The sequence below is a fragment of the Oreochromis niloticus genome, linkage group LG19 (assembly GCF_001858045.2).
Source record: "Oreochromis niloticus isolate F11D_XX linkage group LG19, O_niloticus_UMD_NMBU, whole genome shotgun sequence".
Lineage (NCBI taxonomy): Eukaryota > Metazoa > Chordata > Actinopteri > Cichliformes > Cichlidae > Oreochromis > Oreochromis niloticus.
In genome coordinates this window covers 17,852,929-17,924,038 of record NC_031983.2, presented here as the reverse complement: position 1 = coordinate 17,924,038, position 71,110 = coordinate 17,852,929, and the positions used below count along the sequence as shown (strand labels likewise).

The following is a 71,110-nucleotide window of genomic DNA, read 5'->3' as shown; positions in this document are numbered from 1 at the left end:
AAAAGGTTTATAAAAGTATTATTTCATTCATTTTTTGTTTTATTTTAAAAGTTACAGTGCTGTGAAAAAATATTCCCACCTTTTCTGACTTCTTAGTTTTAAAAAGCTTTCCAAACCTACTTGGGCCTACGTAAAAAAAAAAAAAGAAACCCCCAACAAACCTCTCATGAATTAACTTTGATTAGAAAGCTGAATTCCACTAGCCTCACCCAGGCCTGATTACTGCCAGGCCTCTTAAATCAAGAAATCACTTAATTAGAAGACACTAAATTAGACTAAAAGATCTCAAAAAGCAACACATCATGCCACGATCTAAAGAAACAGCTGAGAAGCAAAGTCATTTACATCTACCTGTCTGAAAATGGATTAAAAGCCATTTCTAAGGCCTTGGTACTCCAGTTAACCATGATGAGAGCTGTTATCCTCAAATTGGGACAGTGGTAAATCTTCCCAGGAGTGGCCAGCCTACCAAAGTAACCCCAAGAACGCATCAGTGACTCATCCAGGAGGTCACAAAAGAACCCAGGACAACATCTAAAGGACGGCAGGCCTCACTTGCTTCAGTTAAAGTCAGAGTTCATGACATAATAATAAGGAGACTGGGAGGAACATGACATGTATGGTAGAGTTTCAAGGTAAAACGCACTGCTGACCAAAAGACATTTACACATTTACAACACAACCTATCTTGGTGATCCTCAATACTTTTGGAAAATTATTCTGTGGACTGATGAGATCAAAGTTGAACTTTGTGGAAGGTTTAAGTCCCGTTACATCTGGTGAAAAATAGGACAGGATTTAATTTAAAACAAAAAACATCACACCAACAGTAAGACATGGTACTGGTAGTGTGATGGCCTGAGGTCTGCTTTGCTAAAGCTGCAGTTACTTATTATTTTGTAGATTCAATGGATTATTATAAATCAGCTATGAGCAATATCTAAGTAACACCTGTCATTGATTCAATTATTATGGTCCAACAACACAGTGTGTATGATTCTGTCAGTCATTCTACATAATGAGTACATTCACTTGTTTATTTACGCTTGTGCACTACAGTGGTTTTACAACTTTAATTTAAGCAAATAGTTTGGGTGCCTTTTTCCACTTTGAAAGCAACATTTACCAAATCAAATTGTGTTTAAATTCTTGGGAAGCACCACACCACCACAGCTGAATGTCTGTCTCCATCTCACCATCTCCCTAGGATCCTTTCTCTCATACCAACACTTTGCCTTCACTATGAAATTTTGTTATGGTCCTCCTCTTTACCTGCTCCATGGCAGCTCCATATTCAACACCTATTCTACAATATATCCACTGCCCCCTCCTCTGCACATGTCCAAAACCATCTCAGCCTTACCTCTCTGACTTGGCCTCAGAGCAGCCTTACCTCTCTGACTTGGCCTCAGAGGCTCAACCTCAGCTGTTTCATTTCTTACCCTGTCCAACCTGCTCACAGTGCATCTGCATTGCATTGTAAACATTAGTCAAAATGAAATTAAGCCCAACAAGGAACTGAAGGACACAGTGGAGCTGAGCTGAGCTGTGATGCTGCCATACTGCTGTCTCAGTCCTCAGAAGTCTGGACTCCCCTGAGAACTTACTGAGTCCGAAGGAGAGAAACGCCCGTGTGATATTTTTATCATGAGAAGACAAGACTTCCGCAAAGTAACTCAAAACTCTACTACGTGTACAATGTAACTATTTAAATGACGTCAGAGTCGCTTAATTTATCTGCTCTTTGATTGGACGGTGTGTGTTTACGTAGCAACGGTCCGGAAGATGTCGCTGGGGCCAGTCCTAAAAAACTTCCGCCTTAAGTTGTAGAGAAAACACAGCAGCTAAAAAGGCTATCGACGGCGTAACCATCCCATTTACGAAGTCAGACAAAAGGTAGATACCTGCTCACATTTTTGACACATACTGTAATGACACATTTGTCCTAAACCAGCCGGTTGGCGTGTTTTAGGATCTCAAAAAATATAAATCCAGAAATTACCAGAGCTAGCACGGAAGCTCGGCTCTTCACTGCTAGCAGTTCGCTACCATCGATATGGTCGGCCATAGGCCTCAGGTTGATATTTTTACGGGTAGATCGCGATAAATATAATACTATACCTACCCATTTGTTCTGACTCTTGATTTTAACAGTCTTAAGAAAAATAGCCAGCACAATGTAACGTCTACTTTATATCTACTGGGTTAGCTACGTCCAGTTAGCCGAGTCTCAAATACCTGGGCTTGTATACATCCAGTAAGCTGCTTAAGTGGTTGGGTTAGCCAGCTACCATCGCGTTTGGTTGAAAAATAGTAATGTTAGTCTAGTTTATGTCTGAGAAAAAAATCTAAACATTTGTTTAATGTAAACTTAATGACATCGAGAAGTATTTGGCTAGCCTAGCTGAATACCCCAAATGGTATTTAGGAGGCTAATGTCTGATCTACATCGCCAAACTTTTTTTTGTTGTTAATGTAATTCCTGTCATTCCTTTTGGACTTTTACATATTTTGATATGAATCAATGCAATTATGAAACGGGTTGGTGTCTTGCTTGTAATAAGCTCTTCTATTCCGTCAACTGTCATATTTTCACATTGATGTTTGGTCATTGAAGGTTTGCTGTCATCAGCCAGGTAACTGTGCCACTCCCCTTCTCCAGACTCACAAAAGAGCAGTGTTTGAATGGCAATGGCAGCTTTATTTATATAACACATTTCCTCTTGCGTAAACGTGATTAACACAAATGATGGAAACATTAAAAACCTGTGTAGGTTTGACAGTCTCTTAAGGCAGTCAAAACGGCAAAATAAAACTTTTTGGGAAAACCTAAGGTTTTGAGTCAGCGAGCAGCTTGTTCCAAAGAACAGGAGCACAGTAGCAGAAAGACCACTCGGCAAACTTGGATCTGATTTGAGAAATATTTAAAAGATCTGCACCTGATGACCTGAGAGGTTTGATTGGGTTAACAGTGAGTCAGAGATAGGGAGGGGGGCAAGCCATTGAGAGCTTTATGAACTAATAGGAAGCTTTTGAAATGACTTCAATACTGGTCAATAGTATTAACTACTAATAATATGGTCAGTGTGGTTTTCCTTTTGTCTGAACATTATAGAAAATGCTAGTTAAACAGTATTGAGTCGGCATTGCAGAATAAATATCTGACATTAATGAATTAGACATTACAGTGCATAAATACCAAGTACAAATAGAGGTTATAAGGAATGTGTCATAGTGATTTTATAAGTTATATTTATTATTTCGTATGTTTGTTAGGGTGTTGAGAAGTTTTAGTTGTGGATCTATTTTTATAAATCCAGTCTCTTCATTTACACTGTTTTACTGTCTCACATTTTTCTTCTTCAGGCTACTATACTCTGGAGTTTGGGTGGTTTTGAGCGTGTGTGTGTGAGTGTGACTGGTTGAGTGCATGTGTGAGTGTATGTGAGCTGCAGATTCTTCCTCACTGTTACAACCAGAGCTGCTCCTCCCTGGAGGATGACAATGGAGGAGATGAAGAATGAAGCGGAGACAAACTCCATGGTATCCATGACGCTGTACGCCGTGATGTATCCAGTTTTCAATGAGGTAAAATCTCCAAAAGTTGAATCTGTTCATCTGGACGTAGCGTTTTGTGGGAGAAACGTTTCGTCACTCATCCAAGTGACTTCTTCAGTCTCAGCTGACTGCAGGTTTCCCCAAACCTTATAAACAGTACATTTGCATAATGACTGAAACCAGCCCACTGAAGGAACAATGGGCTGTGAGGTCAGTTCCTTAATCATAATTATGCAAATTCCCATGAGGTAAAATATCACATGCTGGGGACAAAGGTGCTGATAGTTTGCCTGGACATCCCCTCATCAGGAGATGTCCAGGGAAGCTATTAGCATCAGCATGCCTGTATGAGAAACCAGAGACCCAGTAACGCATTTGAAAATTTATAATAATGAATCTGCATAGCAGAAACAAAGATGCATATACAGTGCTGTGAACAAGTATTTGCCCACTTCCTGTTTTTTTGTTTTGTTTTGTTTTTGCATATTACATACAGTTACATGTTTCACATCAACAAACAAATGTAGATATTAGAAAAAGATAACCAAAGTAAATACAAAATGCAGTTTTTAAATGATGATTTCATTTATTAAGGGAGAGACTCAACTTTGATTAACCACATTTTTTGGAAAGCTGAGTAGAACGTCAATAGCCACACCCAGACCTGATTACTTGGTGAATCAAGAATGACAAAGCGAGGTAGGTAGGCTAAAAGATCTCGTAAAAAACGTGTCATACCATGATCTTAAGAAAGTCAAGAGATAAAAATGTCAGTCTGGAAAGGATTATAAAGCAATTTCTGAGGCTTTAGGACTCCAGTAAATCAAAGTGAGAACCCTTATCCGCAAATGGAGAAAACATGGAGCAGTGGTGAACCTTCCCAGGAGTGGGCACCCTACCAAAAATACCCCAAAAGCACATCAACAATGTATCCAGGAGGTCAAATGAACCCAGAACAACATGAAAAGGACTGGAGCCCTGATTTGCCTCAGTTAAGGCCTTTTTTCATGATTTAACAATAAGAAAAATGGCATGGTATGGTATGGGAGAATTTCTAGATATAAACCACTGTTGGCCAAAAGAACACAAAGGTTTGTCTCATGTCTACCAGAGTTTTGGAAGGTTTGAGTCCTGTTGCATCAGCATTTCATAAAAGAAAATCATACCAACAGTCAAACATGTCTGAGCTGCTTCAGGACCTGAATAATTTTCCATAATTGAGGGAACCACAAGTTCTGCTCCCTACCAGAAAATCTTGAAGGAGAATGTTTAGCCATCAATTCGTGCCCTGAAGCGCAAGCTCATAAAAACCAAACAAAAAATAAAATAAAGGTTTTGGGGTGGAATTGTCTAGACTTGAATCCTACTGAGATGCTTTGGCATGACCTTAGACAGGCTGTTCATGCTTGAAAATGGCTTACTTAAAAGAAGAAAAAGGAAAAAAAAAAAGTAGTATTGGCCAAACCTATTAGGTCTAGGGAGCAATTACTTTTTTACATAGGACCAGATGGATTTGGATAGTCTAATAAATTGAATCTCGGGTTATCTTCGTCTAATATAAAGAGTTGTTTGATGGTTTGAAACATGAAAACATGACAAATATGCAAAAAATTTACAACTCAGGAAGGGAGAAGTACTTCTTCATAGCGTTGACGCATCGTTTGAAGCTTTGTAAGATCCCGAAAGACGCAGGAATAAGTAGTAGGATTTAAGAGTGTAATAACAGACTGAAACAGAAGATGGCAGCAATGCATCTAAAAGGATGCCAGCTGCCGTTAAATGCCAAAGAAGAAGAAGAAGCAGTCCCCGGTATCGTAGCTGTGTCCAAATTCAGCGGCCCCATCCTTTGGAAGATGCATTTGTAGGCTGTCCAAATTCGAAGACTCCTCCAAATGCGGCCTCCAAATGCGTCCTCCTTTTGCCCAGATTTGAAGGATGGGTCGGGTGTATCTTTTGCGGCCTAACCTATCCCAGAATTCATAGCGCAGCCCAGCCAATTCCAGTTTCCAACAATGGCGGCAGCTACTTAGTTTTAATATTACTCTTTCTGGTTCACAAAATAAACTTTTAAGATATTTTCAGGCGAGAATGTAGCTGTGTAAACTTCAAATATCTGGTCGATTTATCAAGACATCACATATTTGCAAAAGTGCTCCGACGTTTTCAGAGACAAGCTGACCGGCAGGTCAAGGGTCACTAGAGCCGGCGAGAACAGCGAACTCCTGGAACAATGTTTTCAGAACGCCCATGGTCTTTCCCTACTCGGGTTAAACATGATATATAAGTCACTTAGATAACTTAAAAATTTTGTTGTTTGGCTTTTTTCAGTGTTTTATTTGTTCCTGAGTAAATCAGTTTGGCTGAGATTAAAGTTATAGTTTTCACACAGATGTCAAACAGAAAACTGATTAAACAGAAGTGTGAGATGGTAGAGAATTTACTCCAATGTCCTGTTATATTTTAGGGATCAAAGAGCAGATGTTAAAAGTTTAATAAACTATTATCTTGTCTTTATTTTTAGTTGGCACATACCTTAAACACTTCGAGCTGTAAGCTAATGATAGTTTTATAAGAGCAGATGCATGTTGGTGCAATAAGCTGTACGTTTTACGTCCAGTGGTTGCATGGTCTGATTAGTCGACTAATTGCAAAAATAATCGTTTGTGGCAGCCCCAATTGTCAAACACTTTAATGTTCGTAAGCACAATAGAAAATGTTGGATTTAAGCGGCAGATTAAAGTCACTGACTCCTGTTACTAGGTTCCAGGACGTAAAAAATTTCTCTCAGATGGCAATTTCTCATCTACACACAGTGTCCACAGAAACGGCTAAACAGCTCTTATACTTCATTAACACAGAGGTTTTATGGTTAGGTCATACATGTACATGAGCCTAACTGCCCACTTAAAACAGACATTTCTGCACTTCTTGTACCTTCTTTTGTTTCTTCCTTTGTATTTATTTATTTTTTTGTTGCGTCAGAGCAAAAGCAAAGCGTAATTGAGTGAATATGACACTTTTAGTTTGTACTCCTTTGTTTACATTTGAAGGTTTCTTAAATTTTCCAGGAAGAGTGTTCTTAATTTTTAATTTATTTACTTGTGGGATTGTTTCCCAACAATGTAAAACAGTTTGAATCTATACAAAATATGATATAGTACTTTTAAAAAAAAGATTTTTATTTTGTTGATACTTAGTTTATTTATTTGGAATTTAGTTTTTCTCCACTTTGTTTGCGTTCTTTAACTTCTTTGACTTGAAGCCTTTGCCTGGTTAGAATTGACTTTATTATATATACCTGTGTCGTGTATTTAAATACAGTTGTGTAAAGTTTTACAGTATATCATGTGTAACTTCAGACAGAAAATAAATAATATTTAAAGCAAAATAAACTCTTTATCTTCATACATCAGGAGTAAAAAGGAACCTTAAAGCTAGAACGAAACGGTTAATTGATACTGATATCGACTGATATGGAAAAAATCAATGTGATCAGATTGTTTTTCATATCATCCAGCCCTACAGAGTGGCTGTGTTTTTACATAGAGCCCAGCATTCTGGTTACACTCAGCTTAAAAGCCCAAACATATTAAATATGGTCCATAAACAGAGGCTCAAAACTTCAGTCCATGTCAAAGGGGCGTATAAGTGTTTTCATAAATGTATCAAAATAAAAATTGTTCTTTGTAAATGATTAAGTGATTATGTGCTCTCCTTTGAAAAAATGAAAAATGTAAGAGCTACTGTTGAACATGATAGATACCCACCTACAAGGAGCTGCTCAAAGACATACCAAAACTAAACTAATTTGATGCTTTTCACACGTAACTACTGTTAAGTTTAACGCAAGACTGTATAAACCTGACCTGACATCTTTAATCAGAATGCTTTAATTTAGGATGAAAAAAATGTGTATACATAACCTGTGATGGGCGCAGCATGTCCAGATTTGGCATTAACATGTTTGCTTTACCCCCTTTTTAGCTGGAGAGGATCAACCTATCAGCAGCTCAGACTCTCAGAGCAGCCTTTATAAAGGTAAGACTGTGTATCAGGCAGAAAGCCTGAGACATGAAGAGACACCTTCAAATTTTGCATCTTCTTTGGTTGTTATACCTAGGCTGCATTCCAGCTTTCGTGACACATTGCATCTGCTTTTTGTCTGATGCCCTCACCAATTATGAGTTTGTTGCTTTGGCAGAATAACAAGAGGCATGTATTCTCCTTGACTATCATGATAACAGGGTCATTGCAAAATGTGTGTCTGATGCAAACATACAAAGATAGAAGCTGCGTAAGAGTTGGATGTAGCTTCTGTTTGACTTCTGAAGTATATTCAACCTGCATTCTTTTTAATGACCACCAGGGGGCAATCCATGTGGTTGCAAAAGGATCCACACCTGTAGAAGTCTGTGGTAAAATGGTCTTGAGATTTTATTTTTCTGATGAGTGTGTGGGTTAAGTCACTCACTTTGGGTAATACTGAATAAAAAGTTAAGTCAGTTTTGTAAAATTTCATTCTAATTGTTAGATATGTGTATTATCCAGTAGAGCAGGGCGATATGACCAAAAATATATATCACAATATATATTTGAATTTCTGCGAGACAAAATACAACTCCACAACTTTACTAGCGCAAAAAAACCCCAGCCATTTATTTTCACTTAAACAAGCAGCTGTTTTTTATGTGCATTAAAGCTATATAAAAATTTAACAGTGCAAATGCAAATTCCTTGCTGAAAGTTTAACCAAAAGGCATTTCCAGTAGAAATGGGCTGACTTATCCTGAGCATAACTATGTATAATATCCACTGAAGTTAAAAAGCGGTGCTTTGCAACATTAATAATAATAATGGATTGGATTTATATAGCGCTTTTCAAGGCACCCAAAACGCTTTACAATGCCATTATTCATTCACGCACACATTCATACACTGGTGGAGGCAAGCTACGGTTGTAGCCACAGCTGCCCTGGGGCAGACTGACAGAGGCGAGGCTGCCATATCGCGCCATCGGCCCCTCTGGCCAACACCAGTAGGCGGTAGGGTAAAGTGTCTTGCCCAAGGACACAACGACCAGGACAGAAAGGCACATTAAGGAACATTAAACTGCAGTGTGCCAAATAAAAAAGTCAAATACGTATTTTTCGGACCATAAGGTGCACAGGATTATAAGGCACATTAAGCGGAACAAAGCAGTCAGATAAATCAAACTTTATTCAACTCCTTCTTCTTGCTTCCTCCACTTCTGTACCATTGATTCATTAATGCTGTATTCTATCACAGCTGCTCTATTCCCATGTTGTTGCAATATATTAATGACTAACCTCGTATTGTCGATGGATTATCTCAGTTGTTCTCCTGACTGAAGTTTGGTCCGTTTACAGCATCCTGCCATGCGATTGCATTTGTCTCCAACCATCGGGAACCCTCACGTTAACTTTTATCGAGTGGAAAAGTGTTAGTGTTCATCCTGCAGCTTCACTGTTTATGTTATGCTAACACAGCTGTGTTGCTAGCGATCACGTAGCACATCATTATATACCAGCTAGCCCAGAGGTTCCCAAAGTGTGGGGCCCGCCCCCTAGGGGGGGGCGCAGAGCCATTGCAGGGGGGGCGCGGTATGAAAAAAAAGAGCGCTTGGACACTGTGGACAAGTTTTTGACGGGGCTCCCACATAAACGCAAAGCAGGAGATGAAGCATTGCCAAATATGTTTCCAAACCAACTTCCTTCCAAGTCAAAGACAGGAAAATATGGTGAAGCATATCTTCCCTTTGGCTTCACCTGCACAAGTGCCAAGGTAGGTCTCCCCTGCAAAATTAGTTTCCCTGCGTCGGGAGCAGCGCTGGGTTCTCCAAATCATGGACAAACAGGATCCCACATTCTTGATTTTTAGTTCACAAACACTTCTTGTAATAACTGACTACTCCTGACATTTTGGACATGTTAGCTCTTTATGCAGTAAAGTTACAGTGGGATACAAATAATATTAGGCTGATCCTGCCGTAATTTGTTCCCCCTGTTCAAATCACGGACAAACAGTATCCCACAGCTGTTTATGTGTTTAAACCCATTTTGCACAGAGAGACATTTTTTGAAAAATGTATTGACAGCAATGTTGAATACTGTTACACAGGAAAAAAAACAACTACATGTTAAATAATTACACCGTGACGCCTCTGCCTTTCTAAATGGAGAGACAGTAACTGCGTGTGTATATGTAAGCGTGTAAAACCTGAAGATAGTCAGATTAACAGTATTTTGTCTCTATCTGCCATTCTGCAATTCATCTCATGTAAACAATAACGTGGCGCACAGCGTGACGTGAAAAGAGGCACATACCTTTGACGTTGCGTGACGAACTCTGTATTCCTCGTCCACACGTAAACGCAAAAAAGGAGTTTTAAATAATCTCCGTTTTCGGTGAATCGCAACGCCGTTTACGTGTTGACGAAAAGCCCAAACGCATAGAAACAGCTGCATTTTCAAAAATACCTGTGTAGTTGTGGACATACTGTAAAAGAGTTAGTAGTATATTTTATTACTACCTGTAATTTATTGCCGTTTACTTGTATTTGCTTAATTGTTTACTAAATGTTTGAGGTGTGAAATAAACCGCAATGGAGTTTGTAAACAAAATATGGTTGTGTGTGTTTGGAGGATGTGTTTGTGCGGGGGGGGCGCGAACATTTTTCTTATTACATTTAACGGAGTTAAATGTAATAAATTCTGTTTTCATGGATGCCTGGATGTTAGACTTCAGCATTGCTGCTTTACCAGGTGTAACTATGATCGTTTTATTAAAGATGAAAGAATTTAGACAGTTTTTAACTCTCAGTGATGCTGGATGTTCGTTTGACTTTGGGACCTGAAGACGACGGAGTTTAGGACCCAGATTACTCCCTGATTTATGAGCACCTTAGTCCAACAAATAGGCAATAACGACGGCCGCTTGCATGTTCTACAAAAAAAATGTGCTTTGTTGTGTATCTGACGGACAAACACCAAACCAGTTCCACATCACTGAAGTTGCACCATTTTTACAAACCAGTTCTGGTTCATCCTTTTCACTCAACAATTCGCTTTCCCCCTTCTCTTTCTCCGTTGCCGCCGTGCTTTTTCGGCCATGTGCGTATGAAAACAAAGGCACTGCGCATGCGCGTTTTACCCATATTCTATCACGATATTTAATTTTATTATTGTTGCCTAACACTGTACCGGTATTACCGTGAACAGTATAACATGGCCCAGCCCTATTATCCAGGATATGCTCATTGGCTAAGGGCAATTTCTATTGCTTTTAACTCGGAAGTAGTCAAAATCAGCTGTGTGCTTATCTGATTTATTTGTTTATTTTTGGTGAGATACAAAGTCCAGTTTTTTTTTTAACCTTATCTGGCAGGATTAGGCGCAATCTGTTGGATCTGTTAGATTTTATTCCTACTACCTTTTAATGTCGCAGGATAGGTTCTTTTTCCTTGTTGTAAAATTAATTATGTTACTGCTTTCATTTGTCCATATTTTTCTTTTTATTTGTTAGAAATAGAGCTGGCCAGAGATGTGGGGAAAAAACTCTTAGCACTCTTACCTTTATTATCAGTTATGTTTTTATGTTCTTTAAACTTGAGCACCTCAGTTTTCATACTTGGTGTTTAAATGAATTAACTCAGCAAGTATTAATAGAACATGAGAGGCACTGATATTCACACTCGTGCTGTGATTTTGACACCAGCCTGCAGTGATCAGAAGAGGTTTTTATTAATATCAGTACAACCTTCTGATTGCACTGGGATAATAGAAGCACAGTGGTCAGGCATAGATTGCTTCTATACCACTCCAGATGCCAGTTATGTTAACTGTGTGTGTGTGTGCAAATGAAATATTAATAGAGTTGAAGCTGCTTTATCATTATACGACCAAAGGGAGATTTGATCCCCTTACAGCTGTTTTACTTTGGCATTTGTGGGGCTTTTGTTCACTTGTCTCCTTGATTAGGCTCTCTGCTGCCCTCACTGCTTCCTGCGTTGTTGAATTATTCAGGTGGAGAGCTTTTGTACATTCATCTGAGCACATCACAGGGGACACCTGACTTTCAATACATTTCTGACTCTGTCCTATGCGCCTTCGGCTAAGCCCCCCTGGTGCTTTTATTGGAGAAGACAAACCGAGCGCCTTGTTTGTCTTGCTCACCTCACATGTATGACTCTCCTCTTCTGTCAGGCGGAGAGGGAGAACCCCGGCCTGACTCAGGACATCATAATGAAGATCTTGGAGAAGAAAAACGTCCAAATCAACTTCACTGAATCCCTACTGCGCATGGCAGCTGATGATGTGGAAGGTGAGTAGAGAGACGGCATTTTCACACACGCACTGCAGCTCTGAAATGTTCTTGACTTCACCTTGTAAATGTGTTATATTCTCAAAAAGGCTTTGTGTTGTCACATTATATGGTGACTCACAAAGATACAGTCATATGTCCTCTAATCTTCCCAAAGCAAACTGTATTTGCAGTACTGACAGTGTGTCTAATGATTAAGAGAAACTTGATCGTTTATCGGGATGTTGTGTTTTAAGTGGGAGAGGTTTTGTCACTGATTCAAGTGACTTCAGTCACATATCCTTACCTGGATTATTAAACATGCACCAGGACATGTCTAATATTTGGTTTAACACTGAACACCTGTTCTGATCTTTATTAAAGCAAACATTGTTCCAAGACCATTCCTCCCACGCTTTTGGAAGCTTATGTGTGAAAATGTGTGTACTCTGCAGGACACACCTGAGGGTTGAAACATAGTCAGCTGAGTTTCTAGTTAGAAAGTTAAAACTAGAATTGATACTTCTGTATTTAGGGCAGGTGCGTGCTATTTGTTGTTTACATACAGTCAAATAAAATACACCACCCTGAAACTGGATTCCAGATATTTGATTTGCCGGGGACACAATACTTGGTCAGGATTTGATTTCCTTTTCTTTCTTTCTTTCTTATCCTGTTTTCCATGTCCAATTCTAAAGTGTTTTGGTTTGGCAGCTTATGAAAACATAATTCTACATCCCATTTACACACACAAAACAGCTTTATTTTTGCAGTTGATAATAAGACACCTTTATGTAATTCAAAATCTGTAGAGAGCCATGAATTAGTTTTTCTCTCTGGTGCGCACAGATTTTTATGAGAGGAAAATGTTTCTAAGATGCTGTGCTGCTTAATGGTATTTTCATGCATCAAATTGTGCTAATGTCAGTGCAAGTACAGGCTTGTGTTGTTTTTCGATACAGCCTCACTTTAGATGCTATGTTAAGATGCTGTGTTAGATGCTGTAAATCATCTAGTCTTTCTGAGTGTGCTAAACGCCTTTTTTTTTGTGTGTGTGTGTGTGTGTGTGTGTGTTTTGTTTTGTTTTTTTCACCTCACCCGCAGAGTTCATGATTGACCGACCTGAGCAGGAGTTCCAGGACCTAAATGAGAAGGCCAGAGCTCTTAAACACATCCTCAGCAAAATCCCAGATGAGATCAATGACAGAGTACGCTTCCTACAAACTATCAAGTGAGTGCGAATGCACAGACACGCTCCAGGGTTTCCACCAGCTTTGCAACCCATAGGGTCTATGCAACATAATTTTTTTCCTGTTTGTTTCGCTTTCATACCAAAACACTTTTTATACAATAAAAATATTTGCAAAGGCCAAATTACAAATGAAAGCAGAATTGCACATATGCAATTTTACCATTCTTTCTCTTCACACAAATAGAAATGGGCACCATAGTATTTGCATACTACTATAATGCAGGGGTGTGTGGTTAAAATTTTCACTTCCTCTTCCTTATAAGAGGCGTGACTCTTTATCTATATATTTGTTTTTAACTGCTATCTCTGTTTTATTATTGGAAAGCACTTTGGTCAACTTTGTTGTTTTTAAAGTGCTATATAAATAAAGTTGGATTGGATTGGATATTTAATAACTATTTCAAGAATCATACATTGAAATTTGCTGAGTTGAGATCTATTTTTTTGTTATAACTGTTAATTTATAACAATGCAGTGCTGGATTTTTTTTCTATGCTCTAATAAACGTTATAGGGAGATTGTTCAAAGATGGATAAAAACTGGTAAATATGGTTTTTTATGCTTGCATTCTTCTTAAGACCCATTAGCTGTTTTAAATTTTCCGTCACATCTTCCAAATGGACACCTTACACTTTTCCTGTGGCCCTTTTGTTTGAAATTGTGTAGTAATACACCTGGAAAATGCTGCTAAATTGGATTTTGTTTTGAAAATTCTACAACAGTCATTGAAGACCTTTGGAGAAATATTGAGCAAAATGTTCAAACATTTTTCACAGTGCATGATTCCGGTTTCCTAAAAAAGATTATTGATTTAACACAATTCAGTAGGCTACATCCTGAGTTTGCATAAATTCAGTATTGCTAGTATCTATCTGATACCAATACCTGCGTTGGTATCGATACTGTCGATATTTGGATCCATCCAACAAGCTCTAGCAGACACCTCTAATAGATGTTGGAGATATATCGGGGGAAGGTTGAGGTAGTGCTTGATTCCGATTTTATCCTTTAGCTTCTTGGTTGAATTTGCGTAAAAAAAAATACAGAACTCTCACTAGTGTTTAATTTTACTTCACAGAGACATTGCCAGCGCCATAAAAGAGCTCCTGGACACAGTCAACAATGTCATTAAAAAATATCAGTACCAGAATCGCAGAGTGAGTAATGAAGATGCTACAATTACTACTACTTGAATTATTTCACATTTTTCCCTCATTTCAAATGGATGTTTTTTGCTTTATTTTCTACTTGGCAAGGCCCTGGAACACCAGAAAAAGGAGTTTGTGAAATACTCCAAAAGTTTCAGTGACACCCTCAAAACATACTTCAAAGATGGAAAGTAAGTATGGCACCATGTGTTATGCCTCAGCTAATCAGTACCCTGTTTTTTGAAGACAGATTCTATTGAAGAAAGAGTTTTCAAGTAAACTAGAAAATATGCATGTGCATTAAAACATAAAAAGGGTAGGTAATCTCTGTGTGCCTGTCATGTTATGTGTGTCACTGTTAAACATGTGAAAATTTATTTTCTAAAACTGCCGGCCTGTTGTTGCATATGGTATGCATGTAGATATTTTCACAATAAAAGTTAAGAAACCAGTGGTTTCTAAACACAAACGAAACAGTTCCAGAAAGTGTTGAATATTAAAAGCACAATTTAGTGATTTATCAAGCTATTATACTAAAAAATGGCTAGTTATGCTACATTAACACTGGAAATTAAAACTATGAGCTTGCATTATGGACTTGAGGCACTGGTTTTGAGAATAGGGGTGGAGTAGATTGATGATATAAATGGGGGACTCACCTCATAAAGCCATAAACTGATTTTAGACTGATAACTACACCTCATTGGAAGCCATTGCAGATGCATTTTGGACAGAGGTGGAGGTAAATAATAGATCCTTTTAAACAGACAAGAAAATGGAGCATTACAATAATCTAAGCAGGTGAAGATGAAGGCGTGAACAAGCTTCTCCAGTTCACTTTTGAGACATCAGTTCTGAGTTTAGCAATATTTTTTTAAATGCAAAAAGAAAGAGTGGTTCAAAGTCTTTGAGGGGAAAAAGGCTCCCTGGAGCAATAATTAGAGACTCCGTCTTGTCTGTGTTGAGCTACAAAAAAGAATTTGCTATCCAACCATTTATGGCATTAAAACAGTCGGTTAAAATGGACAGTTGATCCAATTCATAAGGTTTAAAGCAGAGGTGCAGTTGAATGTCATCCGCAAACAGATGTTAGATAGATTTAAAAATACTAATAGTATGGCCGAATGGTAGAATATAAAATGAAATAATAAGAGACTTAAACAAGAGCCCTGTGGAACGCCACATGAATACCCAGCTAAAGGTCCCAGTGAAACAAATGTGTTCTATCAGGACCACTCCAAGATAGCACATGTGGTTTAAATGGTGGATGAAGATTTGATGATCAACTGTATCAGTGGCTGAGCTAAGATCCAGCAAAACAAGACATCAACAGTCACCTGTATCTACAGCTATCAGAATTTGAGACTTTAAGGAGAGCTGTTTCTGTGGAGTGTAACATCCTAAAACCACAGTTATCTGGAATATCGACCTTCTCTAACACCTTGTTTAACTGTCTCAGCAACGTTTTTAAATATTTTAGCAATTAAAGGAAGTTTTGAAATAGGTCTATAACTTGTGTGTAGTGCTGGTTGGATAACCCCCTGTTTAAAGCACTTGGGGGGGACAGTCTTGCATCAAAGAGCAATTTATGAGTGTGACCACAGAAAACCCAACAGAGTCAAAAACTTGGGGTTTCATGGTTGTGGGTAAGATATCAGTTGGGCTAGTTGAGGGTTTTATTTCAGTTAATATTTCAGATATAGCCACCAGAGAAATTGAGTGAAAAGATTCCATATTTTGGCATGTGGGAGACTGTGATTGAAGGGGCAAAATGTTAACGTTACTGCAGTCCTTATTTGGGAAAACTGGTGCATGTGGTTTTGTAGGAGGAACTAGCTCATAGTTCATTATCATCAGATTAATAATAACTAATGCAAAGTGTTGTAAGGTATGACTTTTGTCCGTGTGCAAACAAAGTGTCATCCTGTTTTGTGTCAACCATGGATAAAGTTGTTAGAGAGGGTCACAGGAGCGTCCATGCTTGCAGGACTTCTACTTCTATTGTTTAGATTTGAATATCCTCAGCCGATTAGATGGGGCAAAGCAGCTTTTCCACTCTTGTTCTAAAGTTGTTGTTCACACTGTTGTGCTGTGTATATGATGTTCTCCAGTGAGTTTTCACAAGCTATAATTTTTCTTTGTTCCCAGGGCAATAAATGTCTTCATCAGTGCAAACCGGCTCATCCACCAAACCAACCTCATACTGCAGACCTTCAAAACCGTGGCCTAGCCCCCCACCCCACCCCGACCCCACCCAAGAGACCACAGAGCCCCCCCTTCTCATTGTCCCTTGGGGAACAACTGCTAGAATGGCAGAGGCTTGAAGAGCACCTCACCCATATATGTAAATTAGAGTTGATTTTTAGGGTTGGGGTCGATGTCATTGGAGTCGAGATTCTAGATTCCAGTTCAAGAGACTGAAAAGTGCCATTTGTGTTTTTTTCAATGACGATTTTCCAGTCTTGAAGTGGAACTGAACAGGGGCCCAAAGTCTTGGTTAATTGATTTTATTTGGACAGTTTTAATTTATAACCCAAAACTTGTTTGGGAGGTGGTGAGGCGAGGTGTTCATTAAAGACTAATTGCCATTTTTCTAATATATTCATGTTGATCATTTTACTTTTAGCTTTTCAGTCATGGCTACACATCTGAGAATACATCCAGTAGGGATTGTTCTCAGTCGTCTATACCAGTTTTCTCTTCTCGCCTCCTATTTGTGTCATTTTTGCCATGGGCTGTATGGATTGACAGAAGCACCTGGCTGCAGGTCAAACAGTTGCGAGGAGAGGAAGCAGAGTTGGACATTTGAGAGGCAGATTTCGTTTCTCTTTATTATCAGAAGAAAGAAAGCCAAAAGACTTCCAGCACAGTGTGCGCCTTACCAAGTCCTGTAACATTCCCTCCTCTCAAGAGTGTAATGAAGTGGAGCCAGTCCCTGCTGTTGAGGGATGTAGAGAGAAAAGAGTTCTGTATTTAACTGGTTGCAAATGTTCAATAAATAGTTTCCAAATGATGATGCTTTTTTATCTGTGTCCGTGTCCAGTGTGTGTGGGGTCAACTTTTCTGTGTGAGTGGGAGAGGATTTGCTTTGCAGTGGCATGGCCTGAAAAATAGATGTGTGGTCACATTGTTTTATTCAAAAAAGGATTTTACCATTTCAAATGGTCAGTTTGAAAATGGTTGAGCCGTTGCTGGAAGAAGATACGAGGGATGGGATTTCTATTCATCTCTGTACTTTCTCAAAAACAGTGAACCTATCAGATCAGGGTTGGGGAACTCCAGGCCTCAAGGGCCAGTGTCCTGCAGGTTTTAGATCTCACCCTGGGTCAACACACCTGAATCAAATGATTAGTTCATTACCAGGCCTCTGGAGAACTACAAGACATGTTGAGGAGGTAATTTAGCCATTTGAATCAGCTGTGTTGGATCAAGGACACATCTAAAACCTGCAGGACACCGGCCCTCGAGGCCTGGAGTTCCCCAGTCCTGTATTAGATGAATCAAAGAGAAGCTTATGTGCCATTTTAATCTATATACAGTAATCACTGGATTTAGAGAAAAAAAAAAATTCTATTGATGTCTTACAGCATAACGACCACCTAAAAATGTGATCGTGTTATTTACAATAGTTAAATTCTGAAATATTTCTCGGTATTTTGGCACAAACTGTAATGTAAATTGCAATGAATTTGATCTCTAAACATCCAACAGCCATGACATTTTGATGAGCAGACCCATACTGAGCATCCCAAATGCAAACTAGCCAAACCAGGAAGCAGCTCGCCTGCCAAGATATCATTCAGTTGCCAGAAAATGTTGTAAAAGCAAAACATGGTGAAAGCTGTGTTTGAAAAGGCAGCGCTATGGGAACATGGACAAGGAAAAAAATGTAGTTTTAGTAGAAACTTACCGAATGCTGTATTGTTATTAAAAGACTTGTTTGTTAGCATTTGTCACTTTACAGTTGTCAATGTGGTAACAATACTATATATAGTACATATATAGTGTACTATACTGTCATGCTACCTGGCACTTTAATGTAAAGTATTTCCCCAAATTTCTTACATTTCATAAAAGCTTATTTGTAAAAGTACTACTTCCTACAGCAACTAAATGAAGCTAATACTAGAACATCTTTCTTAAATGTTGGTGAGTAGAAATATAAAAAGACATGAAATGTGAATACAGGAAAATTATTACTTTTTTTTAATGTCATCCAGCCACAACTGTTACAAAAAGCTGTTAAACCCCTCAAAAACCAAACCCCCACATACATTTTTAAAACTGTCCTCTGAATACAAAGAAAATGGCATGCTATGCCACACAATGGCTTTCGAAAAGAATGTATCGCAATTATCTTTTGTCTTTGTTATACACACTTAAACATTAAATGTTACTGGTGGAAAACAAAAGTAATCATTTGGCTTAAATACCTCCAAACCTCAAATAATCATTTGCAGTAGTTACAGATGAGACCTGTACAACCAGAGGAATACATTCATTCATCCAACCAACCATTCATTCATTTACGAATTCATCCATTCTTCCCTTATGCTAGAAAATTAACCTTTTACAATGCACCTGATTTGCTCACAAAAACAAAGAAAAAAAAAAGAAAAACAAAGATTTTATTTTGCTGGTTACAGCAAAAGGAATGATCACAGTTTGTTTGATAAAGAAATATAGATATATAAATCATTTTAAAAATATGCAATGGCAGCAACTCATTGCATTTAGGCACATAGACATGGTCAAGACAACTCCCCGAAGTCAAAACAGTATTTGAATGGTGAACAAAGGTGTTTTTAGTGAACCTGTCATGGTTGTTGGTGCCAATCTGGCTGTTTTGAGTATTTCACAAAATGTTTATTTTCTTGGATTTTCCTCACACAACCATCTCTAGTTATTGAATGTAAGTTATGTAACGAATGTAAAGGCTGGAATGCGAATACGGGTCAAAGATATCATTTTCCTACTGTGTGTGATGGTTCATACCAATAACAGCGCGAGCCATTCATTTTGGGGAAAATTGGGTCAAGGTCACAACAAATGATAAAATATATAAGAACTTTATATTACCAACATTATCCTTAAACCTTAGGAGGAAGCGCCACGTCTTTCAAGACATGATTAACATGTTGACTTTACTCTCAAAATAGTATTTAAACTTTATTCCATAAGCTCTTTTTATCTAACATTCATAATGCAGTGTATACATCACAGAGACACTTGGGGTTATTGTCTTGCCAAAGAATATTTGGCATATTGTGGTGATTTGATAGGGATCGAACCAACCTTACAATTAGTAGGTAGCCTGCGCTACCTCCTGAGCTACAGCCATCCCAGATACAAATTCTTTCCCCATCTCTGGTTCTTCCAACCTGACGACTGGACAAATTCTATGGGACGTTATATTGTGGATTTAGTAAATGTTTTTACTCTCTTCAGGGGACATACACAGGACAGTTAAAACATTTGCAGTTCTTTAAGTCAACAGATTTATATTATGGACTATTTAAATGGTCACACTCATATCACACAGCATTAGAACCACTGTGCCCTTCAAAAAGCTTGTAATTATTCAAGATTGGCAATTAAACAGGATTCAGGTAAGTGTAGGGATTTTACTGGCACTTGGTGCAAAATAAGCAAACTATTCAAAAAACAATGACACACAAATGCCCCTGATTCAAAGATGCACATTCACGATCTGATTCAGTGCGTTTAACAAGTGTCCATCGTAGTGCCTGTAAATCTTATCCATCAGTTCTGCGTCAAGTTCAGCATTCCCACCCTCTTCAACACTTTGTCCACATTGGGAATGAGTTTTTCCTGAAAGTCCCACAGTCGTTTATCCACATTAAGCTGCTCCAGGGTTAATGATCCCAGTAGAGCCACGCGGACATGAACGATCCGACAAACATCTAGTGGAACCTTGTAGCGTTCTCCAAAATTCTTGATCACTTCATGGACTGAAGTCCACTCCACCATTCTGTGACACAAAACACAAGAGAGTTAAATGTTTAGAGTTAAGGTTTTAAAATGCATTGATTACTGAAGATCCTGTTATTTAGAAGAGCCCTGAACGCTCGCTAAAGGTTTCACAAATCAGCGAACCTTCAAGTGAATGTTCCTTGAAGGTTCTTCTGGGTTTTTTGGCAATAACTTTCAGAGAACATTCCACTTGGAAAGTTTCACAAAATAACTTGAACTTAACAGATTGTTAAGGGATGATCTCTGAAAGATTGGCAAAAATAACCCTCAAGTTATTCAGACGTTCTCTAAACTGTGACCTTTAGGAAACCCATAGGGAGCGTTCCCTCAAGGTTTCTGTTTGCTGGGTTCATGTTTACATTTTGTGTGTTTTGTTAGTTCTGTATGAGCAATATGACACGTTTCAAATTTGAAAGTTTAAGTGTTAATCAAATTAGATGGCAACAAAATAAAGCAAACTTTTGTTAAATGTGTTTTGTACCTGGGACTTAAGGTTTTTTGTACTTGAAGCAAACTGTCGTTCCAACCAGTTTTGATGTTTCTTGTATGCTTATCATGGTTTCCTAGAAGTTCAATAACTAAGGTACTGTTTTATTTTGTTGTAGTTATTTTTTTTTAACTTGTATTATTGAGTAAACCGAAGAACTCTGTCCTAAATAAAGTAAATCTTCTGTCTGACAAATTCAGCCTACCTTGGCCGAACTATCATCTTGTATGGATGGTATATGTTTCTGGCGGGGTCCTCCCTGTAGATGTGCTCCAGAATATTAATTCCTGGCACCCCGTTCCACTGAGGCAGGTGAAACCGTCCGCTTGGCTCAAAGTGTTTCTTTGGGAAAATATGATTCTCAATAAGGAACACCCCTGCCTTCAAATCAGATAAAAACAAGTCAAATACAACTACTTATTGTACGGGATACTGAATGTTTGATGAACTGTATTTTCAAATTCATTACAAGAACAGCCTACATTTGGATGCTGATTTCGGAGCATGTTCATCAAAGACATCAGGTCCTTGTGCTGGTATGGCATTATAATCTCATCAATGTCATTCAACAGGACGTAGCGAGAACGCTCCATTGATCTGTAAATGCACTCATTAAGTGTGGTCAGCTGGCCGAAGTAATGCAAATCCCCTCCATGCTCTGAGTGAAGCCAGCCACGAGATGGATTCAGATGCTTGTCAATGGGCCAAGGAACCATTTCCACAAAGCCCTCGTCGCTGTAACTCTGCAACAGGCGATCAAGCCCTGCACCACAGCTGGTGTTATAGATCACCACTCTGTTCACACCCAGCAACCTGGGACAAAATAAGGCAAATTAAATCATCGTTGTCAGCAATCAAAACAGATTACAAAAAAAAAAAAATTGTGGTAGTTTATATAGCAAACAGTTGGTCATTTTTCTATTATTTATACTTATTATATATTATATTTAATATATATATATTATATTTATACTGTGTTAGCCTGTACCTGTTACAATAGCTTGCAGCTATGTGACTGATAAAATACACAGACAAAGAATAATATTATAATCATTAAGAGTAGTCTGTGGTGTTTATCAAGTAGGAGGGACACGGTCTATTCCCAGCTGGTTCTGAACAGCTGGAAATCCACAGTTTACAGGGCTAAAAATCCATTTTCCTACAGTGTCTGAAAAGGCGTACAACTCCTGCAGAATTTTATACTGTGCTACTGTAAATATTAAGTGCCAAGTGATAGACTTTTCTGAGGGGCAAGACACTGTCAAACTACTTTTTTTTTTTTTAAAGTCTGGCAGCAACAGGAGTAACAGACACAACTGTGCAATGTGATACAATCCAGACACACTGCATTGAAGTGGAGCCTTTGCAGAGCTTGTTAGGTTTCATACTGTGTCAGGATCAGCTGCTGTTGCACATTTTTGACTTTGTAGCTTGTGGTGGTGTTGCCGTACTCACTTGTACATCTCCAGAGTCTGTGCAAACTGAAGCACATTGTTGTAGTCGCCAAAGAGGTTAGAGATGCAGACCGTAAAGTCAAACTGCATGTTTTCTTCCTTCTGTCCAACTGTGTCTTTGTTTCTTATTGGGAGCCATGGATGATTTGATGGACTCTGTTTGTCTGGTGTAGTCAAGAGAGTGATGTATGTTGCATTGCAGTTCTGAGGAATCTGACACATGACATCCGTAGTGACAAAGGGAAAACCATAGTTATCTGGATGCTGTAAAATTGTTGCTGGAGTGGTTTCACTTAAATAACCAGCACAGCAGAAAAAGCAGTGAAGGGGTTGGATGGAGTCTCTCCTAAATATGCCAATGATGCGTATATCAAAATCCTTCACTCTTTGGTCCATGTAGGCTGACACCAGGAAGTGCTTGGTATTGTTAAGCGGCGTGATGGTCTGCTCGGATATCCTCATGGAGCAAGCACTTGGAGGCACTGATGATTTTGGGTTTGATTTGTATGTGCTGGGCGTTTTCACAGTCAAGACCAAAAAGAGGAAGAGTGCAGTGATGAAGAGGAGAATCAACTTCTTCTTTAAATGTTTTAACAGCTCCATCCAGCCAGTGTAGATGAAACCAATTCTCAACCTGTACCAGAACACAGAATTGTAGTTAGTTTCAAAACTGGCAAAATTTGAATTCTGATGAAAAACTTCCCAAAGTTGCAATTTCTACTGCAGGGAAAGAAAAGTGGCAGAGCATCTTTAGCTTTAGCAGCTTTCGATTCTATATATGCTCTTTTTTTCTGCCCCAATCATTTAGACAGTGACTTCTGAATAACTTTGCAAACAACTAAGAGCAAGTGTGTGGCGGAGCGTGGTCTGCGATCCTGCGACAGGTGAGATGGACGCACGCGCCTTGCCGGCTTAAAAGTCTGTGCTCTGTCTGAGTTAAGGTTGTTGGTGATGTGTGCGGCTGGCAGCGGGAGAGCTGCGGCCATTTCTGTGTGTTTAACAGCAATCAGGTTAATAATAGGATGCTTAAAAGCATAAACATGTGGTTGGGTCTGCCATTGGGTTTGTAAAAAGTGTTACTTCCTTGAGGCTACAGAGTGGTAGGACTTGCTTCCAGTGTAAGATTATTAATATTCTGAAAAAAAATTACCCCTGCTTCATTTTTCTTATCAGTCTTCCTTATCTGTGATGATAAATATAAAGTCTGAGTGGATTTACCCTAGGCTGCTTGACAATGTGACAGCAGATCTGCTGTGTTGAAAGAATCAAAGGTTAAAATGTTCATATTAGCCAATGTGTTGTTGCTGCATAAACACAGAATATAGAAATTATTATAAATTACATAAAAAAGGAAAAAGTGAAAGAGTGAAAAATATTACTTTATTACAAAGAATTAAAAAATGATGTTTCTGGCAGGTGGGTTTTGCTTGGACCCTGGTGACACTTTGAAAGGGAGCAAGCCTTTGTGCTGTCTTTCTTCAAGGACTACTATGATACATTGATAAGGACTATTAAGAATTAAATATGATAGGGCATTAGGTGCTCAAAGCAGGGTTCAAAGGATGTACCATTAAAAAAACAAAAAACAAAACCTTTTGTGGCTTAAAGAATAAGTGGGATGAGATCTGGACTTAACCTGTCTTGATAGATATTAATCTACGGACAGTACCTATGACTTGCTTGTACCTCAGCACAGGTATCAAGTTGGTATGTAATGCTACCGACCATTTGAATGTTTGACTAGTAATAGCAGCAAAATTTTAAATTTTATCTTTAAAAGATTTCCAGGTTCAGAGCAGATTATTGTCGGAGTCGGGCTACATAGTGATTTCAAAGTCTGTGAGGTTCAAGAATAGAGCTTCCTTTTCGAGTTCACCCCAGTCTCTGGAGTCCTACACCTACACTCTGCCGGCCATACAGCCAGTCTGTGACACCACTGAAGTGCTGTGTGATGCAATTCAATCAGGAAATACAAACAATAGTTTTGTAGGGTTAGGCACTGTTAAAACCAGGTGGCATTAAGTCATTTTGTCTTTTTCAACCTAGCAAGAGTTTCAAGAAAGGCTAGTTATACTGAGAACAGTCAGTTAAACAGAAAAAGCATGTCTACATCTTTTTCTGTGTGATTCATGCAACTGAAAAAGATCTGCTTAGATCTGCAGGTTATGGAGCCATTACTACTTTAATGTTGGAAACCATACCAAACCTAAAAATATAACACTGTGGAGACATGGATCAGTACACTGCTTAGATAAGTCATTTTTTTTACATTTGAATATTTTAGTGGTATTATTATTATTATTATTATTATTATTATTATTATTACATTGATTGGTACACCAAATACAAAGGCCATATATGTGAACTTTTTTGGATTTAAGTAAATGTAAATTGAATTTATAAAATGGTGTAAAATACATTTTGTGCTCAATCACTTTTATTTATGATACAAAACATTAGCAAATATAACGTAAATAATTCTTTGGATATCAATGTCAAACAAAACCCAGTGGAACTCAAAGAGTTTTTCATGTGTTGTAGCTCATTGAAAGTTCTCCCCACCTACAACAGTCATAGCCAGTGTACAAAATATACACAGAGCAATACACATTTCTCCAAAAATACTCTGTTTATGTGGGTTATAATCATGATATATTATTACAAAACACCGGGTAGAAAAAAATCCCCAAGTGCCGCCTGCAATTACACACACTTTTGACATAAAAAAATTCACCTCCTTCAGATATCAGTGGCACTGGTTCAGGGTCGGGAATGTCTGTATGGGGAGAGTCGGACAGCTGAGCCTGAGGAAGAGGCACCATTTCGGCAGATCGGTTATTTAGTGTTCTTATGTACAGGGGCGTGCATGGACAAATTACATGTTGGCTTAAAAAATACAAACACATAATCTTCTGTTAGAAATGAAGTAAGCTAACTAATACTAGGAAAATCGAGCAGTTTCTTTCACTGTGAGTTTAATTAATTTCCACCTTTCTTTTGTCTTTATCTCGCGGAGGACTCAGTGGTCAGCTCGAAGCGCGTGCACCTGGACCAAACCAATCATGAAATAAGAAGGGGGGAAGGAAATATGTTTTTGTACCTTGTGAAGGGAACAGTTTTTATAGCGATAGATTAATTATTTTGGTATGAAAAAAAAGAAGGTTGACTGTTCTACAGCTTAGTGTCCCCGTCTTTTCTCCCAGGTTTTGATGCCCCAGGTAGTCCCATACATAATTGCAGCTAACCAAAAATACCTGAGTTTATCATGCGCAACTTGAAACAACAGTGTTTTGTAGCTGCTATGAACACAAAACTCAGTGTCTCTGTGTTTTACACTGTTCTGAATCAAAATGACTCTATCCCATTCGTGAGATATTCTTGAGCTATGGTGCACAGATTATAAACCAACAACTATATTATAACAGTCTAAATAACAGCAATTATTATTATTATTATAGTTTATTAACAAATGTAGGACATCACTTTTTGTTGGTATGCCAATTAAGAAGTGAAGTGAAATACATGTGCAAGTAGAACACGCACGTTTAAAAAGGAAAGCTATGTTCTGTAATATGTTCAGGAAAATGGAATGGAAATACTCACGGACATGTGAACATCTGAAAATTCCGAGTAAAATGGCTTGCAAACAAGGAAAAAATAGTAATAATAGTAAAAAAAAAGAAAGAAAGAAAGAATCTATATTGTTGGCAAAGAAGCCAAAAACATCGGAAATAAATCCAAAAATTTGGTTTCTTTTGGGTTGCACAATACAAGGATCAGATCGTATTGCAAGCTTTACCACTCAGGTGCAACATATGAATGATAATGAAAGCAACCAGGCAGTGGGCAATAGAGCGAATCGGTTATTTGAGTTAACTCAAATAACCGATTCGCTCTATTGCCCATTGTAACTGTTCAGTTGTGTATCTGTTTTTTTAACTCCTGGAAAGACAGGTTAGATGGCACTTTACACTTTAAAAGTAGCCATTATGGTGCAATAAAAGCAGAAGCTATGAGGGCAGGGCCGGTAGAGTTGTTAAATTAAAAGAAGTACTGTCAGCATACTGTCCCTCAAATGACTTATTACTTATTTAATTATTCCTGTTATTTAAAAAAGTAGTAACAAACAATAAGAACCAAAATTATAGCTACTGCTGGGTGTTTTTTCACTATTTCAGTTCTCAGTTCAATAGCATATCTTTGGATTGTGACAGAACTGGTGACTCTCATCATGCTCGTGTGTCTGACAAATCTGCAGCAACTGTGTGATGCTGTCATGTCAGTATAAACTGATATGTTTATAGCACCTTTTTGTATCGAAACCACAAAGCAGTAAAGGCAAACGGTTCAATCAACACTAGCAAACTGTACATAAGGAATTGAAACAAAAACGTTTATAATGTCATATTGTACTAATGTCCTTATTGAACTTTCACATTTAAGAGGTAATATTCAGACCACAGTTGTGGGCCACGAGCAGTAGTGGTATTTGGAGCCACTACTGCTGTGGCCCACAACTATCCAATCATGTTGGAGTGTTAGTTTTTCCCACCACCTCACTGTGCAAAAAATCAAAGAAGTTCTGAAGCCAAGAAAAACATTAGCTTTTTGGATGGTGTCGGGTTTCTTTCCTGCTAGTTCTTCCAGCACCTCACTGTGCAAAAAATCAGCGAAGTTCTGAAGCCTAAAAAAACATTGATGGTGTCAGGTTTCTTTCCTGCTAACCATCATTTTCCTGCTAAATCACCAATACAGAAGTAAAAACCAAAGACAATAATTTCTTCGAGCTTTTAGCTGAAGGCATTATCCAGGCTCCAGACTTCAAAAGGACAGTAATCATCATTGGCATTATGAGTTTAAAAATCAAACAAACAAACAAAACAGCAACAACAACAAATATTCCTTGAAAATTTAACAACAAACTACATTCATTACAAGAACAGGCTACATTTGGATGCTATTTTTGGAGCGTGTTCACCGAAGACATCAGGTCCTTTTCCTGGTATGGCAATGTAATCAAAGTCATTCAAGATTCAAGATTTTTATTTGCCATTTGTGCACAGGACCAACAGTCCATGCACATTTTAATTCTTTTGCAGAGTTCTCCAGGTCAAGTTGCACTTTTTACAAGATAAAGACAAAGCAAAAGGACAATAGAAATAAAGCAAGGAATGGAGCAATCATAGTATTTACTATATACAAAAACACTGTACAAAGAGGGTGGTAATACACTTCCTAGTATTGCACGAATAATATTGCACATTTTCTCAAATCTGTTTCAGTGAGTATATTGCACATTAGTCAGTAATTTAGTCGAAGTGAAGTGAGGTAGTGCTGTGTTATTTTAAGTGTTCAGTGTTTTGTTTTGCCATCAGTCTGACAGTTGCGGGGAAGAAGCTGCTGAAAAACCTTGTTCTGTGTGTGATGATGCTGTCTGCTCTTTTGTGCCTCAGATTGTATGTGCAGTTTTTGTGTCTGATAATTCTCTCTGCTGTTTTTTTGCCAGCGTTGTGTGTACAAAGAGTTCATGGAAGGAAGTTTTGTTCCTATGATTCTCTCTGCAGACTTTATGACTCTTTGCAGAGCCTTCCTCTGTCTGTGTGGTGTTCCCATACCAGACAGTAATGCCTGCGGTGAGGCTGCTATCAGTCCTCTGTAGGCCTGTGAGAGGGTGGTGGTTCATGCCGGCTTTCCTGAGCAGCTGAATGAAATAAAGCCTTAGCCTTTGGGCTTTTTTCACTGTTGCTGTGGTGTTGAGAGTCCAGCTCAGGTCTAATGTAACCTGCAGTCCCAGGAATTTGTGGCCGTTGGCCCTCTCCACCTCAATCCCTAAGGTAAGAGGCTGCAGGGGAGGGGGGTTCTTCCTGAAGTCCAGCATTAATTCCTTGGTCTTGTCTGTGTTGAGGATGACTGTTTCCCTCGCCATAGACAGCCAACGTTGTCTACCAGAGCCCTGTACCTAGACTCGTCTACCCCCTTGATGAGCCCCAGGATGGTGGTGTCATCAGCGTATTTGATGACGATGAAGTTTTCCTGGGTGGAGACTCAGTCGCAGGTGTACAGGGTGAAGAGTTTGGGGCTGAGACAGCAGCCCTGTGGAGATCCAGTGCTAACGGTGAGCTCAGCAGACACGCGTCCTCCTATTCTCAGGTATAGACTCATGTGATGTGCTGTGGAATTTTCTTTGTTTGAAAGTGGCTGTGGGTGTTAGGGCAGATGTTAGGACAGCCGCCATTGTCAGAGATCACCCTGGTGTTTGGCTAGAGTGTTTCTCTCCGCATTGCAATGTGTTTGTTAGGCTCACTTCAAATAATGCTCACGAAAGGGGTTTGCTGGTTATTTTAAAACTTTCATGACAATACTGTAATATACCGTCAGGCTACTTGGCATTTTAATGTAAGTATTTCCCCAAATTTCTTAACTTTCATACTATCCTAAAAAGCTCAATTGTAAAACAACTACTTCCTACAGCAAGTAAATAAAGTAAATGCTAGAACGTCTTTCTTAAATGTTGGAGTAGAAATATAAAGTGACACAAAATGGGAATACAGGAAAATTATTACATTTATTGTAATGCCAACCACCCAGATAATAAAAAAACTGTTAATGAAAAAATAAAAATAAAACCCCACATACATTTTAAAACTGTCCTCTGAATACAAAGAAAATGGCATGCTATGCCACACCGATGGCTTTCGAAAAGAATGAATTGCAGTTATCGTTTGTCTTTGTTATACACACTTAAACATTAAATGTTACTGGTGGAAAACAAAAGTAATCATTTGGTTTAAATACCTCCAGATGTCAAATAATCATTTGCTGTAGTTATAGGGTAGACCTGAACAACCAGAGGAATACATTGATTAATCCAACCAACCATTTATTCATTTAATTTCATCCATTCTTCCCTTGTCCTAGAAAATTCTTATAAAACCATTTACAATGCACCTGATTTGCTCACAAAAACAAAGAGAACAAAGAAAAATAAAGATTTATGGTTACAGCAAAAGTAATGATCACAGTTTGTTAGATTAAAAAACATATGAATAAAAATCAATTTCAAAATATGCAATTAAAGAAGAAGAATAAAGTAAAACTTTGCTGGTAGGGTATAATTACATGGCAGCAACTCATTGCATTTAGGCACATAGACATGGTCAAGACAACTCAGTCAAAACTGAGTATTTGAATGGTGAATGTTATGTATGTTTGCACTGATTGCCGATCACGCTTCAACTGAGTCGTCCTCGGTCAGAAGGAATGGCACTCCACAGTGATGTAGTTCAAGTAACTTTAATAAGGAGGTGGCAGATGACATCAACAGGATGTACAGCGTTGGTGGGGAAGCGATGGCATTACAGCATTCACATGCAGGTAAAGGGAGTGTGAGTGTGTATATGAGTGTGTGTGGTCATATGATAAGCACGCACACAGGGTTAACACACACAGGAATGCAAGGAAAAACGTTAATCCTCCGACACCTCCGACACACCTCTCATCTGTGCAGAACTGCGCTGAACACGTTCCCAACCGGAAGTACAGATACCGAGGTGCATCATGGGTAACGTAGTCTAAACAGTTAAAGTGACCAAGCGGACTTTTAACAGCCGCCCCTGTATTTGTATGGAAATACACACATGCTAAAGTCCTTCTATTTTGAAACAGTATCATCTGAGTCCTCAGGAACTTTGGGAAGTTCCACCAGCTTAGTTACCGGGCGAACATAGGTACTGTCTTTAACCTTGACCTCGGCAGCTCGAACAATGCCATCAGTCCCTGGAAAAACTTGGGAAATGGTACCCACAGGCCAAAGGCCTCTAGGCAGATTAGCGTCCACAATCATAACAGCTTGTCCCACGGCCATGTTGTCAGTGGACTTCCTCCATTTCTGTCGGAGTTGCAGTCCTGGGAGGTAGTTCTGTATGAACCGCTTCCAGAAGTGGTCGCTGATGACCTGACTGTGTCTCCATCTTCTGGTTGAAAGAGTACCTGAGGGGCCGTAAACTGCCTGGGGCAGTGCTGAATCATGCCGCCCCATCAAGAGAAGATTTGGTGTGATGGGATCTGGGTCAGCTATGTCAGCTGATGCATAGCCGAGTGGTTTTGAGTTCAAAATGCTCTCAATCTCTATGAGGGCTGTGAGTAGGACTTCTTCGGCCACAACTTGGTCCTTCAGGACTACTTGCAGAGCTGACTTCACTGCTCTGATTTCCCTTTCCCAGGCTCCTCCGAAATGAGGAGAGTGTGGGGGATTGAAGCAGAAGTTGATAGTCTGCTTGGCTAGCTGCTGCTTGAGGTCAGGCTCCATGTTTTCAAACGCCGTTTGGAGTTCTCTGTGACCACCTCTGAAATTGGTCCCTCGATCCGACCACATCTCGTATGGCTTTCCTCGGCGTGCGATAAATCGGCGTAATGACATAAGGAAGGAATCGGTGTCAAGACTAGGGAGGAGATCGAGGTGCAACCATCTGGTTGTAAGACACTTGTAGATAATTCCCCAGCGTTTCTCTCTTCTACGACCTATCTTTATCGTGTACGGTCCAAAACAGTCTACGCCCGTTGACCAGAACGGGGGCTTATAGAGTCTCAGCCGTGATGAAGGTAAGTCAGCCATCTTGGGTGTAGAAGGTGAGGCGCGCCATCTCCTACAGTCCACACACTGGTGCTGATGTTTCTTAACGGCTTGACGTCCTCTGAGAATCCAATAGGTGCGCCGTATTTCCGCAAACAGCCTCTCTGCACCTGGATGAAGGAGCTGGTCATCATAAGTTTTCATGATGAGCTTGGTCAGGGGATGTTCAGCTGCTAACACAATGGGATGAATACTGTCTGGATCTAAGTCGGCGGCTCGACGGAGGCGGCCTCCGACTCTGATGAGACCGGTAAGACTGTCATATTCAGGGGACAGCACGCTAAGACGGCTGTCCGAGCGGACTGGGTGACCGATCTGGAGGGCTCGGGCCTCCTCTGGGAAGCTGTCAGTCTGAGCCGAGCGAAGCAGCATGGTCTTGGTTTCTAGTTGCTCTGCAGCTGTAATAGGAGTGTCGGCCGCCCCGTGTAGGATACGGTGTGTAGCAGCAATCAGCTCATCTAGTGTGGCATACTGTGTTGGATCTGGTAAGGTCGGGGATACAGAGGCGTGCCCACAGAATGCAGTCTTCCTGAGCTCTGCCTCACTGCATGCTGGGAACTCTGTTGGCAACTTTGTTTCCAACATAGCTACCGCCTCTCTGTCCTCCTTTGACCGTGTGACCTCCTTCTCTGTCCTGTAGGGGGAAGCATCTAGTTGCCACAAACGCATCACATCTTGATGCAGGGCCTCTGCAGGAGAAAGGCACATGTTCAGGCACTGCAGGTCCCCCTCAGATGTAGGCATACTACTGGCCGGCCCCTGGATGGCCCATCCGAGCTTGGTGCAGACGGCTACCGGCCCTTTGGACGACCCCCGAAGGACAGGACGGATGGGGGTGATGAGATGAGCATTATCTGAGCCAATCAGCACCAAAGGTTGGACCTGGTTGAATCCTTCAATCTGGGCTTTCTGCAAGTGAAGATACTTCTTCTTCAGCTGGTCAGCTGGACATGACTGAGTAGCTAGACTCAGCTGGTCGGCTGTGAAGGCATGTGTTACTTTGTACCTCACTTTGGGCTTAGCCCTTGGTGACACCTGAAATGAGACAAAGCCTCCCTTCATCTGGATTACATCTCGACGGATAGTTCGTAGTGAGAGTGTTGCTTCCTCCTGTTCCAAACCTAGAGATTTAACTGCCGCAGGAAGCACAACAGTCTTCTCTGAGCCGTCATCAAGCACAGCAAATGTGTCCAGAGATTTGCCACCATGATGTAGTTGGATGGGTACTACCTTAAGCATAACACGACCTGAGTGACTTGAATAGTCTAGGTAAACCATACTAGTACTCACAGTTAGTATGTTAGGGTCCCGCTTCTTGGCCTCAACCAGGTCATGGAGCACCGACAAATGCTGGTCACCACAGGTGCTGCACGGCTTCTTCAGAGTACACTGCTCTGGAGAATGTTTACGGCCACAACGCCAGCATTTGGCCTTCTCGGTAATCCAGGTAGCCATAGCTTTGAGGTCTAGCCTTTTGAATCCATCACAGCCATTGAGATAATGCTCTGTCCCTTCACAGTATGGACAATAAGGTTTGAACTTCTGTCTCTTCTTAGGTTGGACTGTCGGATCTGGAGCGGTAGATTCTCCCTCTTGTTTTAGCTTGGCTTGGGCTGGATTTGGGCCGTAGTAGATGGACGCAGATTTGTTGTGTGGCTTGAGCCCTGCTGAGGCTTTGAGTAGGTTCTTCTCTGGACGTGGCCTGTCAGGGGGCATTTGAGAGGCTTGTCTGGATAGCTGAAGGACTTGGGATTTCCGTTCCAGCCATTCTGAGAAGTCGTACATGTTGTACGTTCGGCTGCTGCCAGTGCGGATGATCCCCCGGGTGATACAGTACTCGATGAAGCTGTCTCTGTAGTGCAGGGGGAGCTTGGTAAGCAGTCTGTCCACATGTGAACCACAATGGAGCTCACTGGCTGCTACTTCATCCATGGTACTGAGAAGCCCGACCAGGCTGGACACAGACAGGGACAGGTCTTCAATAGCTTGAGAGTCTCCGGTTCTAATAGGGGGGCAGTTTAATATAGTGCTAAGCTCACTTTGGACTAACTGCCTTGGCTGTCCATACCTCTGCTCTAGCGCCCTCATTGCACTAGTATAGGGAGTGCGGTCGTGAATGTAGCGCTTGGCTACCTGTAGGGCGCTGGGATGCTCTAGATGATCTAATAGGACCTGAAACTTGTAATCTTCTCCCAGATGAGAATGTGGCCCTAAGGTGCTGTCCAGCCCTTTCTTTAATAAGGCGAAGTCACTCTCTCTGCCCGACCTGAAGATCACCAGCTTAGGCTTTGGAATGCCATATGAAGACGCTACCATCATCTCCATCAGGTTTGGTAGAGGCGTTCCTGCTGGGTAAGTTGTGGCAACCTGTGGATTATGGTGTTCAGCAGAGGAAGATGATGAATAGTTACTTCCTGAGGGATAAGGAACATAGTATTTGCCAGCTGGATCAGGCAAAGCTTCAGGATGCAGTATGTTGGGCACAGGGCGATGTGCTTCTGCCCACTGTGATGGCTGGGTCGCAAGTTCTGGTGGACGTGAAGGTTGGTAGGTAGGATCAGCAGGATGTGGTGGTTGCTGCAAGTACACAGGATTAGCTGGATGTCTGGCTTGGAAGACGGGAGCAGCGGGATGTGACGTCTGCTGCAGACTCACTGGGTCCACAGGCTGTGATAGCTGGTGTACTGAAAGATGAGCACGTCCTAGTGGCTGATCAGCTGGGGCTGCAGGATGTAATAGCTGCATCTGGTCTGGCCTGCCTATAAGGAGCTGATGTTCCGATTGCTGATATGAGAAGGGTTCAGCAGTGCATCGTTCAGGTCTCCTGAGTGGTGTCGATGCAGCTACATAAGTGGCAGGGTGCAGCACTGGCTGAGTGTGAAGTCTCACTTCACGCGGAGGTGATGGAGCGGATGTTTCCACTGGCGTCAGCATGTTCACAGGTGTTGTGGTGTCCTGCTCTGAAGGTATTACTGGCACAGTTACTGGCTCTGTGGTGTGATGTAACACCTCACTGCTAGGTTGTAGTGGTGCAACTTCTGTTATGGAGGAAATATGTTGGCGTTGTTCTAATGCTCCTGTTTCTGGGGGAAGAGGACTGCCAGGTTTAGAAGCCTGCTCCAAACGCTCCACCCGCTTTAGTAATGTCCCACGAGTTTCCTCCATAGACACTTGCAGTTGAGTCATATGTTGGAGGACACTGTTCCAGACTGATTCCATCTTCTGCCATCTCTCTTCCTCTTCATTATCGGAGCTGCTTGAACTACTTGGAGCTCTAGATGGCTCGGATGGCTCAGTTAGGTTGTGCTCATAGTCCACCAGATGTCCCGGAAGTTTCTTCTCCCGCTTTGGACGGGGGCTACTCGATGCACCTCTATCCTGAGGGTTTGCCATCTCATTAACTCAGCCAAGGCAATCCGGCTCGAAGGACCACTTGTTATGTATGTTTGCACTGATTGCCGATCACGCTTCAACTGAGTCGTCCTCGGTCAGAAGGAATGGCACTCCACAGTGATGTAGTTCAAGTAACTTTAATAAGGAGGTGGCAGATGACATCAACAGGATGTACAGCGTTGGTGGGGAAGCGATGGCATTACAGCATTCACATGCAGGTAAAGGGAGTGTGAGTGTGTATATGAGTGTGTGTGGTCATATGATAAGCACGCACACAGGGTTAACACACACAGGAATGCAAGGAAAAACGTTAATCCTCCGACACCTCCGACACACCTCTCATCTGTGCAGAACTGCGCTGAACACGTTCCCAACCGGAAGTACAGATACCGAGGTGCATCATGGGTAACGTAGTCTAAACAGTTAAAGTGACCAAGCGGACTTTTAACAGTGAACAAAGGTGATTTTAGTGAACCTGTCATGGTTGTTGGTGCCAATCTGGTGTATTTCAGAAAACACTTATATACTTGGATTTTCCCCACACAACCATCTCTAGTGCTTACAGAAAATGGTTTGGAAGAGTGTCAATGGAAAATTGTACTTAGTAGTCAGTATAATCTTTTAATGATATAAGTTTCCATATATGCTTAGAGGTGTATAATCAATTGTGTAGTGATAGGATGTGTGATCTTTAGTAGGCTTTGTGTGCATTCCAGGGTGTTCTGGTATTCAAACCCACATCCTGGGAGCATGGGAGAGGTCATACCTTGTTTTATTGTTTTACGGTAGGAGAAACGTATCTATGTTAGTTTTAGTCTAAGTGCCTTTTTTACATATAGGTGAACTGTTGGATTTTCCAGACCAGCAGGTTTAGGGAAGTCGTTTATGGGGTCACACACACACACACACACACACACACACACACACACACACACACACACACACACACACACACACACACACACACACACACACACCTAAACATCCACATTCCAATGTAAAGAACAAACACCCACTGATAAAGACCAGGGCAGTCTCAGAGCGCGTGTCACAGAGCCCTCACTCTCACTCCGGGTGCTCTGTGCTGCCCTTGTATACAAGTAAAACTGTGTTTCTCCTCTCTGATTCTCAACTGAAGAAGTGTTTTAGAATAATTCTCCTGAGAAAGAGAGAAAATACCATTAAGCTGCAGTTTTCTGAAAAAAAAAAAAAAACTGCCTAGCTGATGGCAGAGATTAGAGGAGAATGTCCAGGTTGCTTTGAGCTGATAGGAAGGAAACAGTAACTCAGACAACCAGTTTTACAACCAAAGGATGCAGAAAAGCAGCTCTGGACTCACAACACATCAAACCTTGAAACACATGAACTATAGCAGCAGAAGATCATGGGTGCCACTCCTGTCAGCTAAGAACAGGAAACTGAGGCTAAAATTAGCACAGACTCATCAAAATTAGACAAGAAAATTTGAAAAAAACATTGCCGGTTTGGGAAGTCTCAATTTTAGCTGTGACATTCGGATAGTAGGGTTAGGGCATTACAACTCTTCAGGCTTGTGGTCAGTGTTGGGAAGGTTAATTTTAAAATGTACTACAGATTACAGAATACCATCCATCCATTCACTTCCCCTTAACCTTTTCAGGATTGCGGTGGGCGCTGGAGCCTATCCCAGCTGTCTTAGGGCGAGAGGCAGGGTACACCCTGGACAGGTTGCCAGTCTGTCACAGGGCTAACACAGAGATAGAGACAACCAGTCACACTCACATTCACTCCCGCATTCACACCTATGCGCAATTTAATGTTTCCAATGAACCTAACCCCACTAACTGCATTTCTTTAGACTGTGGGAGGAAGCCGGACTACCTGGGGAGAACCCACACAAACACGGGGAGAACATGATGCAAACTCCACACAGAAAGACCGTGGCCTGATGGTGGAATTGAAGTCATAATAATAAAGATCAATCAAGTGGACCAATATGGCATTGCCAAAAAATAAATCCGTTAGGCATCTCTCCTGGCCTTCAGACAACAATTCTGATTGCTTAAGTATTGAACTGGACAAAAACCAAAAAAGGAATTGAACTCAGGACCTTTTCACTGTGAGGCAACAGTACTAACCACCGTGCCACCACACTGCCTATGTATTACTAAATACACGCACCAAAATGTATTTTGTTAAGTTACTCAATGAGGGTCACGCATGCTGAATTCGTATTCTGAATACTTTGGGATTACTTAATGTATCATATGTCATGCTTTTTACAACTACATGAATGTACTATTGCTGTTAGAGAGTTATCTCTGGGATGCTGTTGTGATAGCTCCCTCGGGACAAGGACTCCAGTCAGAGAGTGGGGCACAGAGAGTGCTTTCCAGATATACTTTAATGAACATTAACTGATTGAACAGCAGGCCAGTAGTACAGCAATTGGCATACTCAGTGAGAGTATAGGAGTGCGTGTGTGGATGTTTGCGCAGGAACGCAAATGGCTGGAAATTGCTACTACCCCGCATTCATGGAAAAATGTGCGTAGTGCTCCTCGGACTCTTAGTACGGCTGGACTGTCGGAAAAGCATGTGACATCATCAGCAAACAGTGAGAACAAAGTGGAAACTTATGGATGCATAAAGAAATTAATTAAATCTTTTTCTTTCATAAAGAAATCTACTACATAATGTGTATTTTTTTATGTCATGTGTAATTTCACAGTTAAATTAAATCACAGTTAAATTAAGAGGGGATGGCAGTAAAAACTCTGGATCTGTGATGTCATCAAGTACACTGCACTGGTTTCTCTGGAAGTCTGGTGTGAACTTACCAAGTCCAGACTAGCGAGAACACAAGTATAGACTCGCGTACTTGAGTATTGAGAAATGGCCTAACAGTCTGCAATCTATGAACTAACCTCAGCTAACCCCAGCTAACAATGTTAGCTCAGTGGTGAGTAGCCTTAATTAATAGTAATAAAAATCACACAGCAATAGCACATCGAAGGTACTGAAGTTTCGTTCATCTCATTCTTCTTAGGAAGTGGTGTCGGAATTTCCAAGTAAGAAATGCAATCCTGCTCGTGCACTGCTGGCTCCGTTGTGCTGGCGCCGGGTCCATTGTGTAACTGACGGCATCAACATTAGAGTCTCTTACTGCGTGTTTTGTTTGTGTTTCAGAATCAGAGAAACTGTATTAATCCTAGATGGAAATTGAGTTAAAAAAAAAAAAAGGGCCGCAGGTCGGACTCAAACCCTGGCCGGCTGCTCTCAGCCATGCGGTATATGAGAGGGGATAGCCTAACATATGAAACACGAAATGACCGCCGTGTATTCCGCTTATTTCAACAAAGTAACTTTATTATGAATATCATCTATTTAAACTGTGACTGTAACGGAATACAGTTAGCGCTGGTAGATTCTGTTACTCCCCAACACTGCTGGTGGTGGTGGTGGTGGTGGTGTAATGGTGTGAGGAACACTTTCTTGGCACACTTGGAGCCGCTTACTACAAACTGCGAACTGTTTAAACACCACCCCGATCACTGTTGCTCCCCATGTCGATCGCTTTATGATCAAAATCACCTTCTGATGTTTGCTTTCAACAGGATAACACACTTCACGAACCGCAAATCATCTCAACCCAAAACCAAATAACCACAAGGAACCAGTTTAACTGTAATTAATGCCTCAAAAGAATAGCAAGGAAGAATAGCAAGGTGTACCTGAGGAAGTGAAACAAAAACATTTATGTCATAATATAATTGAACTTTTGCATTTAACAGGTAACATTCAGACCACGGCCTTTAAACTGGCATCATACAGGCTGCAGACTTCAAAAGGAGAGTAACAATCATTGCCATTATAACTTAAACCCCCTCCTGAAAAAAAACCCCACAACAAACATACTCATTGAAAAGTCAAAAATATCAAGACAGCAGTTTATTTATTTTATTCATTTATTTAAAACATACCCAGCTGTAAGAGTTCTCAGTGGCTGGGAAAAAATTACTAAAATAGTTAAATAATACATACAACAATACGAAGGTTGGATTCCCAGAGAATACCAGGTGGTCAAAACCTTCATTATGTGCTATATGATCCGTACTGAGGTATGTGAAATCACAGAAGATCAAACGAGTTACCAAAAACCCTTAGCGAAAAAAAAAAGCTGGACATAGGCTTTGGTGATCATGTCAGCAGTTCAGTTTGGTGGGATTCCAATTTACTTATAGAAACATCTGCTGTTGGCTACTCCAAGTTCTCAGCTAGTTATCAAATGTAAAATATGTAGTGAATGTAAAGCTTGGAATGCTAATACAGGTCTAAGATATCATTTTCAAATTGTGTGTGATGGTTCATACCAATAACAGCGCGAGACATTCATTTTGGTGAAAATTGGGTCAAGGTCACACCAAATGTTAAAACTGATAAAAACTTTATATTACCCACATTTTTTGTGGATCATCTTCAAACTTCACAATATACCAAGGCCCTGCCTTGGGAGGCCTTGGGAGGCGGGGCCTTGTGTCCTTGTATTGACAGGTTGTCTTTACTCTCAAAATAGTCTTTAAACTTTATCTTGAAAAGTCCAAATCTGATTGAAAAACAAGGTAAATTGACTGGTTCTTATACAGCTGCTACTACTCTGAGCACTCAAAGCTCTTTACACAACTTCCCTCATTAACAAAAGTACTTTTTTCCCTAAGCTCTTTCTATCTAACATTAATAATCCAGTGTATGCATCACAGACACACTTGGGGTTAGTGCCTTGCCAAAGGTGCTTAGATAGGGATCGTAACCACCAACCTTACAATTAGTAGGTGACCTGCTCTACATCCTGAGCTACAGCCATCCCAGATTAAAAAAAAACAAAACGCTTTCCCCATCTCTGGTTCTTCCAACCTGACGACTGGACAAATTCTATGGGACGTTATATTGTGGATTTGGTAAATGTTTTTACTCTCTTCAGGGGACATACACAGGACAGTTAAAACATTTGCAGTTCTTTAAGTCAACAGATTTATATTAAGGACTATTTAAATGGTTACACTCATATCACACAGCATTAGAACCACTGTGCCCTTCAAAAAGCTTGTAATTATTCAAAATTGGCAATTAAACAGGATTCAGGTAAGTGTAGGGATTTTACTGGCACTTGGTGCAAAATAAGCAAACATTCAAAAAACAATGACACACAAATGCCCCTGATTCAAAGGTGCACATTCACGATCTGATTCAGTGCGTTTAACAAGTGTCCATCGTAGTGCCTGTAAATCTTATCCATCAGTTCTGCGTCAAGTTCAGCATTCCCACCCTCTTCAACACTTTGTCCACATTGGGAATGAGTTTTTCCTGAAAGTCCCACAGTCGTTTATCCACATTAAGCTGCTCCAGGGTTAATGATCCCAGTAGAGCCACGCGGACATGAACGATCCGACAAACATCTAGTGGAACCTTGTAGCGTTCTCCAAAATTCTTGATCACTTCATGGACTGAAGTCATCTCCACCATTCTGTGACACAAAACACAAGAGAGTTAAATGTTTAGAGTTAAGGTTTTAAAATGCATTGATTACTGAAGATCCTGTTCTTTAGAAGAGCCCTGAACGCTCGCTAAAGGTTTCACAAATCAGCGAACCTTCAAGTGAATGTTCCTTGAAGGTTCTTCTGGGTTTTTTGGCAATAACTTTCAGAGAACATTCCACTTGGAAAGTTTCACAAAATAACTTGAATTTAACAGATCGTTAAGGAATGATCTCTGAAAGATTGACAAAAATAACCCTCAAGTTATTCAGACGTTCTCTAAACTGTGACCTTTAGGAAACCCATAGGGAACGTTCCCTCAAGGTTTCTGTTTGCTGGGTTCATGTTTACATTTTGTGTGTTTTGTTAGTTCTGTATGAGCAATATGACACATTTCAAATCTGAAAGTTTAAGTGTTAATCAAATTAGATGGCAACAAAATAAAACAAACTTTTGTTAAATGTGTTTTGTACCTGGGACTTAAGGTTTATTGTACTTGAAGCAAACTGTCGTTCCAACCAGTTTTGATGTTTCTTGTGTGCTTATCATGGTTTCCTAGAAGTTCAATAACTAAGGTACTGTTTTATTTTGTTGTAGTTATTTTTTTTTAACTTGTATTATTGAGTAAACCGAAGAAATGTGTCCTAAATAGAGTAAATCTTCTGTCTGACAAATTCAGCTTACCTTGGCCGAACTATCATCTTGTATGGATGGTATATGTTTCTGGCGGGGTCCTCCCTGTAGATGTGCTCCAGAATATTAATTCCTGGCACCCCGTTCCACTGAGGCAGGTGAAACCGTCCGCTTGGCTCAAAATGTTTCTTTGGGAAAATATGATTCTCAATAAGGAACACCCCTGCCTTCAAATCAGATAAAAACAAGTCAAATACAACTACTTATTGTACGGGATACCTAATTTTTGATGAACTGCATTTTCAAATTCATTACAAGAACAGCCTACATTTGGATGCTGATTTCGGAGCATGTTCATCAAAGACATCAGGTCCTCGTGCTGGTATGGCATTATAATCTCATCAATGTCATTCAACAGGACGTAGCGAGAACGCTCCATTGATCTGTAAATGCACTCATTAAGTGTGGTCAGTTGGCCAAAGTAATGCAAATCCCCTCCGTGCTCTGAGTGAAGCCAGCCACGAGATGGATTCAGATGCTTGTCAATGGGCCAAGGAACCATTTCCACAAAGCCCTCGTCGCTGTAACTCTGCAACAGGCGATCAAGCCCTGCACCACAGCTGGTGTTATAGATCACCACTCTGTTCACACCCAGCAACCTGGGACAAAATAAGACAAATTAGTTCATCGTTGTCAGCAATCAAAACAGATTACAAAAAAAAAAAATTGTGGTAGTTTATATAGCAAACAGTTGGTCATTTTTCTATCCTTAGTATTATATTTATACTGTGTTAGCCTGTACCTGTTACAATAGCTTGCAGCTATGTGACTGATAAAATACACAGACAAAGAATAATATTATAATCATTAAGAGTAGTCTGTGGTGTTTCTCAAGTAGGAGGGACACGGTCTATTCCCAACTGGTTCTGAACAGCTGGAAATCCACAGTTTACAGGGCTAAAAATCCATTTTCCTACAGTGTCTGAAAAGGCGTACAACTCCTGCAGAGTTTTATACTGTGCTACTGTAAATATTTAGCACCAAGTGATAGACTTTTCTGAGGGTAAGACACTGTCCAACTACTTTTTTTTTTTAAAAGTCTGGCAGCAACAGGAGTAACAGACACAACTGTGCAATGTGATACAATCCAGACACACTGCATTGAAGTGGAGCCTTTGCAGAGCTTGTTAGGTTTCATACTGTGTCAGGATCAGCTGCTGTTGCACATTTTTGACTTTGTAGCTTGTGGTGGTGTTGCCGTACTCACTTGTACATCTCCAGAGTCTGTGCAAACTGAAGCACATTGTTGTAGTCGCCAAAGAGGTTAGAGATGCAGATTGTAAAGTCAAACTGCATGTTTTCTTCTTTCTGTCCAACTGTGTCTTTGTTTCTTATTGGGAGCCATGGATGATTTGATGGACTCTGTTTGTCTGGTGTAGTCAAGAGAGTGACATGTGTCGCACTGCAGTTCTGAGGAATCTGACACATGACATCCGTAGTGACAAAGGGAAAACCATAGTTATCTGGATGCTGTAAAATTGTTGCTGGAGTGGTTTTACTTAAATGACCAGCACAGCAGAAAAAGCAGTGAAGGGGTTGGATGGAGTCTCTCCTAAATATGCCAATGATGCGTATATCAAAATCCTTCACTCTTTGGTCCATGTAGGCTGACACCAGTAAGTGCTTGGTATTGTTAAGCGGCGTGATGGTCTGCTCGGATATCCTCATGGAGCAAGCACTTGGCGACCCAGATGGTTTTGGGTTTGATTTGTATGTGCTGGGCGTTTTCACAGTGAAGACCAAAAAGAGGAAGAGAGCAGTGATGAAGAGGAGAACCAACTTCTTTTTTAAATGTTTTAACAGCTCCATCCAGCCAGTGGAGATGAAACCAGTTCCCAACCTGTACCAGAACACAGAATTGTGGTTAGTTTCAAAACTGGCAAAATTTGAATTCTGATGAAAAACTTCCCAAAGTTGCAATTTCTACTGCAGGGAAAGAAAAGTGGCAGAGCAGCTTTAGCTTTAGCAGCTTTCGATTCTATATATGCTCTTTTTTTCTGCCCCAATCATATAGACCAGTGGTTCCCAAACTTTTTTTTTGCCAGGCCCCCTTTGTTTTACAAGAAAAATGTTCGCGCCCCCCCACCTACACCCCCCCCCGCACAAACACATCCTCCAAACACACACAACCATATTTTGTTTACAAACTCCATTGCGGTTTATTTCACACCTCAAACATTTAGTAAACAATTAAGCAAATACAAGTAAACGGCAATAAATTACAGGTAATAATAAAATATACTACTAACTCTTTTACGCTACGTCCACACCTACACGGGTATGTTTGAAAACGCAGCTGTTTCTATGTGTTTGGGCCTTTCGTCAACACTTAAACGGTGTTGCGATTCACCGAAAACGGAGATTATTTAAAACTCATTTTTTAAGTTTATGTGTGGACGAGGAATACAGAGTTCGTCACGCAACGACAAAGGTATGTGCCTCTTTTCACGTCACGCTGTGCGCCACGTTATTGTTTACATGAGATGAATTGCAGAATGGCAGATAGAGACAAAATACTGTTACTGTTAATCTGACTATCTTCAGGTTTTACACGCTTACATATACACACGCAGTTACTGTCCCTCCATTTAGAAAGGCAGAGGCGTCATGGTGTAATTATTTTACGTGTAGTTGGTTTTTTTTCCTGTGTAATAATATTCAACATTGCTGTCAATACATTTTTCAAAAAATGTCTCTCTGTGCAAAATGGGTTCAAAAACAAAAACAGCTGTGGGATACTGTTTGTCCGTGATTTGAACAGGGGGAACAAATCACGGAAGGATCAGCCTGATATTATTTGTATCCCACTGTAACTTTACTGCATAAAGAGCTAACATGTCCAAAATGTCAGGAGTAGTTAGTTATTACAAGAAGTGTTTGTGAACTAAAAATCAAGAATGTGGGATCCTGTTTGGCCGTGATTTGGAGAGCCCAGCGCTGCTCCCGACGCAGGGAAACTAATTTTGCAGGGGAGACCTACTTTGGCACTTGTGCAGGTGAAGCCAAAGGGAAGATATGCTTCACCATATTTTCCTGTCTTTGGCTTGGAAGGAAGTTGGTTTGGAAACATATTTGGCGATGCTTCATCTCCTGGTTTGCGTTTGTGTGGGAGCCCCGTCAAAAACCTGTGCATAATGCTAGCAGTGTCCAAGCACTCTGATATAGACAGTGACTTCATAACAACTTCACAAATAACTAAGAGGAAGTGTGTGGTGGGGCGTGGTCTACGATCCTGCTACAGGTGAGATGGACCGATGCACCTCGCTGGCTTAAAAGTCTGTGCTCTGTCTGAGTTAAGGTTGTTGGTGATGTTTGCGGCTGGCAGCGGGAGAGCTGCGGCTGTTTGTGTGTGTTTAACAGCAAGCGGGTAAATAGTAGGATGCTTAAAAGCAGGCCCGTGCAGAGACGTTTACAGGGGCGGGTGCTCAAAGCTAAAAAGGGGCACATTGAACCAGGCTGAATAACAACAACACACATTCATCAAGAATCTAATATGGGATCGCAGAGGGAGTGTTCGCCCAGGGCGCCAAACAGGCTAGGACCGGCACTGTGTACAGGGGTGTGCATGGACAAATTACATGTTGGCTTAAAAAATACAAACACATAATCTTCTGTTAGAAATGAAGTAAGCTAATTAATACTAGGAAAATCGAGCAGTTTCTTTCACTGTGAGTTTAATTAATTTCCACCTTTCTTTTGTCTTTATCTCGCGGAGGGCTCAGTGGTCAGCTCGAAGCGCGTGCACCTGGACCAAACCAATCATGAAATAAGAAGGGGGGAAGGAAATATGTTTTTGTACCTTGTGAAGGGAACAGTTTTTATAGCGAGAGATTAATTATTTTGGTATAAAAAAAAGGTTGACTGTTCTACAGCTTAGTGTCCCCGTCTTTTCTCCCAGGTTTTGATGCCCCAGGTAGTCCCATACATAATTGCAGTTAACCAGAAGTACCTGCTTGATGAGCGAGTTTATCATGCGCAACTTGAAACAACAGTGTTTTGTAACTGCTATGAACACAAAACTCAGTGTCTCTGTGTTTTACACTGTCCTGAATCAAAATGACTTTATTCCATTCGTGAGATATTCTTGAGCTATGGTGCACAGATTATAAACCAACAACTATATTATAACAGTCTAAATAACAGCAATTATTATTTTTATTATAGTTTATTAACAAATGTAGGACATCACTTTTTGTTGGTATGCCAATTAAGAAGTGACGTGAAATACATGTGCAAGTAGAACACGCACGTTTAAAAAGGAAAGCTATGTTCTGTAATATGTTCAGGAAAATGGAATGGAAATACTCACGGACATGTGAACATCTGAAAATTCCGAGTAAAATGGCTTGCAAATAAGCAGAAAATAAAAATAATAGTTAAAAAAAAAAGAATCTATATTGTTGGCAAAGAAGCCAAAAACATCGGAAATAAATCCAAAAATTTGGTTTGGTTTGGGTTGCACAATACAAGGATCAGATCGTATTGCAAGCTTTACCACTCAGGTGCAACATATGAATGATAGTGAAAGCAACCAGGAAGTGGCCACCAGACCAAATCGGTTATTTGAGTTGTGTATCTGTTTTTTTTAACTCCTGGAAAGACAGGTTAGATGGTACTTTAGTCCAAACAGTAGCCATTATGGTGCAATAAAAGCAGAAGCTATGAGGGCAGGGCCGGTAGAGTTGTTAAATTAAAAGAAGTACTGTCAACATACTGTCTCTCAAATGACTTATTACTTATTTAATTATTCCTGTTATTTAAAAAACTAGTAACAAACAATAAGAACCAAAATTATACTGCTGGTTTATTTCACTATTTCAGTTCTCAGTTCAATAGCATATCTTTGGATTGTGACAGAACTGGTGACTCTCATCATGCTCATGTATCTGACAAATCTGCAGCAACTGTGTGATCCTGTCATGTCAGTATAAACTGATATGTTTATAGCACCTTTTTCTATCGAAACCACAAAGCAGTAAAGGCAAACGGTCCAATCAACACTAGCAAACTGTACATAAGGAATTGAAACAAAAACATTTATTATGTCATATTGTACTTTGTCATATTGTACTAATGTCCTTATTGAACTTTTACATTTAAAAGGTAATATTCAGACCACAGTTGTGGCCCACGGGCAGTAGTGGTATTTGGATCCACTACTGCTGTGGCCCACAACTATCCAGTGGGAGCCTTATTTTTTCTCACCACCTCACTGTGCAAAAAATCAAGTAACTTCTGAAGCCCAAAAAAATTTACATAAGTTGTGATAGAGGAGGCCCTGGGGAGCCATAGGAAGCTACCTTCCTGAAAGACAGGTCACAGACATGCTTGGATTGTTTAATTAAGAACTTCTGTTGTCAAACTCATGGTAAACTTCCTCATTATACTAGTCGCAGATTGGTTTCTTATGACATTCTTTTCATTCTCATACCACGGTTCTTTCCTTCATGTACTGTAGTGACTTATATACATGTTACAGGAATGCTTTTACACATTGTGAGCTAATCTTATTAGCGTTCTTGCAGAGAGTTACATGAGAAGATTGACCCTAGTCTTAAACATGGTGATATATATAAAACTAAGCTTAGTATGAAAACTGTGAACTTGTGAAATTAAACACTGGTCTTTTTACTGTGTCAGGAAAAAGGCATGTTATTTTACTACTGTTTAGACTCTATGACCAAACAAAGCAACACTCCCCATCAGGTCTACACTTATTGCAGACTGGAGGTAATTGTGATGCATTGTTTTTGCGTGTCCAGATTAGGCAAGCAGAAGGTGTGTCACTGCTTTCACAGATCAGGATAAATAAGATTTTGTCGTCACAATGCAACAAGTTGACTAACATTCTGTAATTGTTTCCTTTTTAGTCGGCAAAGAGTGATAGTGGGAAACTCAAAAATAAAGCAAAAACATCATGTGAATTTTGTGACCACAGTTGTGTGTGTGAGATTGCTGAGAGATGGAGATGCCTTCCAGAGAAAAAGCAAGCTTGCTTGTCAAGCATCAGAAACTACAAAGACATGCGGAAAATAAATGCATGCAGAGGATAAGCACAAGAAAAACAATGGGAACAAGAACATCATGAAAGGCAAAATCTTGAGTAATGCACTAAAGTAATGCCTGTGATAAAAAGGAAATTGAATGCCACTTTCTGACTGGTTTCACAGACGCAGGCTGTCAAAGTGCATTCTTCTTATACAAACAACAAACTGGGTTAAAACGCTAACATCTTGTAGTCAGTTAAACAACAACTGTTATTTATTTTTTTTACAGTTGAACCCACTTCTGTTTTTATGGCTCATTGGGTGATGCAAAAACAAGTTATGAACCCAACACTGACATGTTACCTCTTACATTCCTGTGACAACTGTAGCAGTTTACAAAAAGAGATGATGGGTGCTTTTCAGTGTGGCTGCAAGAAGTACAAAACAAAATCCAGGAAATCTTGCTAAATATTCTGAGTAAGTATAAATGCAGAAAACACCCGAGACACCATGTTTTTATGTAAAATTATTTTTTAAGTTTATAGGACAGGATTTTTAGGATTTTCTATGATTTTTCTTAGTTTAGCTTTCAGTCTTTGTTCAGTTTTTGTAAGGCTGGTGGATCCAATGCATTATTGGGTTTTTAAATCAATACACTTCCAGCATTTATGTAAAAATACATAACAGATGTTTACTTTATCCCATATCCATGGACTGCATATATGGTAAACATGTTGCTTTACTCTGTTAAAGCATGCCTGTCTATAAAAGCACTGTTCATTTTTCATGATAAAACACATCACGTAGATTTTTTTTATCATAACTCTGGTTTTGATAATTGAAAAATGATATATAGTTTGAAGTACCCACTTTTAACACAAAAATGAACACTCAGGCTTGTCTTGGGTTGATATATATAGCATCTTGTTGCTATCTCATCTTAAATTGGTCATGTGATTGGTTTAACATGACTACTTTATTCTTCCTCAGCCAATCAGCAGCACACTAGCTCCAGGTAAGAAGAAGACAGCTTCAACCGTGTGTTGCAATAGTAACACATCCACACTGCATAGAAATAGTAATTAGTTAGATTACTGGTTAAAAAATTCAAAACTGTCTGTTTCTATTTAATAACATATTAATAACCTATTAAAGCTAACTGAAAAAGTGTGTTTATTATTACCTGGAAACAGCTGTGGCACTATCTGTGTAATAAGCATTGACAGAAACAGCCTGCAAAGAGGAAGTAGGGCACCAACTGCTAAATTTAGCCAGCATTTGCCTCCTTTTTGCCTTGCTATAGAGCCATGCTTGCATAAACCAATGGATTATAACAATACATTTGGAATCAACCCATATTCTAGCTCACAGGTGTTGAACTCCAGGCCTCGAGGGCCGGTGTCCTGCAGGTTTTAGATGTGTCCTTGATCCAACACAGCTGACTTATATGGCTAAATGACCTCCTCAACATGTCTTGAAGTTCTCCAGAAGCCTGGTAATTAACTAATCATTTGATTCAGATGTGTTGAGTGATATCTAAAACCTGCAGGAAACCGGCCCTCAAGACCTGGAGTTTGACACCTCTGCTCTAGCTATTGCTGTAGAACTGCAAGCTAAGTAAAACGTTTTTTTATTTCTCACAGGAAACAGGCAGTTTTGTATTTTGCAGCTCTCTTTCCTGCTTATTACATGGTTCTCAGAGTAGCACGAGTGAGATGTCTCACTATGGGATGCACCTCCATGGATGTTCCTCAGAAGCAATTATCCCATTCCGCCAATCCTGATTGGCTGGGAATCGCAACTGTCACCTAGGGGCAGAGCCTTAAATAGCTTACGCTATTACATGATTGTTATCTCAAACAATCACAGCAATACCCAGTAGCTAACCTATCCAAGTGAGGCATGCAAAATTCAAACAGGACACAGTGTATGGAGTCTTTGATCTTCTTCAGAAGAGAAACCAGATGGGTAGAATGCTGACAGGACAATAGGCACACATGCCCCAGCCTTAGGCACATAGGCCACTTTGGGCTTTAGTGACTCTTTGGTCTGCACCAGGGCAAACTGAGTTGTTTCCCTACTATTACCCCTTTATTACCAAACTGTAATATAAAGTGCTACCATATGGATATTTAAATGACCAACTGTTTAGTAAAGCAATTTTGTCGGTTTATATAGCAGTCTGTTTTGCTTTCTGACACTGATTAACTAATTGTTAATCTATTTACTATCATAGCCAGGTGGCTAACAAACCTGAACAGAAGTTTTCGCTATCTCTACTAATTAATGTTTTCTTGTTTCAGGATACATGTCATAATACCTCTGTCTTTGGATAATACCTGCCATTATCCAAAGACACATCTGCTTACATTTATCTTTTGCTCATTTCTCCTCTTCTTTTTTCTTTTCGAAGATGGACGGTTTCTTGTCCATCCTCCATTGGTGTTAATTTTGCACTATCAACAGACCTACAGCTTAGTGCACAGATTCGGTTTTTTTTTTCCTGGGATTTCGCACAACCTTTGAAAAAATCAAAAAATACATAATGGGCTTGGGTTGACGACATTATGAATGAAATGTAGTGGCAAGGAGCCCGCCCCCCTCCCCTTTCGACAGGTTGTGTGTGAGCAGCAGCAGCACGCAGGCGCACCGAGGGCCCTCGCGCTTGTTTTAGAGATCGGTGCAAATTTTGAATCTATATCATAATGTCTGGTGTTTTTGTGTTTCTTGGTTTGTTTTTATTTTGTTTTATTTTATTTTGACGCCGCTCCAGCCAGCCAGAGAATCCCCACCGCGGCGCACCTTGCAAAAGGATGGAGCCTTTACTCCCGCAAATGGGCAGTAGAAAACCGATCGATGCCCATGCAATCACAAAAATGCGCTGGCATGATGTTGGGGCAGCATGTGTGCGAGCAACTTTTTTTTTTTTTTTGCCTAAGCTAGTGCCATACATAATTGCTGCTAACTAGAAACACCTGCTTGATGAGAGAGTTTATCATGCGCAACTTGAAACAACCTTGCTATGAGCACAAAACTCGGTGTCTCCGTGTTTTACACTGTTCTAAATCAAAATGACTTCATACCATTCGTGAGATATTCTTGCGCTATGGTGCACAGATTATAAGCCAAAATCTAATTTATAACAGTTCAAATATCAGCAATTATTATAATAGTTTATTAACAAATGCAGGACATCACTTTTTGTTGGTATGACAAGTGGGAAGTGGAGCGAAATATGCAAATAGAACAAGCTTAAATATTTAATGCATACAGATTTTACATTACTGCCATAACGTAGTTCTTGCAATTCGTAAGTGCACAATATAATGTCCTATTAAAAAAACACATACACATTTAAAAAGGAAAGCTGTATTCTGTAACATGGTGCCTCAGGAAAATAGAATGGAAATAGTCATGGGCATTCGAACATCTGAAAATCGGAAAATTTCGAATAAAAGGGTTGCAAACAAGCAATAATAATAATAATAATAATTTTAAAAAAGAATCTATATTGTTTGCAAACAAGCCGAAAACAACAGATTTAATTCCAAAAATATGTCTTCTTTTGCGTTGCAATACAAGGATCTGATCGTATTGTAAGATTCATCACCCAGGTACAACGTATGAATGATAATGAATGCAACCAGACAGTTGGCACGAGATTTGTATCTGGTTTTTCACTTCTCAGAAAGACCGGCCTCCTGGCAAACATCACACAGAATAGTTTGAAATGAATCACATGTGGACAGATATAGTACAATTACAAAGATGAGTGATTCTTAAAGTATTCTAAAAAAGATAAATAAATAAATACATTAACCAACAAATCCGAAAGACTATTGTGACTGAGGACAGATGACATCAAGAAAGTGCACAGATTGTATAAAAATATGATACATGCCTTAAATATCTAATATTCACATCTAAAGTTATACATTTGGATGAAGCTTGATTGGCACATGCTGATTGCATTCTTCTTATGACCAGGAAAGATGAGACAAGAGGAGATGAAGAGTGCAGGAGATTGGCGAGAACCCAAAAGAAACATAAAAGTTGAAGAAGAAGTGAGCATCAAAAATTTGCATGAGTTCACACAGAGTTTAAAAGTAGCCATTAAGGTGCAATGAAAGCAGAAGCTATGAGGCCTGGGCCAGTAGAGTTGTTAAATTAAAATCAGTACTGTCAGCATACTGTCTCTCAAATGAATACTTCATCAACATTTTTACTTATTTAATTATTCCTATTGTTTAAAAAAACAGTAAGAAACAATAAGAACCCAAATTATACTGCTGGTTTTTTTCACTTTTTTTTGTGTGACTTCCGTGCATGTGCAGCTGACAAAACTGCAGCAACTGTGTGATGCTGTCATGTCAGTATAAACTGTAATGTTTATAGTATGGAGGAATGGGATGCACGACACAGGAGCTCTAGTTTTACACTCCAACTTTATTCACCTCCATACATGAACTGAGCATATTGCGCCCAAACACAACAGAACCCTTCTTCCAAGCTTGGGTGTGAGTGGAGCCCACTAGTGGGTCGCCACAGTAGCACTTTATTGAATCAAAACCACAAAGCAGTAAAGGCAAACGGTCCAATCTAACACTAGCAAACTGTACGTAAGGAATTGAAAGAAAAAACATTTATAATGTCATATTGTACTAATGTCATTATTGAACTTTCACATTTAAGAGGTAATATTCAGACCACAGTTGTGGGCCACGAGCAGTAGTGGTATTTGGATCCACTACTGCTCGTGGCCCACAACTATCCAATCATGTTGGAGTGTTAGTTTTCCCAGCACCTCGCTGTGGAAAGAATTACAGAAGTTCTGAAGCCAAAAAACAACATTAGCTTTTTGCCTGGTTTCAGGTTTCTTTCCTGCCAACCATCATTTGGATATGGCAAACTCACCAATACAGAAGTAAAAACCAGAGACAAAATTTCTTTGACCCTTTAGCTGAAGGCATTATCTAGGCTCCAGACTTCAAAAGGACAGTAATCATCATTGGCATTTTGAGTTTAAAAATTAAACAAACAAAACAACAACAACAATAACAAATACTCCTTGAAAATTTAATAATAAACTACAATTATTACAAGAACAGGCTTCATTTGGATGCTGTTTTTGGAGCGTGTTCACCAGATACATCAGGTCCTTTTGCTGTTATGGCAAAATTAATACTGGACCACAGCTGGTGTTATAGATCACCACTCTGTTCGCACCCAGCAACCTGTTACAAAATGAGGCAAAAGGTAAATTAGTCAATCAGTGTCAGAAAGCAAAACAGACTGCTATATAAACCGACAAAATTGCTTTACTAAACAGTTGGTCATTTAAATATTAATATGGTAGCACTTTATATTACAGTTCGGTAATAAAGGGGTAATAGTAGGGAAACAACTCAGTTTGCCCTGGTGCAGACCAAAGAGTCACTAAAGCCCAAAGTGGCCTATGTGAATAAGGTGGCTGGGGCATGTGTGCCTATTGTCCTGTCAGCATTCTACCCATCTGGTTTCTCTTCTGAAGAAGATCAAAGACTCCATACACTGTGTCCTGTTTGAATTTTGCATGCCTCACTTGGATAGGTTAGCTACTGGGTATTGCTGTGATTGTTTGAGATAAGCCTGTCGGGCAATAGGGACTCTCCGTTTCCCTTCACCATATGTAGCTGTTGCTGTTCTGAGAGTCTATGGTGCATGTGGTGTGACATGCCCATGTAGAAAGAACGGCACTGCGACGCTGGACTTGCCCTTACTCCGGGCTCCCTCTTTATTCTGGCCACTGGTACAAAGAAAACAGCACACAGTCGTCATCAACAGTGTGAACAGCAACTGCAACATTCAGTCCACCAGCTTGGGAGTATTTTCCTTTGCTGAGGCATGTGCTGTGCAGCAATTTGGAACCTTAACAGTTGCAGTTGCGGTATTTGTCCACCAGGTGGCTGCAACTATTCGAGAAGCACGTCAATTTTGAGGAAATTCATGAAGCTGTTTTCTAACTCTGTTACACATAGTGGGACACTGAAACAAATGCTAGGAATGAGAACTTTAGGTTACTTGCGTAACCCCGGTTCTCAGAGTAGCACGAGTGGATGTTTCACCAGAAAGCCCTTGTTGCAGGAGAGAAGAGGTGTTTATCTTGAACAACGACTATGTAATAGTGTAAGCTATTTAAGGCTCTGCCCCTAGGTGACAGTTGCGATTCCCAGCCAATCAGGATTGGCGGAATGGGATAATTGCTTCTGAGGAACATCCATGGAGGTGCATCCCATAGTGAGACATCTCACTCGTGCTACTCTGAGAACCATGTAATAAGCAGGAAAGAGAGCTGCAAAATACAAAACTGCCTGTTTCCTGTGAGAAATAAAAAAAAAAAACGTTTTACTTAGCTTGCAGTTCTACAGCAATAGCTAGAGCAGAGGTGTCAAACTCCAGGTCTTGAGGGCCGGTTTCCTGCAGGTTTTTAGATATCACTCAACACATCTGAATCAAATGATTAGTTAATTACCAGGCTTCTGGAGAACTTCAAGACATGTTGAGGAGGTCATTTAGCCATATAAGTCAGCTGTGTTGGATCAAGGACACATCTAAAACCTGCAGGACACCGGCCCTCGAGGCCTGGAGTTCAACACCTGTGAGCTAGAATATGGGTTGATGGGTTGAATTTAGCAGTTGGTGCCCTACTTCCTCTTTGCAGGCTGTTTCTGTCAATGCTTATTACACAGATAGTGCCACAGGTGTTTCCAGGTAATAATAAACACACTTTTTCAGTTAGCTTTAATAGGTTATTAATATGTTATTAAATAGAAACAGACAGTTTTGAATTTTGCAGTGATAGGAATAAGGGTGTAATAATTATTTTTTTAACCAGTAACCTAACTAATTACTATTTCTATGCGGTGCAGATGTGTTACTATTGCAACACATGGTTGAAGCTGTCTTCTTCTTACCTGGATCTAGTGTGCTGCTGATTGGCTGAGGAAGAAGAAAGTAGTCATGTTAAACCAATCACATGACCAATTTAAGATGAGATAGCAACAAGATGCTATATATATCAACCCAAGACAAGCCTGAGTGTTCATTTTTGTGTTAAAAGTGGGTACTTCAAACTATATATCATTTTTCAATGATCAAAACCAGAGTTATGATAAAAAAAATCTACGTGTTGTGTTTTATCATGAAAAATAAACAGTGCTTTTATAGACAGGCATGCTTTAACAGAGTAAAGCAACATGTTTACCATATATGCAGTCCATGCATATGGGATAAACATCTGTTATGTATTTTTACATAAATGCTGGAAGTGTATTGATTTAAAATCCCAGTAATGCTTTGGATCCACCAGCCCAGAGCTGGACTGGCCATCGGGCATACCGGGCATTTGCCCGGTGGGCCGCTGGCGATTTTTGTTTTTATGGGCCGATGGATTTTTTTTATTATTATTATTATTTTTTAGGAAGGGTATATATAATGAAAGGTGTTGGATTGGCCAATTGGTCATGATCGACTCTGGGCTGGACCAATTACGGCCGAGGAGGCCGGATGCACCCTCCCCTTGTTTAGCAATCTTATAGACGAACTAAAGAAAATGGAGAACAAAAAAAGGAAAGGAGGTGTTTATGAAAATATCACTAAATCTGTCATTTATTAATTTTAATATTAATTAATGATCATGTCTCACCTCTAGTGTTCTTGGTCTTAATTTAAGGTTTTTCCTATAGCGATTGACAGATCACGTGACTTTCGCGCATTGCATGCCGGGAACTCGAGGCAAAACAATCCAAGTACCGCATCAAATGCAAGCATTTGCAGCACCGCAAAACGTTCATTCTCCGGTTCCAGTACCTTCTTGGTTTTTCTTTGCCGCACAAAAAAGGAATGTACAAAACTAAGGAGAACAATGCCGGACCGTACAAAGACAGACTCGACGAAAAGGCAAAGAAAAGATACGAGGAAAAAATAAAAGGAGTGAGACGGTCAGACCCTTAGAGCACACAGAGTGGACAAAAGACGTTAGCGTGCTGCCCAACTTTCACCACGCTCAGATTTATAATTATACGGTTCTTGGAGTGAGTGCATACACTCATGAAGTTTAGTAACTTCAGGTCACTGCAACAAGCCCGGGTACAGTTTACTGACGGATGGGTACAGGACCTTGAAATACACCGTGTAGAATGAAAGACCATCTTACAAACAAAGGTAAGTTTATCAGTCTCACAAATCATCGTCATAAATACACATTCGTTAACCGTTTATTAATATAACCTTTGAGCTCAACGGTAATTAATTAGTAGTGGAAATAATTTCTGGTACGCATTACAGAAATGTAGCAGTGACAATAATATTGTATGCTGTAATCGCACTGGACAATTAGTGATACAAAACAACTGTTTTATCCTGTGAATAAAAGTATATGTTCCCTTTCAGTCAATTCACTCGGTACAACACATAAGTATGGGATATCACGCCCTCGCGTGTCCTGGCTGAAGAAACCTTTATTCACGCCTTTAAGGCAGATGACGTGTGATGACACGCGCACGGCCCCGCCTGCACATATAGCCGCTGTCATCACGGTCATCCCTCAGTTCTTACGCTCTTCACCTCGCTGAGAACACTTCTGCTGAGTTGGGCTAGCTAGCTGCTGCTAGTTAGCTCCGTTGTCTGCCGACTTGAACTTAGCTTAACTGCCCCTGTTGGTGTTAGCCTCCACCGCCCAGTTGGTGTGTAGGCTGCCCGCGGAGCGCTAATTTCAAGTTTTTCCTGTGCAGCGTTTCGCTTTGCGTTTTGGAATGGACTCCAAACCGAAGCGAGCAAAGCAGAAATCTTCTGTTCGCCCCTGTCCTCAGGGATGCGGTTTCTGTTTGCACGACAGCGACCAGCACGATGCCTGCCCTGTCTGCCTGGGGATCGTCCACGCTAGGAGAGCGTTGACGGAGCCCGAAGCCTGTGCGTTTTGTCGCCAGCTCCGGCGCTCGACCCTGGAAAGACGGGTGACGTTTGTGGAAAAGTGCTGGGACGCTCGGCTGTCGCACGGCATGACCCTTTCCTTTCCGAGTCTGGAGCCCCGGCTTCGTCCGAGTCCGAAGACGAGGATTTCCCGGTCGATGTCCCCGCAATTAGCTGGGCTGACCACATGGAATATGTTGACGGGTTAGCCGATGACGAGCCGGAACCATGCAGGAGCGCTGACGGGCTTCAGCCTGGGTTGAAGCCCGCCAGCGCTCCCCAGGAAGACGATGACGTGCTGGACATCGGCCTGGACATCCATGGTTTGTCGGAGGATGAGCAGGAGAGCTCATTGTCGGCCCAATGTGCCGCCGCGGCTGCGCCGGTCGGCCACGATGACACCTCTCTTTTCTCCCTGTTTCGCCGTGCTGCTGAGAAGCTGCAGGTGGACTGGCCCTCTCCTCCGCCAGCTCAGAAGCCGTCGCGGTTCGCGGGTTTTTTCCTCCCACCGGAGCCCGCAACGGCCAAAAACTGCCTTCCCATGTTCCCAGACTTTCTCTGCGAGCTAACAGCATCATGGGACAAACCTCTGTCTACCCGCGTCACTGTGCCCGGCTATGGACAGTACATGGAGTTGGACGGCGCCGAGGGGGCTGGCTTAGCTAACCCACCCCCTATGGAGCCGTCTCTGGCTGCTTATCTGGCCCCGTCCCATAACCATGGTGTCGGCGGCCCCGCAACTCTGCCGTCCAAGCACTGCAGATTCTCTGCTTCGCAGCTGGAGAAGATTTATCGGGCTCAGGCCGGCACTGCTCGCGCCATGAGCTCCGTCACCATGCTCCAGACGTACCAGGCAATGTGCCTGGCGGAGCTCGGATCGCTGGTTCCTGATGACAGCCCGCTGGCACCTCTTCTTAACGAGGCCAGAGTCGCCACAGATTACATCCTCCGTGCGTCTCGCTGTGCAGCGCTCTCCCTGGGCAGAGGGATGGCTTCGACAGTAGTGGCGCAGAGGCACCTGTGGCTGACCCTCTCTGACGTCCCGGATAGGGACAGAGCTGTATATCTGGACGCACCAGTGTCTGCGGCTGGGTTATTCGGACATTCACTTGAAGCCATTCAGGCTAGATTCGATCTGAGGAAGAAGCAGACGGAAGCTCTGCGCGACATCATCCCCAGACGTCAGCCGAAGCCCAAGCCCGCAGCTAGCTCTCACAGGCCCGCCGCTCCTCTGCCGACTGGCAAGAGACAGGCGCCCACTGCTGAAGTGGGTGCGCCGCCAGCGAGAGCACATCCTCCGGCCAGAGCTCCACGCCAGTCGGCCTGGAGCAGAGGCCCACCCTCGGGCCCCGGCGGGACCAGACGCCCAGGAGGAAGAAGCCTCAGCCCTCCTAGCTGTGGTTTCGAGTGGAGAAGGGGTCCAGCAGCGGGGAGACGCTGCTTTTACCCCTCTGTTGCCGCCCAAGAGGTGCCGCTTAAGTTCTGTTCAGGTTGTCAGCCCCAGAAGGCGCTGCACTTTCCTAACACAGTCTCCCAAGCACAAAACCCCTGCACACAAAATGCCTCAGGTAACTCCCTGTTCAGGTGTGTTAAATGTTCAGGTGACCTCATCAAGTGTTCCCGCTGTTTTTCTTTGTTGTGCCCCAGAAAAGGTGCCTCCAACAAAATGTATGAATGTACATGTTCCCATGTTACAATCAATAAAAAGTGTTGTTTATTCTCAAACAATCACAAATGCTCAGCCTGCGGGCAGAATGAGCCAGGTCAGGCAGGTGATGCAGTCCCCTGCAGACACACTGGGGGGCGACAACGCCCCGCCGACGGTGCTGCAGGTCAGCGGGCTGGCTGCTCGCTTCCCTCAGTGGCGCGCTTGCGCCCCCTCTCCGTGGGTGCTGCGAACCGTTGCCATGGGTTACCGGTTGCAGTTCCGGGTCAAGCCGCCTCGTTTCCAGGGAGTCGTAAACACGACTGTCAACACCGAGGCGGCCATGATACTCAGAGAGGAAATAAAGGCGCTATTGCGGAAAAGAGCAATACGAGTGGTCCCCGCTTCGGAGACAGACAAAGGTTGGTACAGCCGCTATTTTGTTGTTCCGAAAAGAGGGGGAGGGCTTCGTCCCATCCTCGACCTGCGAGTCTTGAACACGTATCTACGTACGTACAGGTTCAAGATGCTAACACTCAGACAGCTCTTGAATGCAGTCGGCCCGGGAGATTGGTTTGCGACAATCGATCTAACAGATGCTTATTTTCATGTGGCTATACACCCGAAACACAGGCAGTTTCTGAGGTTTGCATTCGAGGGCGTAGCCTACGAATACCTAGTGCTGCCGTTCGGGCTGTCGCTCGCTCCTCGCACCTTTACGAAATGTGCCGAAGCAGCGCTAGCGCCCCTCAGAGAGAGAGGCATCCGCATCTTAGCCTACCTAGACGACTGGGCTCTCGTAGCTTGCTCCAGAGAGCAGGCGGAGACACAGCTGTCACTGGTTCTGTCACACATTCAGACACTGGGGTTCTCTGTGAACTTTCAAAAGAGCTCGCTAATCCCGAGTCAGCAGATTTCTTTCCTCGGTTTGGAAATATGCTCGCTTTCCAGCCGCGCACGTTTGTCGGAGCACAGAGTGGCCGCGTTTCATCGCTGCCTCGCTCAGTTTCAGCTGGGACGCAGACTGCGTTTCCAGACGATATTACGCTTGTTGGGCATGATGGCATCTATGATCGCCATAGTGCCACTTGGACTGTTAAAAATGAGAGCGTTTCAACGCTGGACTCTCTCTCACCGCCTGTGTGCATCGCGTCACCTCCGGAGGAGGCTGCCGGTAACCGCGTCTTGCATGCTAGCTCTCCGTCCTTGGAGGGAGCCCAGGCTGCTGCATCAGGGCTCTCGGATTGGGAGGGTGTTGTTTCGCAAGGTGGTGTCCACAGATGCTTCCCTAAGAGGGTGGGGAGCGCTGTGCGAGGGTGCATCAGTGAGAGGGATCTGGTCCGCAGCTCAGCGCCAGCTGCACATCAACCACTTAGAGCTGTTAGCAGTGTTCTTAGCTCTAAAGCATTTCCGTCCAGTCCTGGAGGGCCAGCATGTCTTAGTCAGGACGGACAATTCAACAGTGGTGTCTTACATAAACAGGCAGGGAGGAACACGCTCTCTTCCCCTGTTGAAGCTGTCTCGCTCTCTGCTGTTATGGTGCAGTGTTCATTTTCTGTCTCTGAGAGCCACCCATGTCCCGGGCCACCTGAACCTGGGGCCGGACCTTCTCTCCAGGGGGGGCCCTCTGGTGAGAGAATGGAGGTTACACCCCTTAATAGTGGCTCAGATTTGGGATCTATTTGGCAAGGCGCAAATAGATCTTTTTGCTTCCAGGGTAAATACTCACTGCCCCCTGTTCTTCTCCATAATCGACCACGATGCACCCTTGGGCTTGGACGCGCTAGCGCACCAATGGCCAGACGTGCTCCTGTATGCATTTCCCCCAGTGGAAATGATATCTCCAGTTCTAGAGAGAGTGCGTCGGCATTCCCTCTCTCTGATTCTAGTGGCCCCTTGGTGGCCCACAAGGTCGTGGTATGCAGAGATAATCAGCCTGCTAGCAGCGAGTCCTTGGCAGCTTCCTCTCCGCAGGGATCTCCTCTCTCAGGCGGGAGGAGAAGTGTTTCATCCGCGCCCAGATCTGTGGCGCCTTCATGCTTACCTGCTGAGAGGCTAAACTTGATTGCTAAGGGTTTGCCACCCAGTGTGATAGCGACAATCCAGAGCGCTAGGGCCTCATCTACTAGAGGCTTGTACGCTTACAAATGGCGAGCCTTCGAGCAATGGTGCCAGGACCGCCACACTCTCCCATTTCAGTGCTCTATTGTGGATGTTTTGACATTCCTGCAGGAGCTGCTGGATAAGGGCCTTTCATTTTCGACAATTAAGGTTTATTTAGCAGCTATATCTGCTTGTCATATTGGCTTTGACGGGGTGACACCAGGTGCACATCCCCTCGCCATACGTTTTCTGAAAGGGGTTCGCCGGCTGAGACCCGTGCTTAAGTCCAGTGTCCCTGCTTGGGACTTGTCTTTGGTGCTGGAGGCCCTTTGTAGCCCCCCGTTTGAACCCATCGAGTCTGTGGATATGAAATTTCTTTCATATAAGACTGCATTACTTCTCGCTTTGGCTTCGGCAAAGCGAGTGGGTGACCTTCATGCGCTGTCCGTGCATCCCGCCTGCACACAGTTTTCTCCTGATGGCCACAAGGTCGTATTGCGTCCAAATGCTGCCTATTTTCCCAAGGTCATGCCTGCATCTTATAGCTCAATGGAGTTTGAGTTGCTGAGCTTTTGCTACCCTCCTTTTGCATCTGAGGAGCAGAGGAGGATGCATTCTCTTTGTCCAGTGCGTGTGCTACGCACCTACATTGAGCGCACTCAGAATGTGCGTTTATGTGACCAGCTGTTTGTCTGCTTCGCCAATCCAAATAGAGGTAGAGCTCTGTCCAAACAGAGGCTGTCCCACTGGATTATAGAAGCTATCTCACTGGCATACGGCACCAGAGGTCTTGCTTTGCCCCACGGGGTGAGAGCTCATTCCACCAGGGGGATGGCAACTTCATGGGCTCTTTTTAAAGGGGTGCCTGTAGCTGATATTTGTGCGGCAGCTAGTTGGGCATCACCGCACACTTTTGTGCAGTTTTATCGGTTGGACGTTACAGCCCCTTCGGTGGCTCATACTGTCCTTTCTGCTGGGTCTACCACTCACTAAGGAAGTGGTGGCCCGATTCCGGTTCGGTGGCTGCTCTGTGGGGCGTGTATATATGTCCCATACTTATGTGTTGTACCGAGTGAATTGACTGAAAGGGAACGAATAGTTATGTCTATAACTTCTGTTCCCTGAAGGAGAGGAACGAGGTACAACACAAGGTGGCCCCACTGAGCAGTTTGGCTCGGTGAAGAGCGGCTATCGAACTGAGGGATGACCGTGATGACAGCGGCTATATGTGCAGGCGGGGCCGTGCGCGTGTCATCACACGTCATCTGCCTTAAAGGCGTGAATAAAGGTTTCTTCAGCCAGGACACGCGAGGGCGTGATATCCCATACTTATGTGTTGTACCTCGTTCCTCTCCTTCAGGGAACAGAAGTTATAGACATAACTATTCGTTTTTGTCAATGTACCATGGTAATAACAGAAGCGAAACGCAATATTGTGTCGGGACAATTCACTATTTATGCACAATAAATAAAGAAGCACAGCGCGACAATTTCTGTTCAGTGCCAGACTTGCTTGTAACCTATATCACCAATTATGTTAAGAAAAGTGAAGTATTAACTACTACAAAACACTGACTTTTGTGGGAATGCTTGGAGCAGACTAACATGTGAGCTGGAGTGATCTGAGACGTTATATTTGGTATATCCAGACCATCCATCGGCTCTTACTTCGGAAACATGGCTTAAAAAATTTCTCTTCAACAAGGTAATCCGATAAAAAAAACGATCTCTTTACCCGTCGGCTTCCCGTGGCTGTCATGCGACCGGCTATTGCAGTTAATAATACAACAGCTTCTTGCCATTTTTTGGGTTTCTTTTTATCGCTGTGTAACTGAGTTCAATTGAAAGCCTGCGTGCGCTAGTACCTCTTGCCTCAAGTTCCCAGAATCCTTTGCGGTTTTACCCCTGAATGACGTCACATTTTCAATCTCTATCCTGGTGGGCCGGTCTCTAGTCAAAATGCCCGGGCCGATTTTTTGTCCCAGTCCAGCCCTGCACCAGCCTTACAAAAACTGAACAAAGACTGAAAGCTAAACTAAGAAAAATCATAGAAAATCCTAAAAAATCCTGTCCTATAAACTTAAAAAATAATTTTACATAAAAACATGGTACCTCGGGTGTTTTCTGCATTTATACTTACTCAAAATATTTAGCAAGATTTCCTGGATTTTGTTTTGTACTTCTTGCAGCCACACTGAAAAGCACCCATCATCTCTTTTTGTAAACTGCTACAGTTGTCACAGGAATGTAAGAGGTAACATGTCAGTGTTGGGTTCATAACTTGTTTTTGCATCACCCAATGAGCCATAAAAACAGAAGTGGGTTCAACTGTAAAAAAAATAAATAACAGTTGTTGTTTAACTGACTACAAGATGTTAGCGTTTTAACCCAGTTTGTTGTTTGTATAAGAAGAATGCACTTTGACAGCCTGCGTCTGTGAAACCAGTCAGAAAGTGGCATTCAATTTCCTTTTTATCACAGGCATTACTTTAGTGCATTACTCAAGATTTTGCCTTTCATGATGTTCTTGTTCCCATTGTTTTTCTTGTGCTTATCCTCTGCATGCATTTATTTTCCGCATGTCTTTGTAGTTTCTGATGCTTGACAAGCAAGCTTGCTTTTTCTCTGGAAGGCATCTCCATCTCTCAGCAATCTCACACACACAACTGTGGTCACAAAATTCACATGATGTTTTTGCTTTATTTTTGAGTTTCCCACTATCACTCTTTGCCAACTAAAAAGGAAACAATTACAGAATGTTAGTCAACTTGTTGCATTGTGACGACAAAATCTTATTTATCCTGATCTGTGAAAGCAGTGACACACCTTCTGCTTGCCTAATCTGGACACGCAAAAACAATGCATCACAATTACCTCCAGTCTGCAATCAGTGTAGACCTGATGGGGAGTGTTGCTTTGTTTGGTCATAGAGTCTAAACAGTAGTAAAATAACATGCCTTTTTCCTGACACAGTAAAAAGACCAGTGTTTAATTTCACAAGTTCACAGTTTTCATACTAAGCTGAGTTTTATATATATCACCATGTTTAAGACTAGGGTCAATCTTCTCATGTAACTCTCTGCAAGAACGCTAATAAGATTAGCTCACAATGTGTAAAAGCATTCCTGTAACATGTATATAAGTCACTACAGTACATGAAGGAAAGAACCGTGGTATAAGAATGAAAAGAATGTCGTAAGAAACCAATCTGCGACTAGTATAACGAGGAAGTTTACCATGAGTTTGACAACAGAAGTTCTTAATTAAACAATCCAAGCATGTCTGTGACCTGTCTTTCAGGAAGGTAGCTTCCTATGGCTCCCCAGGGCCTCCTCTATCACGACTTATGTAAATTATTTAAAGTGTTCATGTTCAAAGGTGGTGCACCTGGCCTTTCTCATGTTTCATCTACAGCAGTAGGTCTCACTGCTTTGGGAATTCAAATAATGACTATTTTGTTGACCAGCTTTTTTCTCCTAAAACTTCAATATTTGTGTCCGTCATCTATCAGTTTTGCGTCTCTGATCTCAGCAGTTCTGCTCTCCGCAGCACCTTGATCACACTGGGGAGCAGTTTGTCTTTAAAGTCCCACAGTCGGGTGTCCACATGAAGCTGATCAAGTGGTGGATTGGTCGGAGTACTGATTGGCGAGTGAATGATCCGACAGACGTCTGGTGGAACCTTGAACTTTGCTCCAGACATCTTAAGCACATCATGCACTGAGGTTTGCTGCACTGCTCTGTAGGTGCATAAAAACATGGACAATCACACAATGCCTCAGGGTTAAATGAATGCTCATGTCTAACACTCAACCATTTCTCCCATTATAACCCACCTTGGCTGAACTATTAACTTGTGTGGATGGTAAATATTTCTGTTAGGCTCCTCTCTGTAGATGTGTACCATAATATCAAAGCCTGGCACCCCGTTCCATTGAGGCAGGGGCCCCGATTTACTTTGATTAAAAAGCTTCTTGGGATAGGTGTGGTTCTCAATGAGAAATACTCCTGTCTGTAGAAGAACAGTTTAGGTTTGACAGGTGCAGGAAGGACATTTGAAATTAAAATAAATAGAATAAAATGTTACATTTGGATGCTGATTTCGGAGCATGTTCATCAAAGACATCAGGTCCTTGTGCTGGTATGGCATTAGAATCTCATCAATGTCATTCAACAGGACGTAGCGAGAACGCTCCATTGATCTGTAAATGCACTCATTAAGTGTGGTCAGTTGGCCAAAGTAGTGCACGTCTCCTCCGTGCTCTGAGTGAAGCCAGCCATGAGATGGATTCAGATGCTTGTCAATGGGCCAAGGAACCATTTCCACAAAGCCCTCGTCACTGTAACTCTGCAACAGGCGATCAAGCTCTGGACCACAGCTGGTGTTATAGATCACCACTCTGTTCACACCCAGCAACCTGGGACAAAATAAGGCAAATTAGTTCATCGTTGTCAGCAAACAAAACAGATTGCTATATAAACCACCACAATTCTTTTTTTAGTAAACAGTTGGTCATTTTTCTATCCTTAGTATTATATTTATACTGTGTTAGCCTGTACCTGTTACAATAGCTTGCAGCTATGTGACTGATAAAATACACAGACAAAGAATAATATTATAATCATTAAGAGTAGTCTGTGGTGTTTATCAAGTAGGAGGGACACGGTCTATTCCCAGCTGGTTCTGAACAGCTGGAAATCCACAATTTACAGGGCTAAAAATCCATTTTCCTACAGTGTCTGAAAAGACGTACAGCTCCTGTAGAATTTTAAACTGTGCTACCGTAAATATTTAGCACCAAGTGATAGACTTTTCTAAGGGTAAGACACTGTCCAACTACACTTTCTTTAAAAGTCCGGAAGCAACAGGACAAACAGACACAACTGTGAAATGTGATACAATCCAGACACACTGCATTGAAGTGGAGCCTTTGCAGAGCTTGTTAGGTTTCATACTGTGTCAGGATCAGCTGCTGTTGCACATTTTTGACTTTGTAGCTTGTGGTGGTGTTGCCGTACTCACTTGTACATCTCCAGAGTCTGTGCAAACTGAAGCACATTGTTGTAGTCACCAAAGAGGTTAGAGATGCAGATTGTAAAGTCAAACTGCATGTTTTCTTCTTTCTGTCCAACTGTGTCTTTGTTTCTTATTGGGAGCCATGGATGATTTGATGGACTCTGTTTGTCTGGTGTAGTCAAGAGAGTGACATGTGTCGCACTGCAGTTCTGAGGAATCTGACACATGACATCCGTAGTGACAAAGGGAAAACCAAAGTTATCTGGATGCTGTAAAATTGTTGCTGGAGTGGTTTCACTTAAATAACCAGCACAGCAGAAAAAGCAGTGAAGGGGTTGGATGGAGTCTCTCCTAAATATGCCAATGATGCGTATATCAAAATCCTTCACTCTTTGGTCCATGTAGGCTGACACCAGTAAGTGCTTGGTATTGTTAAGCGGCGTGATGGTCTGCTCGGATATCCTCATGGAGCAAGCACTTGGCGACCCAGATGGTTTTGGGTTTGATTTGTATGTGCTGGGCGTTTTCACAGTGAAGACCAAAAAGAGGAAGAGAGCAGTGATGAAGAGGAGAACCAACTTCTTTTTTAAATGTTTTAACAGCTCCATCCAGCCAGTGGAGATGAAACCAATTCTCAACCTGTACCAGAACACAGAATTGTAGTTAGTTTCAAAACTGGCAAAATTTGAATTCTGATGAAAAACTTCCCAAAGTTGCAATTTCTACTGCAGGGAAAGAAAAGTGGCAGAGTAGACTTAAAACTTTGGATTCTATATATGCTGTTATGCTTCTGCCCCAATTTAGACAGCAAATTCTGAATCCCTTCACAAATAACTAAGAGCAAGTGTGTGGCGGGGCGTGGTCTGCGATCCTGCTACAGGTGAGATGGACCGATGCGTCTCGCTGGCTTAAAAGTCTGTGCTCTGTCTGAGTTAAGGTTGTTGGTGATGTGTGCGGCTGGCAGTGGGAGAGCTGCGGCTGTTTGTGTGTGTTTAACAGCAAGCGGGTAAATAAAGAGATGCTTAAAAGTATAAACATGTGGTCGGGTCTGCCGTTGGGTTCATTACAAAGTGTTACGTCCTTGAGGCTACAGAGTGGTAGGACTTGCTTCTAGTGTAAGAATAAATGTTCAGAAAAAAGTGACTTCTGCTTTATTTTTCTTATCAGTCTTCCTTATCTGTGATGTTAAATACAAAGTCTGAGTGGATTTACCCAAGGCTGCTTGACAATGTGACAGCAGATCTGCTGTGTTGAAAGAATCAAAAGTTAAAATGTTCGTATTAGCCAATGTGTTCTTGCTGCATAGTTTCAGATTAAATAAACACAGAATATAGAAATTATTATAAATTATATAAAAAAGGAAAATGTGAAAGAGTGAAAAATATTACTTTATTACAAAGAATTGAACAAATGATGTTTCTGGCAGGTGGGTTTTGCTTGGACCCTGGTGACACTTTGAAAGGGAGCAAGCCTTTGTGCTGTCTTTCGTCGAGGACTACTATGATACATTGATAAGGACTATTAAGAATTAAATATGATAGGGCATTAGGTGCTCAAAGCAGGGTTCAAAGGATGTCCCATTAAAAAAAAAAAAGCCACTGTTGTGGCTTAAAGAATAAGTGGGGTGAGATCTGGACTTAACCTGTCTTGAAAGATACTAATAATGGACAGTGACTTGCTTGTACCTCAGCACAGGTATCAACCTGGTATAAAATGCTACCGACCATTTGAATGTTTGACTAGTAATAGCAGCAAAATTTTAAATTTTATCTTCAAAAGATTTCCAGGTTCAGAGCAGATTATTGTCGGAGTCGGGCTACATAGTGATTTCAAAGTCTGTGAGGTTCAAGAATAGAGCTTCCTTTTCGAGTTCACCCCAGTCTCTGGAGTTCTACACCTACACTCTGCCGGCCATACAGCCAGTCTGTGACACCACTGAAGTGCTGTGTGATGCAATTCAATCAGGAAATACAAACAATAGTTTTGTAGGGTTAGACGCTGTTAAAACCTGGTGGCATTAAGTCTTTTTTAACCGAGCAAGAGTTTCAAGAAAGGCTAGTTATACTGAGAGCAGTCAGTTAAACAGAAAAAGCATGTCTACATCTTTTTCTGTGTGATTCATGCAACTGAAAAATATCTGCTTAGATCTGCAGGTTATGGAGCCATTACTACTTTAATGTTGGAAACCATACCAAACCTAAAAATATAACACTGTGGAGACATGGATCAGTACACTGCTTAGATAAGTCATTTTTTACATTTGAATATTTTAGTGGTATTATCATTATTATTATTATTATTATTATTATTATTATTATTATTATTATTACATTGATTGGTACACCAAATACAAATGCCATATATGTGAACTTTTTTGGATTTAAGTAAATGTAAATTGAATTTATAAGATGGTGTAAAATACATTTTGTGCTTAATCACTTTTATTTATGATACAAAACATTAGCAAATATAACGTAAATAATTCTTTGGATATCAACTTCAAACAAAACCTAGTGGAACTCAAAGAGTTTTTCATGTGTTTTAGCTCATTGAAAGTTCTCCCCACCTACAACAGTCATAGCCAGTGTACAAAATATACACAGAGCAATACACATTTCTCCAAAAATACTCTGTTTATGTGGGTTAAAATCATGATATATTATTACAAAACACGGGTAGAAAAAAATCCCAAAGTGCCGCCTGCAATTACACACACTTTTGACATAAAAGAATTCACCTCCTTCAGATATCAGTGGCACTGGTTCAGGGTCGGGAATGTCTGTATGGGGAGAGTCGGACAGCTGAGCCTGAGGAAGAGGCACCATTTCGGCAGATCGGTTATTTAGTGTTCTTATGTACAGGGGTGTGCATGGACAAATTACATGTTGGCTTAAAAAATACAAACACATAATCTTCTGTTAGAAATGAAGTAAGCTAATTAATACTAGGAAAATCGAGCAGTTTCTTTCATTGTGAGTTTAATTAATTTCCACCTTTCTTTTGTCTTTATCTCGCGGAGGGCTCAGTGGTCAGCTCGAAGTGCGTGCACCTGGACCAAACCAATCATGAAATAAGAAGGGGGGAAGGAAATATGTTTTTGTACCTTGTGAAGGGAACAGTTTTTATAGCGATAGATTAATTATTTTGGTATGAAAAAAAAGGTTGACTGTTCTGCAGCTTAGTGTCCCCGTCTTTTCTCCCAGGTTTTGATGCCCCAGGTAGTCCCATACATAATTGCTGCTAACCAAAAATACCTGAGTTTATCATGTGCAACTTGAAACAACAGTGTTTTGTAACTTGAAACTCAGTGTCTCTGTGTTTTACACTGTTCTGAATCAAAATGACTTCATCCCATTCGTGAGATATTCTTGAGCTATGGTGCACAGATAATAAGCCAACAACTAAATTATAACAGTCTAAATAACAGCAATTATTATTTTTATTATAGTTTATTAACAAATATAGGACATTACTTTTTGTTGGTATGCCAATTAAGAAGTGACGTGAAATACATGTGCAAGTAGAACACGCACGTTTAAAAAGGAAAGCTATGTTCTGTAATATGTTCAGGAAAATGGAATGGAAATACTCACGGACATGTGAACATCTGAAAATTCCGAGTAAAATGGCTCGAAAACAAGTAAAAATTTTAATAACAATTGTTAAAAAAAAGAATCTATATTGTTGGCAAAGAAGCCAAAAACATCGTAAATAAATCCAAAAATTTGGTTTGTTTTGGGTTGCACAATACAAGGATCAGATCGTATTGCAAGCTATACCACTCAGGTGCAACATATGAATGACAGTGAAAGCAACCAGTGCGGTTATTTGAGTTGTGTATCTGTTTTTTTTATTCCTGGAAAGACAGGTTAGATGGGACTTTAGTCCACTGAGAAGCCATTATGGTGCGATAATGGATTGGATTTACTGTATATAGCGCTTTTCAAGGCACCCAAAGCGCTTTACAATGCCATTATTCATTCACTCTCACGTTCATACACTGGTGGAGACAAGCTACAGTTGTAGCCACAGCTGCCCTGGGGCAGACTGACAGAAGCGAGGCGAGTACTGTCAACATACTGTCTCTCAAATGACTTATTACTTATTTAATCAAACCTTGAATCAAACACATCAAACCTTGAAGCAGATGGACTTCAGCAGCTGAAGATCATGGGTACCACTCCTTTCAGCTAAGAACAGGAAACTGAGGCTAAAATTAGCACAGGCTCATCAAAATTAGACAAGAAATTTGGAAAAAACATTGCCGGTTTGGAGAGTCTCAATTTTTACTGTGACATTCGGATAGTAGGGTCAGAAATGAGTATTACAACTCTTCAGGCTGGTGGTGGCAGTGTAATGGCGTGAAGAACACTTTCTTGGCACACTTGGAGCCACTTACTACAAACTGCGAACTGTTCAAACACCACAGCCTGCCTGATCATTGTTGCTCACCATGTCGATCGCTTTATGATCACAATCACCTTCTGATGGTTGCTTTAGATAGGATAACACACTTCATGTACCTCAAATCCTCTCAAATGGGTTCTTTGTGGTTATTTGGTGTTGGGTTAACTGTAATCAATACCACAAAAGAATTAAGGCAAATCTGAAGGCAATCTCATGCTAGCAAGCTGTAGCTTTGGAAGTGAAACAAAAACATTTATGATGTCATAATATAATTGAACTGTTACATTTCACAGGTAACATTCAGACCATGACCTTTAAACTGTGGGCATCATCCAGGCTCCAGACTTCAAAAGGACAGTAACAATCATTGCCATTATAACTTAGAACTAAAAAATCAACAACAACAAACAAATTCATTGAAAAGTCAAACTTAATAATAAAAATATGAAGAATTTCCTCAAAGCAAAATACTGTATTGGCACCGCAGTTTGACTTAAAACATACCCAGCTGTAAGAGTCAAGAAATTCACTAGCCTTTCATGATTCTTGGTGGCTGGGCAAAAGTACAAAAATATTTAAATAATAAATACAATGACATGAAGGTTGGATTCCCAGAGAATACCTGGTGGTTAAAACCTTCATTATGTGCTATATAATCCGTACTGAGGTATGTGAAATCACAGATGATCACACAAGTTAGCAAAAACCCTTAACCCTTTATGGAAAAAAAAAAAAAAGCTGGACATACTATATACGCTTTGGTGATCCTCTAACTCAGGGGTGGGCAACTCCAGGCCTCGAGGGTCAGTGTCCTGCAGGTTTTAGATCTCACCCTGGGTCAACACACCTGAATCAAATGATTAGTTCATTACCAGGCCTCTGGAGAACTACAAGACATGTTGAGGAGGTCATTTAGCCATTTGAATCAAGGACACATCTAAAACCTGCAGGACGCTGGCCCTCGAGGCTGTCCCGATTCGAAATACTGAGATCCAAAACAAAATACCAAAGGCCCAGAAGGATGCAATCAAACGGAAGAGTTTATTGAATACACATGCGGGAAGGTACGAACTGCCAAACATCAGTTGTAGGACTCCGCCCAAAAATACACTTCAGATTGCTTTTATAACGTCAGGGTTGGTTAACGCCCCTTCATGCGTTTACAAACATTATGATATGTCAGTTACAGTAAATATTCATTTTAATAAACTAAAATAGACATAGAAGTTCCTGTTTTCTATCACAATTTCCATATAAGGCCACTCGCTGCACCCTCCAGACGGTCCTTGGGGATGGTAGTCATCTGGCCACCTCTTCTGTCACCTGTATCTGGGCAAACTCAAATGCGACAAGAAGCTGAATACATTCAGGCCTTCCCTCAAGCCTGTTTCTTGATTAAATGTATTATATGTGTTTTGTAGGCGTGCATGCATTGAACCTTCCATAGCTCCAAGCCACTTACTCCATGTTTCGCCGGGACATTCACGCCCAACGGAGCTTTCAACCTTCTAATCAATTGACTGAGCCACAACTCATTAATAAGCACCAAATTGCAATGTGTAAAGAATATTATGTAATTATGATAACACCTGTAATACAGACTTTAATGTAATGTCAGCAGCTTCAATAACTGCTTCAATGAAGTGATTATTATATGGTTGAATGCAATGATCATGACTTAATGCAAAGTTAATTAATGCAATCATAATGATAATAAGCATAAGTAGCAGTAAAATATTCCCCTTATTCCACAAGGCCTGGAGTTGCCCACCCCTGCTCTAACTAGTGCCACCATCATGTCAGCAGTTCAGTTTGGTGGGACCCCAATAGTATCACCTGCTGTTGGCTACTCCAAGTTCTCAGCTAGTTATTGAATGGAAAATATGTAGTGAATGTAAAGCTTGGAATGCTAATACAGGTCTAAGATATCATTTTCAAATTTTGTGTGATGGTTCATACTAATAACAGCGTGAGACATTCATTTTGGTGAAAATTGGGTCAAGGTCACACCAAATGTTAAAATTGGTAAGAACTTTATATTATCAACATCATCTTCAAACCTTAGAAGGCAGGGCCTCGTCTCCCAAGGCCTTGTATTGACATTGTTGACTTTAATCTAAAAAGTGTATTTAAACTTTATCTTGAAAAGTCCAAATCTGATCGAAAAACAAACAAAAAAGGTAAATTGACTGGTTCTTATACAGCTGTTACTACTCTGAGCACTCAAAGCTCTTTACACAACTTGCCTCATTAATAGAAGCACTTTTTTCCTAAGCTCGTTCTATCTAACATTTATAATCCAGTGCATGCATCGCAGAGACACTTGGTGTTAGGGCAGGGGTGGGCAATCTCAGTCCACGAGGGCCGGTGTCCCTGCAGGTTTTAGATCTCACCCTGGGTCAACACACCTGAATCACATGATTAGTTCATTACCAGGCCTCTGGAGAACTTCAGGACATGTTGAGGAGCTAATTTAGCCATTTAAATCAGCTGTGTTGGTTCGAGGACACATCTAAAACCTGCAGGGACACCGGCCCTCGTGGACTGAGATTGCCCACCCC

General features: G+C 41.1%; 4 protein-coding genes across 7 annotated transcripts; 2 read left to right on the top strand and 2 right to left on the bottom strand.

The window, feature by feature from the left end:
• The first annotated feature begins 1,771 nt into the window (after positions 1-1,771).
• LOC100709687 (programmed cell death protein 10) lies at positions 1,772-17,291 on the top strand. The gene is made up of 8 exons (XM_003442912.4): positions 1,772-1,896; positions 3,367-3,588; positions 7,543-7,596; positions 11,781-11,898; positions 12,982-13,108; positions 14,208-14,286; positions 14,386-14,468; positions 16,426-17,291. The coding sequence occupies exons 2-8, from the start codon at positions 3,499-3,501 to the stop codon at positions 16,505-16,507; spliced, it is 633 nt and encodes a 210-aa protein (XP_003442960.1). The 5' UTR covers positions 1,772-1,896; positions 3,367-3,498; the 3' UTR covers positions 16,508-17,291.
• A 1,033-nt stretch (positions 17,292-18,324) lies between these two features.
• On the bottom strand, positions 18,325-26,027 carry LOC109195979 (uncharacterized). Of its 2 annotated transcripts, XM_019348865.2 has the most exons (6): positions 25,816-26,027; positions 24,947-25,016; positions 22,214-22,846; positions 21,241-21,571; positions 20,964-21,139; positions 18,325-20,269 (listed from the first exon to the last, which is right to left on the bottom strand). In XM_019348865.2, the coding sequence occupies exons 3-6, from the start codon at positions 22,813-22,815 to the stop codon at positions 20,041-20,043; spliced, it is 1,338 nt and encodes a 445-aa protein (XP_019204410.1). In that variant the 5' UTR covers positions 22,816-22,846; positions 24,947-25,016; positions 25,816-26,027; the 3' UTR covers positions 18,325-20,040. The 2 variants fall into 2 exon arrangements, with proteins under 2 accessions (XP_019204410.1, XP_019204409.1); XM_019348864.2 differs by lacking the exon at positions 24,947-25,016.
• A 13,138-nt stretch (positions 26,028-39,165) lies between these two features.
• Positions 39,166-66,949, bottom strand: LOC102080805 (uncharacterized). 3 transcript variants are annotated; one of them, XM_019348869.1, is made up of 5 exons: positions 66,880-66,949; positions 64,149-64,781; positions 63,213-63,543; positions 40,434-40,609; positions 39,166-39,739 (listed from the first exon to the last, which is right to left on the bottom strand). In XM_019348869.1, exons 2-5 carry the CDS (start codon positions 64,748-64,750, stop codon positions 39,511-39,513), a joined length of 1,338 nt encoding a protein of 445 aa, XP_019204414.1. In that variant the 5' UTR covers positions 64,751-64,781; positions 66,880-66,949; the 3' UTR covers positions 39,166-39,510. The 3 variants fall into 3 exon arrangements, with proteins under 3 accessions (XP_019204414.1, XP_019204413.1, XP_025756585.1); XM_019348868.1 differs by lacking the exons at positions 63,213-63,543; positions 64,149-64,781; positions 66,880-66,949 and adding exons at positions 40,711-41,041; positions 41,650-42,282; positions 44,752-44,959; XM_025900800.1 differs by lacking the exon at positions 66,880-66,949 and having other exon boundaries at positions 64,149-64,820.
• Positions 57,094-59,967, top strand: LOC109195978 (uncharacterized). The gene is made up of 2 exons (XM_019348863.2): positions 57,094-58,252; positions 58,520-59,967. Exons 1-2 carry the CDS (start codon positions 57,133-57,135, stop codon positions 59,080-59,082), a joined length of 1,683 nt encoding a protein of 560 aa, XP_019204408.1. The 5' UTR covers positions 57,094-57,132; the 3' UTR covers positions 59,083-59,967.
• Positions 66,950-71,110: the final 4,161 nt, after the last annotated feature.

Excerpts from the sequence above, each read along its gene's own strand:
- LOC100709687 (XM_003442912.4), top strand. The coding sequence starts at position 3,499 with ATGACAATGGAGGAGATGAAGAATGAAGCGGAGACAAACTCCATGGTA. Across the intron at positions 3,589-7,542 it reads TGTATCCAGTTTTCAATGAG|CTGGAGAGGATCAACCTATC; the intron begins GTAAAATCTCCA and ends CCCCCTTTTTAG. Across the intron at positions 11,899-12,981 it reads GGCAGCTGATGATGTGGAAG|AGTTCATGATTGACCGACCT; the intron begins GTGAGTAGAGAG and ends CCTCACCCGCAG.
- LOC109195979 (XM_019348864.2), bottom strand. Across the intron at positions 21,140-21,240 it reads TCCGAAATCAGCATCCAAAT|GCAGGGGTGTTCCTTATTGA; the intron begins GTAGGCTGTTCT and ends TCTGATTTGAAG. Across the intron at positions 20,270-20,963 it reads AAGATGATAGTTCGGCCAAG|AATGGTGGAGTGGACTTCAG; the intron begins GTAGGCTGAATT and ends TTTGTGTCACAG.
- LOC102080805 (XM_019348868.1), bottom strand. Across the intron at positions 41,042-41,649 it reads CAGACTCTGGAGATGTACAA|GTTGCTGGGTGTGAACAGAG; the intron begins GTGAGTACGGCA and ends ATTTTGTCCCAG. Across the intron at positions 40,610-40,710 it reads TCCGAAATCAGCATCCAAAT|GCAGGGGTGTTCCTTATTGA; the intron begins GTAGGCTGTTCT and ends TCTGATTTGAAG.
- LOC109195978 (XM_019348863.2), top strand. The coding sequence starts at position 57,133 with ATGAGCCAGGTCAGGCAGGTGATGCAGTCCCCTGCAGACACACTGGGG. Across the intron at positions 58,253-58,519 it reads GAGGGAGCCCAGGCTGCTGC|GCTCTCTTCCCCTGTTGAAG; the intron begins ATCAGGGCTCTC and ends AGGGAGGAACAC.